This window comes from Pleurodeles waltl, chromosome 1_1 (genome assembly GCF_031143425.1).
Source record: "Pleurodeles waltl isolate 20211129_DDA chromosome 1_1, aPleWal1.hap1.20221129, whole genome shotgun sequence".
Taxonomy (NCBI): Eukaryota; Metazoa; Chordata; class Amphibia; order Caudata; family Salamandridae; genus Pleurodeles; species Pleurodeles waltl.
This window is the reverse complement of record NC_090436.1, coordinates 935,844,990-935,917,078: the sequence shown is the minus strand read 5'-3', so window position 1 is coordinate 935,917,078 and position 72,089 is coordinate 935,844,990.

Below are 72,089 nucleotides of genomic sequence, written 5' to 3'. Positions count from 1 at the left end.
GAGTTTATTAATTGCCCAATACACACTCAAAGACTCTTTTTCTATGGTGGAGTAGTTGGCTTCTGGTCCCCGCAGCGTCCTAGAACAAAATACTGTGGGTTTACGATCATGATTGTCCATTTCTTGTAGCAACACTGCCCCCAATTCTCTCTCACTGGCATCAGTCATTATCACACACTTCTTCTTATCAGGATCAAACGATTCCAAAGACCCAATCGAAGATAACCCTGCCTTTTATATTCTCAAACTCTCTCGGACACTCTTCGTCCCACAAGAATTCAGCATCTCTCTTCAAAAGTTGACGCATGCAGACCGTTTTTGATGCTAGATTAGGTAAAAATTTAGCATGAAATTCAATCGTCCCGAGAAACAATAACAATTCTTCCTTTTTCTCAGGAACACGCAGGTTTAAAATGTTTTCTACCAGTTCTTCCTTTGGACGTAACCCTCCTGCTGTGATCTTATGTCCAAGATACTCAACTTCAGTTTTCCCAAAAAAACACTTCTTTAACTTAAGAGTCAACCCATGATCTCTGAGGATGCTTAGAACCTTCCTAACTCTCAAATTATGCTCATCCAAAGTGCTCCCATATAGCAAAATATCATCCTGGAAGCACTTAACTCCAGGTTCAGAGCCAAACAGATTGTACATACGTCTTTGAAATACAGCAGCTGCTGAAACTAAACCAAAAGGCATCCGTATGAATCTAAATGTACCAATCGGAGTAATGAAAGTAGTGTAATCACACGAATCCGGGTGCAATTCGATCTGATGATACGCAGAAGTCAGATCAAATTTACTGAAGTATTTGGAACCGGACAGCATTGTGACCATTTCTGTGAAGTTAGGCAAAGGAAACTGGTCACTGACCACATATCTGTTGAGGTTCCTCAAGTCAACGCACAGCCTCAGCTCTCCAGACTGTTTCCTTGCCACAACAATAGGCGAAATCCATTCAGACGACTCCACCGGCTGAATGATGCCCTCATCGCACAATCTCCTAATTTCTCTCTCCACATCATCCTTTAGAGAGATCGGAACAGGACACACCTTAGCTGCCACAGGAACAGAGCCTTTTCTCAACCTTATCTGATGAGAGTATTTTTTCAAGCAGCCCAATTTTATGCTAAAGACTTCTTTGAACTCTTCGACAAATCCAGGCAAAGACACCTGCTCCTTCACCTCCAATTCACATATGCGATGCAAGGTATTAACATAGTCTTCTTTGATCATGACTGGTGAAGGAGATTTAGGATCCAGAATGACTCTCAAACCTTTCTGATAAGGCCAACTTAGAAAACTGTACCCTTTGACAGGAACATAAACCTTCCCGCAAATAGTGTTCGACTTGAAGGTAATCTCAGTCTCAAAATAACCTCTCAGATCAATGACTTGACCTCCATAGCCACCAGGAACAAGATCAGGATCTTTTAACTTTACTTTATGACTCAGTTGTTCATCAAAAACTTCGTTGGAGATCAACGTCAACCAGGCCCCAGAGTCAAATAACATTTCGCTTGATACGACTAGAATGGTTACTATATCCTCTGGATGTTTCTTCTTATCCGTGCTCATGGATACTGATAAAATGCAGTCCTCAACTACCTTCACCGTGGCGTGACTCCTTTGTGATTTGCAACATTTACCAAAATGTCCTTTCTTGTTGCATAACCTACAGGTTGAGTTTATAGCTGGACATTTTTTGTAGGATGCAAAATTTCCTATGTTCCCACAACGGAAACACCTAGCATCCTTGTACCGGTTTACTACTCCTTGATCAACTTTGTCATCCTCTCGTTCAACGTTGTTGCCTTTAGTACCCGTTCTTTTTTTTTGTGGTAATTTTGTTCACTTCAATTTTTTTTCCCTTCTCTAGTTCCTCTACACAAGCCAAGGTGTGCTCCACTCTCTTGTCAAGGACAATGACTTCTTGCAACGTTGGATCATCCTTGCTCCATAACTCTTGTCTGATCTTGTCACTTGCACATCTCAACATAAACTGATCACGGATCCTTTCTTCAATTGTGATCCCAAATTTACATGTAGAAGCAAGTTTCCTAAGAGCAGTGATGTACTCCTCAATGCTTTCACCTGGTCTCTGCTACCTCATGCCAAAATGATAATGTTCCAGAATCGTACTGATTTTAGGCAAATAGTGTAAATCAAGTTTCTTTAAACATATCTCGAATTCATTAAGGTCTGTGGCCTCTTCACCAGGATCAGGAAGGCTTTCAAATATTTCCTGACCCTCGCAACCTAGACAATGCATAAGAAGTGCGGTTTTCCTTTCATTGGATAAATTCGTTCCACAAACTCTAGAAAAATTAAGAAATGTTTTTTTCCACTTGGACCATTTTATCAGTGGTTCTCCAGGTGTGGTTAGAAAGAAAGGAGGTGGTGGAATATTCTGCATTATGTTAGGTCTGAAATAAATTTGTAGTAACTTCTTGATTATGCTTCTTTACAATATTCTCTTATAACGTATTCTTGAAATATTCCATGTGTGGTTAGAAAGAAAGGAGGTGGTGGAATATTCTGCATTATGTTAGGTCTGAAATAAATTTGTAGTAACTTCTTGATTATGCTTCTTTACAATATTCTCTTATAATGTATTCTTGAAATATTCCATATGTATACAAAGAAACATGCATCAAGTTGGAACAGGATCCTGTACAGCTGTAAACATAAAATGATGACGGGAAAAAGAAACACTTCTTAAAGTTCAGCAGTCTCAGATCACATGTAGACACATCGATGTTTGTTTATAAAGTTGTTCCTGTCGGTTCATTTTCTCTAGGAAATAGCCCTTGTTTTTTTTTGTTTTTTTAAACGCGATTAACAGACCGAGTACATCACAACTTGTGATTCAGCTGGAAAAGAATTGGGTGCAGTCTTCAAACTGTAAGTAGTGTTTTTGAAGAACAAGTGCTGATGAAATTACTCGCGCCCTCCTGAGCGCGAGTGTACAACACGGCTACAGCGCAAGTGGATCGCTAGCCGTGATCTCTTTAATGCACTCACGCCCTCCTGAGCGCGAGCGGGAGAACGGCTGTAGCGCGTGTGAAGCGCGAGCCGTAAAAGAAAAGAGAACGCGTTCAGGGAACGCGAGGAAAGAAGACCGTTGGCCCAGGTAGGCCAATGGTTTAGAATTAAAATAAGGAAAAAAAATAATACCTTGTGAATCCGACGAGTTGATTAGATCAAAATCCAATGTAGATCAGATGAGCACAGCATAAACCTCCTAACAATCAGCAGAGATTGAGGGATAAAGTCCAAAATTAGTGTTGAGATGCTCCAAAGACCCTCATCGCCAGTGTGCAAAGGAAGCAAGGAGTCTTCAAATAAGTATTGTGGGTCCTTTATTGGAGCATCCCATCCACTACAGCCCAGCACAACAGCTCTCCTCTCTGCTCTCCTCCAACAAGATCAACACTCCACATTCCATTATGAGGTCATATGTGACCTCAGCTAGAGGCAGAACTATGTGAGCATTCCACCCCTGCTGAGCCCACACAAGCCATATACCACAAAGCCCACAAGCCCTTGGACTCACTCTGGGTTTAAGTGAGAGGGTCCAGTCCTTGTCTTCAGCTGGGTAGAGATCAGCAGACAGCAGGGCAGCTCAGCAAAGCAGAGAAACAGTTCCTCACAACTGCCAGCCCAGGCAAAGTGTCAATCCTCACAGCTGAACATTCCTAACTCCAGGAGAGTTCTTCCCAGGTCCAGTAGTGTACTGATTTGGTAGGGTCAGAGCCCCAATTCTTCTACCCAAATGCGCATTTGAAATGGGGGTGACTTCAAAGAAGTGTCTTTGAAGTGCACAGATATTTTCTTCCTAGCCCTAGTTCCAGACTATCAGTAGGGCTAATCAGCCCTTTGTGTACTGATCGACACTTTCATATTCAAGTGTGTTGTCTGCTCCCCTTCACTCTTCCTGCCAAGGAAGGCCCATCAGAATACAGATGAGTGCTGAGACACAACTAACCTTCCTGTGTTTGTGGCTGTCTAGAGGGGATGCACACAGTGTAGCTGTCAGCTACCCCAGACGTGTAATGGAGGCAGGCTGCAAGGCATACAGAGCAGTAAGAGCAGAGAAATGCCCACTTTCTAAAAGTGGCATTTCTAAAATAGTAATGTTAAATCCAGCTTTACCAGTACAGAGGATTTATCATAACCATTTCAATGATATGAAACATGATGTAGCTACTCCTTTCTGACCAGGAATTACCACTTAAAAGTTTTTTAAGGAATTCCCAATGTCAGTCTGTGATAGGAGTATGCCTCACAGTAGAGAAAAACGACTTTGGGAATTTTTCACTACCAGGACATGTAAAACGTAAAATTCCATGACCTGCCTATTAATTACATAGCACCCTGCCCAATGGGCTACCTATGGCCTACCTTAGTGGTGACTTATATGCAGTAATAGGGGAGTTTAAGGCTTGGCAAGGGGTTTTAAATGCCAAGTCGAGTTGGCAGTGTGAGTGCACACACAGGCTCTACAATGGCAGGCCTGAGACAGGTGTGAAAGGCTACTTGTGTGGGTGGCACAGTCACTGCTGCAGGCCCACTAGTAGCATTAAATTACATGCCCCGGGTTTATGGCATACCACTTTACAAGGGACTTTGAAGTAAATGTAAATATGCCAATTGTGGATACAACAAGGTTACCATGTTTAGGGGAGAAGGACATGCACTTTACTACTGCTGACCCATGCTAAAGTGCCCAGTCCTCAGGCCAACAAAAAGATGTGGCAAACACACAGGAGGTAAAAATCTAAAAAGTCTAGGCTGAGACCACCCTAAGGGTGCCGAGTCTAACATTGTCAATCGCTAGGAATAAAGTACAATGTAAAAAATGAGGGCAGTTCTGAAACGCCTTAAAATTGATTGAAGGTCATCACAAATAAATCTGTGTAGAAAGCTTACCAAGGTCCAATTAAACATAGAACGTCAAGGTGATAGGTTGACTTATTCGCTGAGCACTTCAGCTCTGTGTTCTTAGTGATTGCTTATGAACCCAAAAGGCGGTGCAGGTTTGCATAAGGAGGAGTGAAACACTAACTTTCTGCGGCAGCCATGTTAGATGCAAAATTATTACTGTGCCTCAACGTTATGGATTACTTATCTGTGAAATAAGCAATATAAAGCATGTTCTTTAAAAATTATGATAAGCCAGGTGTTGAAATAAACACATTGCTTGGAAAAAAAAGTCTCGGTGGTCATCTTTTTAGTATGATCGAGACATGCATGCTTACTTGGTTTTGAATGAGACCTTATGGAATTAATTGAAAGGGGAAAGTTATGCACTCATTTTCTGTTGCAGCCATGCTTAAAGAAAAAATATAGGCACACATGGAATGAAAAGCTTGCCAGTGGAATTGGGGTTATAAAGTTACATTTTAAACATATAGTGAGATGTTCTGTTCTTAATGGGATATTCAATAAAATAGTTATTGAAATTAAAAGAAATTTAGGCAGTGGCCATTGTTTAAGTATGCCATGTGGACTTAAATATATTATTTCAATGGAATATAAACTCTCGGTATGATACATAAAATTATCAAAACACAAATACAGAGTCAGCATATCCTTGCCTAAAAAGTATTTATAAAAGGTGAAACCAATTATGTATGTGGCAGCCATTTTGAAACATGTTTAATCATAATCACCGCAATAACAATTGTTAGTTGTGTCTGGTTAAAAATGATTAGATATAAACTGAACAATTGTTTCATTGCATTTCAAGTGATGACCATTAAACACACACATTCAAGCCCTTTGCTAACTGTTAATTTTCCATATCCACCTGTATTCATGTAATGAAAAAATTTGATCAATGTTTTTGTTCTTTGTGGTGGCATGGATTATCTCAGTAACCAGACATATTATTTATCTTGCCGAATGTTTAAGCTTTAGGTAATGATTAACTAGGAGTACTTCTCTTGCAGAATGTTTAAGCTTTAGCTAATGATCAACTAGGGCTTGGTGTTCAATGCAACATCTAATGCATGACTTCTGTTGAAGAATGTGTTTATGAATCCCCTATGTGGTTTTGCCAATATAAAGAAATCCACAGTGGCATTGTATGCAGTAAATTACATTTTCGTGTTACAGTCAAAGAAGTGTTTCATTTCAAAATTTGAATCAATGATAAAGGTTTTAAGCAATCCCGGCTTGCGGGTTATAAAGGGGGCAGGGCGGCGCAAGGGGGGAGACTTGGAGAGCATTAATAAAATGTAAAAAAAAAAAAAAACTACCTTCCCGTGCCGCTCTGCTGTCACCACGCTGCTCTTCTCCTGCAGGCCCAAGGCACAGGCTCCCAGCCTGCCCTGCGCCAATCCTGATGCTGCTCAGTGCAGCATCAGAATTGTCTGGTAGTGCCCAGACAGGGCGCTGCCAGGCAGACTGGGAGCCTGTGCAAGCCCTCGCGGGCTGGAGACAGCCTATTGCGCATGTGTGTTTGGCTTGCTCGAGACAGCTGGCCAAACACACATGTGCTTTGAGGGGAGTGCACAGTGCATTCCCCTCGTCCAGGTCACCCCACAAGGCCCTACCCCTTTCCTTGTGAAAGTTTGCAGCAGCTGCTGTTGGTGGGGGGGCACGCTCCTCCGCCCTATTGGAGGAGCTGCCACTGGTTTTAAGAACACTGCAGCTGGCACAAGCTGTGTGATGGCCTCAACAGTAATACCAAATTCCCAGTGGTAGACCTAGGCTTTGTGGTATTGCGGCTTGAATAGGTTCATAATAGTCTTAGACTACTCTGATAAAGTACCAAATGTTGAAACACAAACCAATCTGGTATTTGTTGGTTTCTGTTTCATTTGAAGTAAGGATTCCCAGTGGTTATACCAAGTTCTCATGAGTGATCTTTTTGGTCTCCTGTGAGGGTAACCATGGGTTTTCAGCCTGCTTGAGAGCATCTCAGCTGCTCTAAAATCTGTTTTCTTGCTGAAAAATGTGCAAGACATAAGAATCGTACTAAGCAGTGGTGGTCTTACGTTTTGTGGATGATGACTGTTGTATTTGAATAGTGTTACTTGCAGTGGGATTAGTATACATTGTGCTGTTATCTTCTTCAGTAGTCAGCTCAAGGGATTTGATAGCTGTGGGGTTGTGTTCTACGGAATACACTTGGTTTTGATTCAAGGAATTAGGCCATTCATGAAATTCCAGTACTGTGGCAATGTTTCCATGTCAGATTAGGACATTGTCAATATATGACTCATTTAGAGATATTGTATAGATGTGAAATTGTTTGAAAGTAAACGTTCTCATTCTCAAAGTTTATTATATAGAGGTTTGTAATGTTTATACAAAATCTGCACTCATAGCAACCCATTTATTTTGTTCATAGAATTGTCCTTCAAAGATAAAATAAGTTTGGCTGAGTGCAATTCGGCATAGTTAGTGATAAATGATGTTGGAACCCATTGATGGCAAATTCGTGGATGCCGAGAGCTGCTGATTGTAAGATATTAGTATATAAGCTCTGTAAGTCCATGGTGACTAAGATCAGAGTCTTTATTAAATGGAAAACCTCTTATGATATTAATTACTGAAATGCTGTCTCGTGTATATGAAGGGTTCTAATAGGCAAAAGGCTTAATAAAGAAATAGCTAAATTGGGCTAAACGTTTAGGAATTTAATTACAGTCCAAAACAGTAGGGCAACCTGGTGGAATTTTTATGCATCTTAGGCAGAATATAAAGTGCTGGAATCAGTGTTGCGTTTGTTTACAAAGGAATGTTTTTTCTGACTTGGCCGTGCTTCGTCCCGATCATTCTTGGTGGAAGTAGGATGGCTTGGTAGTCTCTTCTAATGGCTGGTGTTCCTTTACTGTCTTACAACTGTATTGTAATCTGATCTGTTCATTAGCACCATTCCACCACCCTTATCAGCTTGTTTTATGCTGGTATTATATGAAAGTACCCTCTGTTTTGCATTTTACCCCAATTTCTGCCTGATGTCAGTGTGTTTGACGGTGTGTTTACTGGGTTCCTGTTAACCAGGAACCCAGTGTTTATGCTCTATCTCCTCTAAATCTTATCACTGCATACTGGTAACCCAGTATTTCACCCAAAATTGCCATACTGGTGTCCCCTTTGTCCCTAGTATATGGTACCTAGGTACCCAGGGCATTGGGATCCCATTGGATCGTTATGGGCTACAGCATTTCTTTTGCCACCCATAAGGAGCCCATGCAAAGGCTTCTATAGGACTGCCATTGCAGCCTATTTGAAATGGTACATGCACCCTTTCACTGCCATTTACACTGCACCAGGTCACTTATAAGTCACCCATATTGCAAGCCTTCTAGCTCTGAAGGCTGGGTGCAGAGTACCTGTGTGTGAGGGCACCCCTGCACTAGCAGAGGGGCACCCACGACCTCTGGGACCATTTTCCCAGACTTCGTGAGTGCGAGGACGTCATTTTACGCGTGCACTGAACATAGGTTCATAACACTATCTATGTTTAGCTTCACAATGGTAACTCCGAATATGGCCATGTTTGGAATCAAACATGTTGGAATCATACCCCAAAGCTTTTGCACGCATTAGTTGTATGATTTCATGCACTCTGGGGGCTCCTTAGAGGACCCCGCTATTGCCTTTACAGGCTTCTGAGGTTTTCCAGGCAGCCCAACCTCACAGACAGGTTTCTGCCCTCCTGTTGCCCAAGCAGCTTGAGCTCAGGAAGGCAGAACAAAAGATTTCCTTTGGGAGAGGGGGTGTTACTTTTAAGTCACTTTTAGGTCTAACCTTCAGACCCTTAAGGCTAGGTGCAAAGTTACTGTGTGTGAGGGTACCCCTGCACTAGCAGAGATGCCCCCATGTTGTCCTGGACCATTTTCCTGGACTTCGTGTGTGCGGGGATGCCAATATAAGCATGCACTTCATATAGGTCAATACATATATGTAACTTCACAATGGTAATGCCAAATATGGCCATGTGAGGTCAACCAGAAATTGTACCCCCAATCTGATTGTGGTATTGGGGGCCAATTCCATGCACCCTGGGGGCTCCACCATGGACCCCCTCCCCCCAGTACTGCCGTACCTGCCTTCTGAGGTTTTCACTGCAGCCCCAGCTGCTGTCACCTCACAGACAAGCCTCTGCCCTCCTGGGGCTTGAACAGCTCAATCCCAGGAAGGCAGAACAATGCATTTCCTTTAGGAGAGGGGTGTTACACCCTCTCCCTTTGGAAAGAGGTGGTACTCCCAGAGCCTCTGGAAATGCTTTGCAGGGCACAGATGGTGCCGTCCTGCATAAACCAGTCTACACCTGTTAAGTGACCCCAGTCCCTGCTCTGGCGCGAAACTGGACAAACTAAATGGAGTGACCACTCTGCTGTCCATCACCACCCCAGGGGTGGTGCCCAGAGCTCCTCCAGAGGTTCCTGGGTTTTGCCATCTTGGAGTCTAAGGTGGCAGGGAACTCTGGGAGCATCTGAGTGGGCAGAGCCAGCAGGTGACGTCAGAGCCCTCCCCTGATAGGTGCTTACATGTGTAGCTGACCAATCCCCCTTTCATGGCTATTTAGGGTCTGTATGTTGAGTGTTTCTTTCAGATTCGGATTATAAAACTCAAGCAGGAATCCTCTGCATCCTTTACTTCACCTTCTTACCGAAGAAACTGCATCTGAACCCTCTAGGAACTCTACAAACTGCAACAAAGAAGCAAAGATGACTTTGCAACATTGTATCTTCAGCTCCTGACAGCAACTGCAACTGTTTACAGGTCGTGCATCCTCTGAGGACTGCCTGTCTTCAGACTGCACCAGAAGGACAAAGGAATCTCTCTTGAAGTGAAAGTCACTTCCCTGCTTCTGTAGGCACCCTTCTGTAGCGATGATCGGTGGCGTGGGTCCCCTCTCCTGAAGACGTTCGTAGATCCAGCAACATGGGAGGTGGACTGAAGTGATCCCGACGGTCCGGACATCCAACTGTCCAACTTTGGTGGAGGTAAGAGCTTCCCTCCCCATGCATGCCACTTCCCCCATGCACCACTTGTTTTGCAGTCGCCAAGGCTTGTTGGCATTCTTCCATGAAGTTATTCATGCACCTTGTAGATCCATCCCCCAGCACTCCTTGTTGCGACGCCCAGCCTTCTGCGTGGTTCTTTGGTGGTGTGGGATCCATTTGTGTAGTGCTGCATGGACCTCCTGTTGCTCCTTCTTTGTCCAAGTGCTGTGGGACTCCTGTGCATGCTGCCTGGTCGTCTGATGGCTCTCTGAGTTGCTGAGAGCCCTCTCCTGGGTAGAGTCCACCAGGTCCTGGGCAGCGCCATTTTGTGCTAACCGCGTGCTTTTTGTGTGCCAAGGCTTGTTGGAGGAATCCAGCAACGGAAACCAGACTGCAATCATCCATCCTGCTTGGGACATCACCTGCACCAACCAGGAACCTGCATCAATCTTCTTGAGTGCAGTATTGACTGCTGTCCTTCACTGGTGGTTTTTCTTTTGCACCTTCATCCAGGTTAGCAGGGGCTCCTGCTCTCCCTGGACTCTTCAGTGCTTCTTGGACTCGGCCCCCTTCTTCCACAGGTCTTCAGGTTCAGGAATCCATTGTTGGTGTCTTGTAGTCTCTTCTGGTTCTTGCATAATCTTCTTTCTCGTGTTCTTATGTGTTGTAGGAAAGTTACTGCGATTTACTCCTGCTTTCCTGGTCCCTGGGGTGGGTTCTATTACGTACCTTTTGGTATTTTCTAATACTTCCAGCACCCCTCTAAACACTACACTTGCCTAGGTGGGAAAACGACTTTCGCGTTCCACTTTCTCAGAGTATGGTTTGTGTTCCATCAGGCCCATTTCTAACTATTGTGATTTTCACTAATTGCACTGTTTTCTAACTGTTTCAACAGCTATTTCTGCATACTAGTGTATATAATCTGTGTATCACTTACCTCTTAAGGGAGTATAGTCTCTATGGTATTTTTGGCATTTGTGTCACCAAAATAAAGTACATTTATTTTTGTAACACTGAGTATTTTCTTTCATGTGTGTGAGTTCTGTGTGACTACAGTGGTATTGCATGAGCTTTGCATGTGTCCTAGTTAGGCCTTGGCTGCTCATCCACACTACCCCTAGAGAGCCTAGCCTTTAGACACTGTCTACATTTCACTAATAAGGGATAACTGGACCTGGTATGAGGTGTAAGTACATTAGGTACCCACTACAATCCAGGACAGCCCCCTACAGGTATTGGTGAGGGATTTACTTTTTTCAGGGTTTATTTTGATTTAGACTAATTTTCTCACTGCAATTTCCCTCCTTAATGAAGTCAATGTCTCTCAAGACAACATTCTCAAAAGTCAAAGTGTATTTGTAAATCACATCAGTTGGGTTAAAATTAGATAAATTGTGAAGACGTGTAGTGTCAAATATTGGTATGTTGTCATTATAGGCAAAGCATTGTTTTACACTTATTGATCAGAAGAAATTATATGTTTCTCTCCTGGTCTCAAAAAGGCAATTTTTGTGTGTAGGTACAAAAGACAAACCAGCACTTCGTATTAAGGTCTCCATCATTCAGCTGGTGGGGAGACAAATTAAATGGTATATAGAAAGGGCTTTAGTATTCACCACTTCTAATACTGGTTCTTGGTGTCTGTCCTGGGGTTATTGTTTTTTGTACCAACCTCGGGTTCCCCTCCCCTTGCCCATCCCCCTTTCATCATGAACTTTGTAAGAAACCGCTCTGTTAATGATCTAACAAATCTGTAGAGAGGTAGATTGTTGATCACTGTATCTGAATTTGTGGAGGTTTGATCGATCACCATCAGATTCTGAGCTTATGTCTGAAAAATTGACTTTTTGGGAGAGGTTATGGCCCTGTTCTCGGGTAAGTCTTTTCTTCAGAAAGGATATGTTTTAATTAGTCTGCTTTAATGCAGTCTCTATGCTCTGGACCATCCAGGTCCGGGAGCATTTATTAGAAGTGAAGCTGAAGCTTGTTTTAAATTATTTGTATTAAGTGAAAATTACAGGGGCATTCTTGACGTGAAAACATACAGGAATAAAGTTGGAGTTAACGCAATCTCTCAAGAATTTAGCATGCAGTTCGGTTCTTACAAGTTTATTTTTTTAAGACTTTCTACATTCTCTAAGTCAATGTCCTTTATTGTTGATTGGCCCTTAGTTCATGTAAAGAAGGTGCCACTAGATATTTTACAGATATAATCATCGGAGTATGTCAGAGTTTCAGATTCTAGGTAGGAAAAAAAAGAGGTAATGAAAAAAATACAGAAGGCCAAAACAAATTCTGCTGCTTTCCTTTGTATCTGTATTCCAGTCTTTGAGGGAGAATCTGTGACCAGCAGCTGGTAAAGATTCACAATCTAGAGCTGATGCTATAAATTTACCAAAGGAAAATCTGAAAGAATTTCCCCTTATTGTTCAACATTTTCCAGCAAATTATAATCCCATATTTTCCAGCAAGTTATAATCTCTAAAGGTCAGAGACAAGAGAAGGTGCTGATTTTGAGGCTCCATACACTCCAGTTCAGAGAGCAAAATGAGATTCAGCTTACACCCTATGGGCAGCATCTACATTTTACTCTCTTTTCCTTCACAATATTCTCCTCTGTCGTGTAGGCTCTACCAAGTAGGGAGGGGACCACTGAATAAACATGAATGGGATCAGTTAATGTTTCCTTATTTAATCTGATGAGCACAATTTAGCCATGGAACTGGGTAAGTTAATTTTATCTGTGTCTATTCATTAAGAACTACACCCACAACATAATCATGTTGTGAATTCCAATATTAGAGTTACTAAATCATCTTAAAATAGTATCTTTAAAAGAACTACTAGGATCCTCATCTAGGAATCCCAAATCTGTCTTCCTATGGTTCAACATATCTGTCAAAAGGTCCTTCAAAATATGTCTCCTGTTGAGGTTGAGAACAGCCATCTAAGCATTATAAGGGAGGAAAATATAAGCTGCCTTCAGTAAAGTACTAATATTTCCTTTCTTGTGTTTTAAAGAAGCCATTGTGTCAAATAAAATTCTCTTTATTCTTTCCTAATCTTTTTGATCACCCACCTTTGTTTTTTTTAATTTGTTTTTGTTTTTTTAGAGGAGTGGAAGGAGAAATCTGTCAGGGGCAAGTTTCCCATCTTTCTTCATCAGCTTCTATTTGATAGTGTGTCCCCATAATTATATTCCGGTATAGCAAAGCACAGCCAGTAATGAAATCCACAATAGAAGAAAGCCAATACACCACACGAATTGAATAGACCCTAAGCACTCTCTGAGGGAGTAGGAGGAGGGAGAAAAGGGTGCCTTTTTAATAAGAAGTGTTCTCAATGCGCATTCCCGAAGTAAAAGTGCACCAATGCATATTGGATCACCAGATGAAGTCTAATGTGCGTTGGCATCCCAACAATGAGTGTTCCATTTTCATGCAAGCAAGAAAGTTTGTCTAAGTCAGTGTCCACAAACTAATGTGACTCCAGTGCATATGGCAGCCAACAAAGTAAAATTAACAATTTACCCATAACTTTCTATAAAAAAAGGTGGGCAATCAAAATGTACAGCCTAATTTGCTCTCTACTCCCACACTGGTATTAGAGATCCTCCAGAGCCTATCATAGAAGAAATGTCTAAGTCGTAAAATTGAAGCAATATCTCAGCTAAAGCCACAATACTCCATTGCCCTTGTCCCACAAGACAGGCAGCAAAGCAAGAAGTGTTGAGTGCTATATTGTTGTTGGCATCCAGCTGATGGGTAGGCTTAATTAGCGCGTTGCAGTTTTATATCCTGCCTCTGAGAACTGATACAGATCCTCATGACGAATGAGTAGGAAAAGGGATGTTAATGTGATATTGGTTATATCTAAGGAGAGCAGTTACTGCCTGCCTTCTATGTGGCTGGTGCTTCTACTCTGGACTCCATAAAGATTTTACTGGTGTGCACCTGTCTTTGCACTTTCAGTATGAAAGAGTAAAAGTGTAAAATGAAGCTGAGACAACTGCTAGTGGTGCCACTAGTCCATTATAATCAGGTTTTACATGTGGCTACTAGCAGTTGTTTATTCTTGCAAGCACGTTATGTCATAACAAGCAATATTTAATTTTAGAATTTTAAGGATATTGCGAATCACTGAGGAGTTCCATCAAGGGGGTTATCCTTTAAACCTAATGCTGGGGTTTTTAATCTTTATGATATTCCATAAGCAACATCCTTCTACCAGAAGCTTAAATCCTTGGTCTCTTAATCTTTCATTGGAAAAAGTTTGTATGGATACACATACCTAGAATAATTGGAGCTTGTAGCGTAAAATTAAACATGCCACTATACTGCTAATAATTGTCTGCAAAAACATATCATTTTAATATAATCATTTTCAAAAATGGCTCTGTGTCTGAATGTGTGGAGAAACTCTTGCGTTCATGTAGCGAACGCTAGCCATGCAAAGAATAAATATGTTTCTGTAAATGTTTCCTTTTTGCTAATGGTGGGTAATTTCAGACACATTGCTCAGAAAAGCCTCTCCATTTAATTGTTTAAACAGTAGTTGTTCTGCTTAGTGTCCTGCCTTCCACGCTGTGTTGGTTCTGGTAGTAGGCTTTGTGACAACACAACTGAACTGTTATAGGTTATTGCAGTAGAGTAACTATAGGTGACTAGTGATGTTGCAAGTAGATTGTAGTAAAGAAATTATAGAGGCTTTTTTACATATATTACAGGCTTCCATGTAGAATAAGACCATACATGAATGGCTGTTACAGGCACATTACATTTGTGCATGAATGATGAAGTTATTACCAACTCTTCCTCTTTCCACCCTTCAAGTAGAAACACTTTCATTAAAAATCTTATTAATCTGAAAGTGCTAATGCCTGCAAAAATGTTTATAAAGATCCTCTTATTTCCTTATCAAGAAAATGATTAGCAAGCAGCCTTCAACAACAGACTTTATCAGTTTATGCAGGGTAAAAATAAATCTTGCGTTTTTGATATTGGCATAGATCTTCCAAACATATGCTGTTGTAGGCTGTTTGGTTCAGCCTAAAAACATGTATTTCACTCTAAAAATTATAGCATATCTCACTGTCAATAGGTCTTACTAATATGCTAGCACGAAACCTTCATAGGTTCTACCTTGCAAAGATTGGAGCCAGCATTGTGAAAGAAACCATTGGTCTGTGTGAAAGAATCTGTGAATACATGGTTTTAGTCCTGAAGGGGTCATCTGATCAGGCCCAGGGAAAATATAATTTTGTATACTAATCAAGAATACTTTATGCTTTATGTATTCAAAAGTAATTGGGTATCAGTTGTTTCTTAAATAACAAATGGGCATCAATTGCACTTAAGAAAAATGGAATCGGATCAAATTGTCTAACAATTTTATTTCCTTTTGGTCATGAGTTCAATAAGCAAAAACAAAACTAACACAGAAGGTTAATTGACCATTATATAGTTAACATTTATGTTTTAAAATATCCGTGAAAACATTTGAAAGGATTAAGGAAGATGTCTAATAAAGAAACCAATTTTTAGCATGGATATCTATTGTCATTGCCAATTTTCCTTTTGCATGGAATATTCTGAAGAGGGTAGTTTCTGCTAATGTGTCAAAGCTCTTTGGTGGATGCAAAGCTCTTTAATTCCTTGCAGCTGAGCTTGTGGCCTATAATGGAATGGTGTACTACCCTCATATAGAAAAGAGATTGTAAAATGTATTTATAATTCGATGACTTCAGCCCTTTCCATTTATAAGTTGACACTGTTCCTGACCTTGAGCCCGTTGGTTGTTGTCCCATTCATGAGGAGTCCTGGTATGGGCAGGAGAAACTTTTCTATTGTGGATCTGCTAGAGGAAACTCTGTGAATGCTCTTAGGTTTTCAAATATGGTATAACGTCCTGTCCTTTTTTGATGCTTAAGTAGTTGGTTTTCACCCTCTTGTTTTCAGCATGCATTTCAGACCACTGAGATGCTTCACAAATGTGTCAGCTGAAGTATAATTACTGTACACATGTTAAGGAAAATTCAGTTTTTCAAATGTCCCTGAGGCTGACTCAACCAGTCTGCTACATGAATACAACAAAACTATATGAGATTAATTCTTCCTCAGAGAGAATTCATGAGCACAGTACTTAAAAGCTTCTTGACATGTGGCCAACTAACCAACCAACATCCAATGTGCACAACATTGGCATATTTGTATTCCAGAATTCAAATCTGTGGTTTAAGATCATGGTATTATTCAAATTTAAACACCTCATCAATTGTAGTAAGCACTATATATATGCATCTGTCTCTGTGTAGGACTATTTTCAATACTTGTCACCATCCTACACAGCAATGCTGTCCTAAAAAAATACATTTCACCTTTCTATGCTACCGTATTTCTGTATAAAAGTGAATATATAAATATGAATTGTAGTACTTATTACTCTAATTGAAAGTTTGTGATTTTCTCAGGAAGCGTGTCAAAGCTACAACTGTTGTAAAGTTGTTAGCACAGTTCCTTACAGAGCAGATTTCTAGCACTCTTGTATGATTAATTAAAATTACCATTATTGAGAATGAGCAACAGTAAATGAGTGAGAATGAAATGGTAAGCAAGAGAGTGAGAAAAAACTGTGACAGTAACTAGTAATGTAACAGTGGGTTGTACGTATCATTGAGTGAAATGAGGCATGAGTGTGATTGAGAGTAAGCAATTGTGAGAGAAAGTGGAAGTGTCTGAGATGTTGAGCCTGACAAAGTGAACATGTTGAATTAGCATTAATGAACACAAATACTGGAGGACCTGTGGAGAAAATGAGATATGTGAAGGTTTACAAGTGTGGCTTGGATAGAATGAGCAAGGTTACAGGGACAGAGCAAAAGACAACAAGAGTGTATTTAACCCATTCCCTGCCAGGCCTTTCCCCCCTCCTGTGCCAAGCATTTTTTATTTGTTGCTATTTCAGGTCGTTCTCGCTTAGGCCCTCATAACTTCTTGTCCACATAAGCTATCCAGGTCCTTCTTTCCCAGCATTCTGGGTATTCTAAAGGTACCCAGAATTTGTGGGTTTCCCTGGAGGAGACCAAGAAATTAGCCAAAATACAGCTAAAATGTTTGTTTATTTTTTCTTTTTTTAGAAAAATGGGGGGAAAGTGCTGCAGGGTGAAGGAGGCTGGCCTGCTTTGTAGTGTGTCCCTAAGGTACTTGCACCTTATACCAGGTCCGGTTATCCCTTATTTGTGCAATGTAAAAAGTGTCTAGAAGCCAGGCTCTCTAGGAGTAGTGTGGATGAGCAGCCAAGGCATAACTAGGACATATGCAAAGCTAATGCAGTACCACTGTAGTCACACAGTAATCACACACATGAAAGAAAATACTTAGTATTACAAAAATAAAGGTACTTTATTTTGGTGACACAAATGCCAAAAATACCATAGAGACTATACTATCTTAGGAGGTAAGTAATACACAAATTATATACACTTATATGCAGAAATAGCTGTAAAAACAATTAGAAGAAAGCGCAAATAGTGAAAATCACAATAGTTAGAAATGGGCCTGGGGGAACACAAACCATATACTAAGAAAGTGGAATGTAAAAGTCTGTTTCCTACCTACGCAAGTGTAGTGTGTGGAGGGGCGCTGGGAGTATTAGAAAACACCAAAGGTAAGTAATAGAACCCACCCCAGGGACCAGGAAAGCAGGACTAAATCTCAATAACTTTCCTAGAACACAAGAAAAAAGATTATGCAAGAACCAGAAGAGACTGCAAGACACCAGTAATAGATTCCTTGATCTGAAGACCTGTGAAAGAAGGGGACCAAGTCCAAAAAGCACTGAAGAATCCAGGGAGAACATGAGCCCCTGCTAACCCAGATGAAGGTGCAAAATTGGGACCACCGGTCAGTATTTGCACCCAAGAAAGCAGATGCGGGTTCCTGGTTGGTCCAGAAGATGTCCCACACCAGATGGATGAATGCAGTCTGTTTTGCGACGCTGGATTCTGCCAACAAGAGTTGGCACATGCAAAGCACACGGTTAGCAGAAAAATGGCACTGCCTGGGACCAGGAGGGACCTGGTGGACTCTACCCAGGAGAAGGAGACAGAAGGGGCTCTCAGCAAGTAAGACAACCCTTAGAAGACCAGGCAGCGTGCACAGCAGTCCCACAGCATGGGACCCACGCCACCGGTTGTCGCTGCAGAGGGGTGCCTGCTGAAGCAGGGAAGTGACTCCTTCACTTCAAGGGAGATTCCTTTGTTCTTCTAGTGCAGGCTGAAAACAAGCAGTCCTCGGAGGATGCACAACCTGGAAACAGTTGCAGTTGCTGGGAGAAGCTGAAGATACAATGTTGCAGAAGTCATCTTTGCTTCTTTGTTGCAGTTTGTAGAGTTCCTGGAGGGTCCAGATGCAATATCTGTGGAAAGAAGGTGAAGTTAAGGATGCAGAGGATTCCTGCTGGAGTCTTGCAATCTGAATCTGAAGTCGCACCCAAGAGAGAGACCCTAAATAGCCCTGAAAGGGGGATTTGTCAGCTACATAGGTAAGCACCTATCAGGGGAGGGCTCTGACATCACCTGCTGGCCCTGGCCACTTAGATGCTCCCAGAATTCCCTGCCACCTTAGAATCCAAGATGGCAAAAACCCATGGATCCTCTGGAGGATCTCTGCGCACCACTCCTAGGGTGGTGATGGACAGGGAAGTGGTCACTCCCCTTTCCTTTGTCCAGTTTTGTACCAAAGCTGGGACGGGGGGGGGCCCTGAACCAGTGTAGACTGGATTGTGCAAGGAGGGCACTATCTGTGCCCTTCAAAGCATTTCCAGAAGCTCCTGGAGGCTACCCCTCCCATGCCTGTAACACCTATTTCCAAAGGGAGAGGGTGTAAGGTGTTCTTCCTTCCTGGGCTCGAGCTGCTCGAGGAACAGGAGGGCAGAAACCTGTCTGTGAGGTGGCAGCAGCTGGCGCTTCCTGGAAAACCTCAGAAGGCAGTAATGGCGGTACTCAAAGGAGCCCAGAGAGTGTGTAGAATCATACAACCAATGCTTGCAAAAGCCTTGGGGTATGATTCCAACATGTTTGATACCAAACATGGCCATATTTGGAGTTACTGCTGTGAAGCTGGATATAGGAAGTGACCTATGTACAGTGCACGCAGAAAATGGCGTCCCTTCACTCATGAAGTCTGGGAAAATGTTCCTGGAGGTCATGGGGGCACCTCTGCTAGTGCAGGGGTGCCCTCACACACAGGTACTCTGCACCCTGCAATAGGGGTGACTTATAAGTGACATGGTGCAGTGTAAATGGCAGTGAAAGGGTGCATGCACCATTTCACACAGGTTGCAATTGCAGTCCTGTAGAAGCCTTTGCATGGGCTCCCTATAGTTGGCAAAAGAAATGCTGCAGCCCATAGGGATCCCATGGAACCCCAATGCCCTGGTACCTAGGTACCATATACTAGGGACTTATAACGTGGGGTCCATATGCCAATTGTAAGGGAAATACTGGGTTACCAGTATGCAGTGACACAATTTAGAGGAGAGACAGCATAATCACTGGGGTCCTGGTTTGCAGGATCCCAGTGAACCCAGTCAAACACACTGACATCAGGCAGAAATTGGGGGTAACATGCTAAAAAGAGGGTTTCTTTCCTACACAGGGGAACTCTTGGTGGTAGGAAATTTGTGCCGGTGCAGTGATCCTACAAAGAAAAATGAAGAAAACTAGAGTTTTTAAGCAAATTTTATAGTTTGCAGAGGAGTCTGGGCAAGAAAATGTTGCTCCCCTTGCGAAAACAAGTAGATAATTTTGATGTGTCCACATTGTGTTTTGGCCCCTTCCCTGTCGTGGACACGTGGCCCACCCAAACAAGTGAACTAATTTTTTTATCAGGAGACCGGGGGTGGGTGGGGACGGTATTTGGTAGGAACTTTCTAGTTCAGAAAGAATATTGCATAGAAATGCAAGAGAAATGTGTGATTGTAATCACATTTTGAAGTTTACAGGGCATTGTGGCTAAAAACATTTTGTGATCTACAAGAGGCACACCACCCTGTACTTTACTGGGCATCTAATTTTCAAACTTTTAAGTTGGTGTATTTCCGTAGAGAATAAGCGAGGCCGCTACCAAGACTCTTACTTCTGCGATGTTCGAAACACAAAAATTGTGAAAAGAAACACCCTTGGGTTTTGTTAAAGACTCTTCACCCACCAACCTAGTTGGTGGCATGTTTCATCATTGGGGTCCCACTCGAGACACCTAGTATGTCACAGGTGTGTTCGATGCCTGATAAAAGCAGAGCAGTTTTTTTTATTTTTTATTTTACCACACGTACTTGCAGGATTTCGCACGAGGGTGAGTGATGGTTTAATAGATAAAATTTTATTTATAGGAGATTTCACAAAAATGAAATGCACTGTAAATAACTAAACTACTGAAAAAACTGAACCAATGTCTCACAGCTCGTAAGCTGTAAAGCCACGACAAGGCACCAACCGCTTTATAGTCCATTCACACACCTTTCACACGTGACATGCACAAGACCATTCACGCTGTCAGCCACGGGCCCAGCACATTACTACACTCACTTCAACAGACCGCGCCATTCAAGGGCCCAACACTTTCATATGCCCACATGCCTGACACAACAATCACACCAGCTGATGGAGTCTGTGGACTAGTGTTTGGCTAGCATTGTGTTGTAGTGTCCAGCATCAAGTCACTATTTACACCACCAGCCAAGTGCCGGGTCATACACACTGCCAGCCAAGCGCCACTCCACGCACACTGCCAGCCAAGCGCCACTCCACGCACACTGCCAGCCAAGCGCCACTCCACGCACACTGCCAGCCAAGCGCCACTCCACGCACACTGGCAGCCAAGCGCCACTCCACGCACACTGCCAGCCAAGCGCCACTCCACGCACACTACCAGCCAAGCGCCACTCCACGCACACTACCAGCCAAGCGCCACTCCACGCACACTGCCAGCCAAGCGCCACTCCACGCACACTGCCAGCCAAGCGCCACTCCACGCACACTGCCAGCCAAGCGCCACTCCACGCACACTGCCAGCCAAGCGCCACTCCACGCACACTGCCAGCCAAGCGCCACTCCACGCCCACCGCCAACCAAGCGCCACTCCACGCACACCCCCAACCAAGCGCCACTCCATGAACACCATCACATTATTTTTAACAAAAAGAAAACTCTAAATATAAGTAAGTACAAAACTACAAACACAAAAGCTCTAATTAAATACATGATAGTAATGCCAACCATGAAACTAAAAAAAATATAAAACAATACAGAACAGGCACTTTACTCTTACGCTTACAGTAGTTCCCAAAAGTTATTTTGGGTGTGGTAATGACTGAAACAGCTGGCCACACACAGCCCAGGCTTGGGACAACTGGGGTAGTACATACAAGTCTCCTTCCAGATACCTATTCGGGCACCGACTCTGTATTTCTTAGCGTGGGAGGAATGTGATCTTGAAAGTGGCAATCTTTCAATGTAGCCACATCCTCCACCACCCCTTCTCTAGGAACTTTAGCCTGTTCCACCACAACAAGGCTCTCTATCATAGACTACTGAAACTTAACAAATGCCATCTTTGACTCAGGGGAACAATCCTTGAAAACAATAAAAACATAAAAAGTTGCTAAATGGAAGAGATCTATTGCCAACTTTTCAAACCAAACGTAAGCCTTACAAACAGCAGTGTAAGGTTCTAACCTCTGATCTACTCTACCTACACCACCCATATACTTAATATAGCCTAAAATGCACACAGGTTTGTGCACTTAAGCAACCTGACCCCCAACAGTCACAAGGGAAGTGCGCTCATCATGGATGGTAGTCAGCATGTAGACATCCCTCCTGGCTGCGAATTTCACAGCTAACAGCTCATCATTACGCAAGGCACTGCCCTGTTCCCTCAAGTTTTTTTTTAAATATAAGCTCCCTTGGATAGCCTTTGCGGTTAGAGCGGATTGTGTCACAAGAAACAGTATCCTCCAAAATGTGGACAGACAGCCGTAGGGTGTCAGTACTGGAATCCCTACCAGTGTATATACCATACCAGAAATACCTTTATCTTATCAAGGACATAATAATTGGCTTGATGGCGCCCTACCCCACACAATTTTACCTGTTAGGTCCTCTAAGTAATTATGGTCCTACCTGGCCTTTATTGTCCACTTATACATCCTACCCTGCTATAGCAAACCTACCGGTAGCTGAAGTCCGTCAGTTATATATTGATTTGACAGCAATATACAGACGATTAGTACAGTTTTTAATGCAAGCATTAAATAGAAACCCAGTATGTGCTGCTCCAGCCAACCACATGCAGTGATGCCAGACATTAATCTCGATTTGATCATGGGTTAAATGATTCGATCATTCGATCATGGGTAAAATACACGCCACACAAGAAGAAATTCAGTTCTGGTTAGCTCAAAAAATAAATGCACTGGAAGCAGTATTTCCCCATACAGGTCCTCAGGACAAACAAGGAATACTAACGATGTGCTTGCCATTTGGGATGGCTCTCCCAATAGATAACTGTAATACATGGAGCACGGTATTTGCCGCGCTCTATACTACCGTAGACGGTACACAGATACTTGCCAATTTACCGTAAGTGTTAAAACAGATTCAAGATGAATATGGGGCTGCCCCGGCCCTAGATTTAATCGATGCAATTAATGGACAATATTGCCACAGTGTCCTCAATCATTTTAGGTAACCTTAAAGGGGAAGTGGTCGCACTAGCAGTGTGCATGCGGCTCTGGGACATTCCTCAACAGGATCAAGAACGTGAGCTGCCAAAGATTATCGCGGAGACCTACTCTAGTATAGGTTGAGATAGGCTAGGGGCCAGACCAACAAAACCACAACTTCAGGGTAAATCGAATAAAGATTTTACTATGCAGGCTACTGAGGGTAACAAGAAACGCTAGGATAAAAAAAACAAAAAAAACTCCTACAAAAGAAAGGGGAGAATCTCCGTGCACGGAGACCCCACAGAATAGATATAATCTCAGAAATTGAGATAATATAAAAACGCCTGACTGATATCAATTTACTGATATACGCCAATCTCGTTCCTTTTAGGACTCATCGGAAAAATGCAGTGAGAGGTGGGTGGTCAGAACAAAGAACAGAGTATGTGAAATCGAGACAGGAATCACAACGCTCAACAGAGGTTTCTGATAAAAAGGAAGAGAAACCTCCCCAACAAAAATCCCAATTTAAGAGGAAAAAATTGGCAGCAGTAGCAGTCCGACATGCCACTCAAGAAGAGGGTTCTATTGAAGAACAAGACGTGGGCATTAGCTCTATTAGACAGCGCGGCAGAGGTCACAATAGTTCGCCGGAATCTTCTATAGCATCTGGAGATTAAAACAACTGATGACTTTCTACAAGTAGAAACTGCGGACATGTGTGTCTCCACGCCTGATAGGGTGTACAAGGTAACACTACAATTAGAAGGAGACATTGAACGCACAATAGACGCAATCTTTTGGGATCGCGTGGTAAATATATATGATATTTTGTTGGTCGAGCAAGACTGGTAACCTGAATTTGTCCTTACCTGCCCATATGAGGAAGATGTTATCAAACCTTTCTTCTCGCCTCTTGTTCCTGAAGAGCTTGCAGAATCCTACGCCATTCATTGGGTGCAGGTACCCGTGTTATATCACACATGTAGGATGGGACAAAGATTCCCCCTCCATGTAATTCCTATTAAAAATGAACCCCAACCTCCACCCCAGTATCCAATAAAACATGACCCTAAAGCACCTGTGAGAGAGATTCTCACACAACTGGAGTACCAGGGCGTAATTGAACCCTGTGTCTCCCAAATTATTAATCCTTTATTCCCAGTAGCTAAACCGGATCATTCATATAGAATAGTCTTAGACTACAGACATTTAAACAGTCATAGACTGTACAAAACTCACATAGTACAGCAATCATGGACAACATAGTGCGCAAAAAATACAAAACAACACTGGACATTTCCAAGGGTTTCTTCTGCAAAATATAGCACCTGAGACTTAACAAGTTTCAGTGCACTATGCTCCCAGAAAACATTCTGTTGTTTACCCCAGGGGTACAAGAACAGTCCAGGACTGTTCGCAGGACTGTTCGCAGCTCGTGTGACTTCAATATTGCACGACATTGACCCTGAAGCATTGTCCTATGTAAATGATATCTATCTCACGGATGATCAATTGCTGCAACATTTAAAATGGATAGCCCGCATTGTTGTGGGATTTGCTGAATTTGGCTACAAATTCAATTAAAAAAAACCAAAAAGAGTCCCGTTACTGGGATATGAGCCATTGAGTGAAGGAAAGAGTCTAGCGCCACAATTCTTAGAAACATGCGCACAATTACAACATCTGAATACCATTCAAAAACTCTGATTTCCATTGCGTTTCCTAAATTTTGTCAGAACTTACATTCCTGATTATGCAACACGCATAAAACCTTTAGATGACTTAATTCATCCTGACTTTTCAAGTAAATTTTGGGCAGTCGAACACACACGCATTCTCAGAGACCTGCAGACAGACATGCTCGCAGCACAACATTTACACACAAGGGACAACAAAACACATTTGTTCATCAGAGTAATTGCTGGTGCCATTGGTGTCACCTATGTAACTTTCAATGAGGGTGAGACAGTCCTGATTGCATACAAATCACATTTGTCCTCAGCAACAAAACAACACTTTGCTCCCACTGAGAAAATTATCACTGATGTTCAGATGGTTGTCATTAAAGAGAGACCTCTAGCCTAAGGCAAATACATTTTTGTGATTTCCCCAGTTCCAGCCCTTGCGGCTGTTACCAAAGCCAGTGTTCCTAATTCAAAAGCATTACATCAACGTTGGATACCATGCGCCACGTCTTTAACAGCCACTAATGGAGACTATGGGGGTTATTCCAACTTTGGAGGAGGTGGTAATCCGTCCCAAATGTGACGGATTTACCACCAGCCGTATTACGAGTTCCATAGGATATAATGGACTCGTAATACGGCTGGTGGTATATCCGTCACTTTACCGTCACTTTTGGGACGGATTACCACTTCCTCCAAAGTTGGAATAACCCCTTATATTTGTTACCCAAAACTACAAACTCAAGAATGTTTGCAATATGAACTAGAATACCCAGTTCTTGGAAACACACTGCCTATTGATCAGTATCAAAGAGTCATGTATACCGATGGCTCAGCACAACCTGCAATAGGTACAAAGCATCAATACTCCGCTGCTTGCGCAGTAATAAGTGGCTACATGGAGGATAACAAATTTTGTCCCCCAACAAACATACACGCAAACCCTAGGGGATGGCATAACACAGCACAGCTAGAGGAGCTAAAGGCTCTGGTGATGGCACTGGAACATATGGATCCTGCACAGCTGACACTGATTGACTGTGATTCGTACTACTGTGACCAGTCCTTCAATGAATACCTACATTATTGGCACTAGAATGGGTTCAGAGATTCTAAAGGCAACACCATTAAACACAGACTTCTGTGGGGGAAAGTAGCGGATCGGAAGGAAACACTACCAAATGTCCAGGTTGTACATACACTTGGACACCAGCGCGTTGTAATACACGTTGCTGGGTATACACTGGCTGATGAAGCAGCAAAGTCAGCAGTAGCTACGGCCACTGTTGCTGCAGTAACCTGCTTAGGTGCAAAACTGGACAAAGACATATGGGCTGCTGTGAAAGCTACGGCTGAAGGTGCGCCCTATCCAAACGCATTTCCTGCTGAAAATTTCCACCAAATGAGAGGCTGCCTAAATGCTGAGGTTAAGATACCAGGCTTAGGGGTTTGAGATATTCCCAAAAAAGGTATAAGACCGGAGTTGATTAAAGCAGTGCATGAGGGGGCAGCATCTGCCCATGCTGCTGTGGCGGCTACAATATCATTGTTGCAAGCCCGTTATTGGTGGCCAGGCCTATGCAAGGAGCCCAAGCAGTATGTCCTTTGTTGTGACATCTGCCAAGAAATTAAAGTTTCCACTTCTAAGCGCCCACCTCAAGACACCCCTTCTAATTTCCAACAAACCTTTACAATGTGTGTATTTGGACCATTGTGGTCCCCTATCACCGGATAGTTCATACAAATACATCTTTAGTTGCTGTTGACTCCTGCTCCAGATTTCTATGGGTGTGGCCACAACGCTTGGCTGATGCTCGGACTGTTATAAAAGATTTTCAAGTCTTTATCAGTACATATGCAGTTGCCACTTTCCACTCGGACCAGGGCCATGCTTTCACCTCAAAGGCATTCAGGGACGCCATGGCTTCGTTGGGGGTCCAACTCCAGTACTCGTCTTCATTTCATCCAGAGGGAAATAGTGTAGTGTAGTGAAGCAACTAAACCATGATTTAAAGCAGAAGTTAACAGCCATAATACTAGGCATGGGTCGTAGTTGGCTTACTCACCTGTATGGAGTCCAGAGAGCACTTAACAATCTGCCTAGAAGGTCCCTGGGGGTCGTACTTCATATGAGTGCCTGTTTGGAACTCAAATGTATGTTCCAGATCTTGATGGTCCTGGTGTGGGGGCCGCAGAAATACCTTTTGACATAAATGAACATTTCACTGTCTTATAGGAATTGCAACTCACTGTCTTACAGGAATTGCAACAGTTCTGTGATGACAACGCTTCTGCCAGTGCTGCCTCCAGAGGAATTAAGGATGTACCTGTAACGCCTACAGGCTGGATTCCTAAAGTTGAGGATCTAGTACATGAAAAGGTTGCTGTAAAAAAGGAATTTGGTCCTTCTTATCGTGCACCAGTCCCAGTCTTGGGAATACACGGTACCAGAACTGTTATTCTACCACCGTTGGCAGGTGCCAATGAAAACCGCTTTGTATCTATCGACAATGTCAAGTTACTCCATGTAGCCAATCCTGCACAGCAGACCAAAAGAAACAGCCAGTAGTTCCCGAATCCCTCTCACTACTAGTCAAGAAGTTCCTTTACAAGTTGTAAGAAGCAACACTTATCTCTCCGAGCTTGGGGAGGGTGGAAAATGATCTTGCATTGGTTCCACTGACATCGAACAATACAGAAATAATTGATCGATTTGACACAACTTCAACACAGACGTATGGCGTCATTTATTCTGAGCCACAGCGGGAAACACTCACTCCACCTACAAACATGGCTTCAGTCTCTGCACAAACTGCTTCTGGTTACTTTGCCGACATCAATGACAACGTTTCGGACTCATTTGCCTCTTCGACACCTGAACTGTCAAAAACACGTAAGCTGATAAATTGGCTTAAAACAACTTACTTTATTTTTCCATGGAACTATCTGTGGTTTTTGTTGACTGTACTGGCTTTCCTACTTTGGATTGGGTTTGTTATAACATTCTTTTTGTTAATACATGGACATTTTCTTCCTGAAAAATCAACTGTTGAACTAGTGGATGAGGTCCTAAAACCAAATTTCTCTTCTCACAAGGTCCGTAGAGACTTGTCTTTTTTTTTAAATATTTCCGCTATACCAATTCCTAATGGGATTGTTTGGGATAAAGTAATATTTGATATATATGGCCCCACAGAGGTCATTCAAATACCATATGTGTTTTAAACTTTCAATAAACGATATAATAATATCCTGAGTTGTTTCTGATGATTCGGATGTGAAAACAGTTGATTATATGATCACTGAATTCCAGTATTACACTGTATTTGAAAATAAGGATGTTAATCACTCTAAAGAGAATTATGGTGGTATATTTTGCTATAATTATTATGGGCACCATTTCATCCACACAGCAAGTACTCCAAAGACTGTTTTTAATTATACACAATGGGAACATTGTCCAACTCCACAGCAGTGGAGCTCTAAAACATATTCTGAAAAGTTTACATTTTTCTGGTCACAATGTTAAAAATGCTGAGTCATAATATTTTAAATTACCACCGGCAGAAAATGTACCTATATTATTGACAAATACGAAATGTATTTATTTGGATTCCTGTGTTTCCCGGTTGACTATAGAAGGCTATGAATATTGTCTGAAGTCGATTGACTTTAAAAGTGTGTGGGGAACTAGACATTGGCAAATACGGGGGAAGGAAGCTTTTAGTGCATGCCTGATACCTGTTCATATCATTTTTTTAAATGCAACTGTACAACAAACAAGTTGTTTAGGCTTAACAAAGATTAAGGAATTGAACACGCCCAGTATTCCTGCACCTGCAAAATTTCATAAATGGCAAAATTATATAAACGCAACTGAAGATCAGCTCGATGAATGGGTCCCGAATGGCACATTTAATGCTTCACTGTCGCGATCTGGTGGGTGGTTATTTTGGCCAATAGATACCAATGGGTGTCATAAACGTTTTATAAACTCCATGGGGTTTTTAGGACTAGTAGGCCGGACTCTCGCTATATATCATCCGAACATGCGGGTATTGTAACAACATACAGTGTAGGGAAACTATGCCAGCAATGGTTAAAGAGTTCCTCACTAGATGCAGTTAGAGAATTCCTCAGTCTCCTGTCTAATAATACTGATTTACAGGACTTTCTGTTAGGCCCCAGAAAACAGCACAGAAAGCGATTCTTATATGAAGTATATAATTAAATTTGGAAGCTTTCCCAACAAGAAACCACTGCCTGGTTAAGGCAAATAGGCCAAGAAAATTCACAGAAGGCATTAGCTGTTGTAGATAATGGGATTAATACCCTGTCCGACCGGATATACATCTTAAATAACATTATCTCTTCTTCTATAGAAATCATACAAACAGATATGTCTTCCTTACACTGTGGACAGAGTAAACTAAGGTTCATTATGCAGTTGAGTTGGACACTTCAGATACTGAAGGTAGGTTGCGTTCCCTGGCAACACATTAGCGCAAGGGACCTATTTTCTACATTTAATTTAACGCTACAACAACAACTAATGGTTAAGAAAGAAGCGACTTATGTCATGCTAAACATCGACAAGTTATAAAAGATGCCTTTTACTGTGGCTAAAATATAATCTGCTGAGTGGTTAATACACAGGGTCATTAATCTGCCTATTTCCACACTACAGTTCACGTCCTGTTTAAAACCCATTCCGGAAGGCAGATACGAAAGGCTGGGACAAAATTACATGAGGTGTGGGAGCTACTCTTCTCGTACAAGTGTCTGTGGCATTAAAGAAGCCTTTCTTAGTGGTAGTGAATGCGAGACTTCTGTCAGCCATTCGATGGTTTGTAAATAGCTGTCTTTGCATGGGGCGTGTAACTTGTCTGCAGCAAACTTGGTTTGTTGTCTGAAGGGAGTTCCGGTCCCCTTGATTAGAACTAAGTTCCAGGTGCTTTCAAATGGCAGCTATGTTCTCCTCAATGGTGAAGACTGTTGTGGGATGCGAGCCGGAATCGTTTGTTTCTGTCTCTAAGATTGTTACCTGCTGCGGGAACTTACTTTTTCCTCCTACTAGAATAAAAGAGGTAGCTGACATTTGGCCCCATATTGCTACTTCTAATGTGAATTTTGACAAGTTGAGCCGACTCCAGGCTTTACTGTTTCAAAAACATGTGGCTCTCACATCTGCACGCGAGACCTACGCTCTTCAGGTGGCAAGGTCATCAGCAGAGATAAACTCCCTTTTAAGTACCAACTTTCCGAGACACTCTGGTGAACTCATTGGACGAATATTTAATGCCTTCAGTACTACTGGAATCTCAAATTTCTTTAAGGCTGTTGGTTCTGGTTGCGTTCACACCTTCTCCTCCATATTTGATTTAATACCATCAGCCATCCACTCAATATTCTCCAGTATTTTTGGGCATTTCCAATAACTTTGGCTATAATAGTTGGCATTTTGCTGTTGCTACTTTTCATGCGCAGTGGCTGTCCCACCGCAACAAGGAGGAATGAAAGCGCCCCGACCAGCGCAGCTGTGTTGTGAACGCATGATGCAGTACTTTGGAGCAACTCTCCTGGAGCAATTGGAGTGTGACTGGTCTCTGTCCTTCAAGTCGGTTTTGCATTGTGTGCAGCCTGTGTTTCGGTGCTTTTGGTGCTCGTTCGAACATGCACTGAAAGTTTGTTGTCGTTCTACGTAGTGCTTACTTTCATTGGACTCTGACCTGTTGATGTTCTGACTAGGGATTCATTATCAGACATGCGCGTTGAGGGTGCGTTTGCTATGGGAAGCTGCTTATGAGTTGCCCTTCCTGGAGGATGCAGCTCTTAACTCATTATTGGGGACACCACGGACCATTGCTGCCTTGGCTGAGGCTCAAGCTATGGAGCACAACTGCTCCTTGGTCCTTCTCGGCGATGCCTTCCCAACTTTAACACCTGCCGAAGTGAAAGATTTCCTTTCCTGCCTTGTCCCCGATTCAATTGGCACCTTTCAAAATGACTCTTACTCTTGAAATCCGGTCCTTTTTTCGCTGCATGTTAATATTTTAAATTGTCCTTTTAAATATGCGCATGTGTCCTTTTAACTTGTCATTATTGCATTTTTTTTACATATATATCTTAGGTTGAGTTTTAGTAGCTTTTATATATTTAGGCTTTGAAGCACCTTCAACCGACAAGGGGAGGGTGTTGTGTAGCCATTTTAGTTATATCTCCATGTACGTTATTTTAGCATACTAAGCCTGCCGCTGTGCATCCTAACCTAGATGTATTTTATTCAGCTTTGTTTTATTATTCTTACCATAGCCACTTTTGCTGTCTTGTTTTATTTATTTCTATCTAGCTGTTTTTGCTTAGGCCAGCACTATGTTCATAAACAAGACATTCTTGTTCACTCTGTGCTTCTTTCAAGACTGCAATAAGATAGGTTGCCGATGAACGTGGTACAAGTTTTGTCTCTGACATTCATATAAAAACACACATACTTACGTAGGGACATTTTCTCTGAACATCAGCTGGTTTACTATAAAAACACATCCTTGTCCCTTACACATTAGAGGGAGATTCCAGGCAGAGAACCACAACTGTATGCTGATTGCTGAATGCTTCGCTACAGCTGCTAATGCAGACTTCAGGCCTTTGCTCAGGTATGGGGGATGATGTCTTCCCAGGGGAACCTGAAGGGTAGAATTAGAGCTTAACATGCTGTGCTGTATTAGAAGCCTAAGTAGGAATTATTCTATTGACTCTAGTGACAAAATGGTAGCATTATTTCTATGCTCTACTCTCGTCACAATTTTAATCTTGTCATTCTGTATCGTCCTGGTTATTGCGCTACATGCTTTGCTATCTAAGATGCAGTTGCTTCATTAAAACCTTATTGAAACATAAACTTCCTCTGTTTGTCATTGTGTATGTGAGACTAATGTAACTGAAAGAAATGGATGAGACCTGGGTGACCATGATTTCCCTTAAAAATCAATTATATCACGCTCTCGGCTGCCCAATCATCCCTGCTCTTGGGTGGAGATGAGGCACTGCTAGTTATAAACCCGTATTAGGGCATCAGGTGTCACTTGCAGTGGGTCAGACTCAGTCTTCCACACCACAGACGATTCTGCCGCTCAAAATCCAGTAGTCTCATTAAAATAATAAGAGCCTATGCAACACTTCTAATGATGGTAGTTCGCACTGACGTCATTAGCTGCCCAGGCAGTGGGGGGGATCAGGGGTGACAGAGGAAGCACTTACGCTGCCATTCCTGCCGTGGTTCAGTGCCAGGACGTAATTGTTACGTCCTTCCCACAGCGCCATCGTGTCTGAGGACGTAACCATTAAGGAATAAAGTTGATGGCATTCAAGATGTCGGTAGACTCACTAGCTATTATTCTAACAAGTGTGAAAACCTTGTCCTGAAAAAAAAAAACGGAAATGCAATAGTGTGTGTACTTAAAAAACAGTTAGAAAGCTCACTCAGCCTATCCACATAGAAAGATATATAAAAACATTATCTTATTGTTGGGCATTAAACAGGATTGTAGCTGACAAGTAAACCGCACCCTTCATGCAAAACTGTCACTTGCTCGGTGTAGCTTAAAATGTACAAGGTGTGTAGCGCACGTGTGTTTAGGCCCTGTTAGTTAGGTTTAAGTGAGCATCTATTTACTTACCACATTGGGAGGGAACAATGTCAGTCTGTAAGGAAATGTAAGTCAACATTAATTCCTGAAAATTGATATGTTTGGAATGCAGTGTGAGCTCCTATAAGTAGGGGAGACAGTAATCCTACTTGTAGGAACTGACACGCTTGCCTGACAAAAAACACGGCCGTGAAGATACATTGTATCATGTTAATAGTAACAATACACATGTGTTACATTGTTAACAAAACTGGGTCTTAGTCTTTATGTAAGAAGTGAGCACAGTTAACTCACTGAGTACTGGAAACACTGTCTGCTGAACATTTTATTAAGGAGAACTGTAAGATAAAATATAATCTCCTAAAATATTGCTGATAAGTACAGTGCGAGGTACTTGAGAAGGTCTGCCACCCTCAGCCGATATAGATCGAGGGTGTGATTGTGCAGATACATAGTGTCCCGTTATGATACTTACTGTCAAAGATCACGAGCAAAATTGACATTCAAATCAGCTAGTTATTGGCGTGTATGCAAAAAGTGAGCACAGTTAACTCATTCAATATTGAAAACACTGTGTGCTGATCGGTGTAGGTACAACGAAATGTAAGTCAACAAATTACCATGAGCTTGTTGCTGAAAAGTGCAGCTAAAACTAACAAGGGGGGCGTAAATGGCCATTGGTAATATGCCCCCCCTTAGGGGAGCATCCCTTGCCCAAGGGACCGCTCTCCTACACTGAAATTGACAAAGAAAAATCCCTGGTGTCTAGTGGGCATTCCTGCTGCCCGATCTCATAGCAGACACCTATTTGAGGTTCAAAACACTCGGCCAACAACAAAGCAAGGCCATGAGCGTGCCAATGCGGTGTCTCTTTCTTAAGTGAGGGAGGCGTCCTCATAAGGACATGCACTTGGAGAGAAGGATGCATGGAGGTGCAGGATTATCCTGCTTATTCGTAAAAAAAAAAAAAATCCTAGTTCCAATATAATTGGCTAAACACTAATCTCCATATTTAAAATATGAAGAGAGTCACTGGATATTTATTACAAAGCATAGAAAATAGAAAAAAGTCCTATATTTGGAGAAATTATTAATGTTATAAATCATATGTATGATGACCACCATGTCTGATCTTGTATTTATAGGTAGCGGGCTAGCTGTTAAATATATATTTATAAAAATCAATATCTGATAGAATAGGAAGAAATTAGTATTGCATGCAACAGCTATAAAGTAAACTAACATCATGGAAATAAAAGGAATCCTTCAGCGAGGACAAAGAGACACTGAACATTATAAGGTTAACATATTACTTGTCGTTCATATATAGAGCCCCATGGGGAATAACAAATGAATACTGTACACATAGTATCAGGTTAATGGAACAGTTTCTTATACAAAAGTCCTTATACATAGTCTCTCTGAATAATACTGATGGTATCACTTCACTCAAATTCAAATGAAAGCTGCCTGTGTCCAGTCATCTACTGTGTTAAGGCCATCTGTAATCTATCCAAGTTTGTCCATCCATTGTAGCTCCTTTCGTGATAGAAGGTTTGGTTTGTCTCCATCACATGGGCCAAGTGAAATATGCTCTACCACCTGACATCGTGTGTCTTCACTTGTATGCCAGTGTCCTAGGAAATATTCCACCAGTGGCGTCCTGTGATTCCACATTTGATTCTGCTCCTGTGTTGAAGAATTCTGCTAGTGACTTCTGTGAAATCTGGCCTATGTATATTAAATCACAAGGGCATCATATTGCATACATAACATCTCAAGTATTGCAATTGAAAAGACCAGTTAGTGAAAATTTTAAATTTTTATGCAAAAAAAACCTTGTATTTATGCAAACATTACATGCTGCACAGAGGCCACATTTATAATGGCCTACTCTACTGCTGGTAATCCCCACTGGGTATTAAGGGTGATTTTTGTTTCAGGTGGTGAAGTTGCCCATACAAGAGCATCTTTAAGATTGCTCCCTCACTTGGAATAGAAAAGGGATTAATGAAGTGATAGAGGACTAGTTCCCTGTGTTTTCTCACAATTTTGTTAACCTCATTGCTTGCAGGATTGAATGTAGTAACGATGATCTGTTTCCCCACACTCTCCCTCATTAGTGGTTCCAGCAAATCCTGCTATGATTCTGTCATGCTGTCTTTCTAGCCTGTCTCACCAGATGTCTGGGGTAACCCCTTTCATTTAGCTTTTTGATAGGATTGGCAGAATCATTAAAATAAATATATCTTTTTGTACAATTCCTATGTATACATAATAATTGCCCAAAGGGCAGTTTATCCCTGAGACTCCTGGGACAGATCCTGGAATAGTGAAGTAGAGTTTCTATCAACTTGTTCTTGTTCAACTTTAACCCATAAATCTAGGAAAGAAATGGCTGTTGGGCTCTGTTCCATGTTGAATTGGATGTCCGTACATGAGGTGTTGAGCCATATATGGAATATGTGTGGGTCATGTAGGGAACCACTCCAAATAAGAAAAACATCATCATCAATTTAGCATTTAAGTATGTTATACTTAAATGGGTACTGGGATGGGAAGATTTCATGTTCTTCATAGTCAGTCATGTAGGGGTTTGCCAGGTCTGGAGAAAAGCCTGCACCCATGGCCACACCCTTGGTTTGAAAATAAAAGCAATTATCAAACTGAAAATAATTCTTAGTCATAGCCAGTTTCATAAGTTTTGTTGCTCGAATGTGAATTAACTTTAAAAAAAACAAAAGACAAGAGATGTTTGGCAAAGCAGGTAGAGTTTATTTAATGAAACATCACAGCCAGGAGAACAGTTACAGAACCGAGGTCTGAGGACTGTCTCCAGCACAGTTGGTCAAAGCTGTGTTTTATACATTTTTCTGAATACCATAAAACAATTACAGCATTCCTTTTAGGGTAAAGAATGTGAACAGTTGTCTTGGAGTCGTAAATAAGGTCCTGATAACAAATGCAGGTGGGCCTTGACCTTGCGTGGACACAGTGATGGCCAGTGTATAACATGTCCAGGTTTCTGGCCTGAGGGACATGTGAGTGTGGTGTTACTGTGCGGATTGTGTTCTGATTGGCTCAGTGTTCCTAACTGCACGTGGCATATGACTTTATGGTGTTTCAGAATGTGCTCACCCCTCTGGCTGGGTTGCTTTATTGGGGCCAATCTCCTGGGACCATTGTGGTGTCGCTGTGCCTATCTGCGGGACCAATCTTGAGTTTCCTGTTCACACATTTGTTTGATGCCTACGTGCTGCCCTATCTGTGACCAGTCAGTCAGTAACCTCAGGCCTAGGTCTCAGAGCCTGCCTTACCACATACTTTGGAGTCGGGTTGATCAAGAGTTAGTGACGTTGTTATATGTGAAGGTACCACTGTACATATCAACTTTGACTTTTTCTTACTGACAGTTCCACAATGAACCAGCTGGGTACTGGCATAGGTTGCTCCTGTGTGTCCATAAAAACCAAAATTATCTTAAGTGCTTCAGCTTGGTGAATGTTCATGTAGAATGAGTAAATATCCAGTGTAACTAGTAGATCTGTGCTTTCATTGAAAGCATTGCCTTTGGTCATTTTTATGAAGTGCATGATGTGACTTATGTATGATCTGGTCAGGGCTACCCATGGTTTTAGCAAGAAATTGATATACTGATATAGCAGTTCCAGAGTTGAATGGGCCTTCTAGGTGAATTATCTAACCTCTTGTGGATTTTGGGCAGGGTGCACTGGTATTCTGGATTGATTTGTGCAGGAATTCAGGTTTGTTTTTACTTAGCAAGCCCTGTTACAAGCCTTTCTGAGTAGTCTTGGCTATCATTGTTTTGAATCACAAGTGGGATCCATTGATTTTGTGATAGCAGGTGGTGCCACTCAGTTGGCTGAGGATTTCATCATGGTAATCTAAGGTGTACTGGATGGCTTCCAACTCTACCCCACCCCTTTTATCAGCAGATTGTATAAGCATTTCAGTGTTCTTCTTGAGGTTACTGATAGGCAATTTCTCATTGTATGTTATGTTAAATTGGACATATCTTCTTTTTTTTTTTTTTACTCAGTCTATATCCTTCATGACCATTTTTTTCAAAAGCCAGTATCTCACCATCATGTGTGATGGGGGCATGAAAAGTAGAGCGGGCCCCCGGTTTTTGTCATGTTCTGTGAAGGTTATGAGCTACCTTCAAAGACCTGGTTGAATCTAATCTTCGTGACTAAACATTGCATGTCCAGTTTTATCTAAAAAATGTTGGGCCTAGATGTGGGTATGAAGGACATGCCACTGGTCAATACAAAGATCTTATCAGGTGAGAGTGTGTATTTGGATACTCTTAAAATGGGCGCCATGTTGTCTGGGAAGCTGGGGTAGTGTCTGAGATGGTGTCTGGGGTGGCGTTATCTATAAGGAGTACTGCTGACCTCTGTTCTGGCATTCCCTGTGCGTCTCCTGGTAGGAAACTCCTCCGTCCTTCCTCTCCCTCTGCCCCTCTGGGGCCCTCTCTCCACATGTCTGCTGTCGAAAAATCTTTTTTTGAGTCAGAATTGCTTGATCCAGCCTGGATTATTGCTGAACTGGACCTGGTATTTCAGTATCTGAACCTTTAGAAATACAGTTATCTGAAAAGGTTATGTATCTTCTATAGCCTCCACAGCCTCTATTGATGTACATGATCGATTTGTCCTTCTTGTAGTTATCTTTCTTAAGGTAAGGATATGTCTGGTGTTTGTCATATTTTACAACGTTTTTGGACTGTTTGTCCAATTTACGTTATTGCCTAATTAAATTAAATTCTACTATGGTCTTTGCACAGGCCTTTAATGCCTCTTTTGCATTGTTCAAAGCTATAGCGTCCAGCAATTCTTTCCTTAGATCAGCAATTTATTTTCCAGACTGTTTGTGTTCTAGGACTGGATCAATCCCTAATATCATCCACTGTTGAGAACCTTGCTTGGCAATGAAACTGAAATGGTTGTGAAACTTGGGGTCTTCTACATTCTACAACTATTGTGGACTCATTTCTGACCTGGAGACCTACTGGGATTATATTGAATTTTAAATACTCTTTCATTTATGTGATCGTGCAATTGGGTTCTTATGAGCTTCTTCTTTGTTCTTTAAAGTTTTGTAATCTTTTCTTGTAAGGAATCAGCAAACTTGGCGGTGTCTTGCCAATGAAAGAATGACCCTTCAATATTTTGGCTATGTAGCCTTCAGTGTAAGGCAAAGTATCCTTATCTGACACATTCAATAATGATGTATCATATAAAGTATTTTAACCCCTTCGCTGCCAGGCCTTTTCCCCCTCCCGTGCTGAGCCTTTTTTTGGCTATTTGGTGCAGTTTGCGCTTAGGCCCTCATAACTTTTCGTTCACATAAGCTACCCACGCCAAATTTGTGTACTTTTTTTCCAACATCCTAGGGATTCTAGAGGTACCCAGACTTTGTGGGTTCCCCTGAAGGAGACCAAGAAATTAGCCAAAATACAGTGAATTTTTTTTTTTTTTTTAAATGGGGAAAAAGGGCTGCAGAAGGCAGCTCGTGTTTTTTTTCCCTGAAAATGGCACCAAAAAAGGGTTTGCGGTAGCAAGATCACCATCTTCCCAGCTTTCAGGAACAGGCAGACTTGAATTGGAAAACCCAATTTTTCAATACAATTTTGACATTTTACTGGGACATACCCCATTTAAAAAAAAAAAGTGTGCTTTCAGCCTCCTTCCAGTTAGTGACCAAAATGGGTGAGAAACCAATGCTGGATCCCAGAAAGCTAACCATTTCTGAAAAGTAGACACAATTCTGAATTCAGCAAGGGGTCATTTGTGTAGATCCTACAAGTGTTTCCTACAGAAAATAACAGCTGAAATAAAATAAATATTGAAATCGAGGTGGAAAAAAACAGCCATTTTTCTCCACATTTTACTCTGTAACTTTTTCCTGCAATGTCAGATTTTTTAAAGCAATATACCGTTACGTCAGCTGGACTCTTCTGATTGCGGGGATATATATAGGGCTTGTAGGTTCATCAAGAACTCTAGGCACCCAGAGCCAATAAATGAGCTGCACCTTGCAATGGGTTTTTATTCTATACCCGGGTATACAGCAATTAATTTGCTGAAATATAAAAAGTGAAAAATAGGTATCAAGAAAACCTTTGTATTTCCAAAATGGACACAAAATAAGGTGTTGAGAAGCAGTGGTTATTTGCACATCTCTGAATTCCGGGGTGCCCATACTAGCATGTGAATTACAGGGCATTTCTCAAATAGACGTCTTTTTTACACACTGCCTTACATTTGGAAGGAAAAAATGTAGAGAAAGACAAGGGGCAATAACACTTGTTTTGCTATTTTGTGTTCCCCCAAGTATCCCGATAAAAATGGTACCTCACTTGTGTGGGTAGGCCTAGCGCCCACGAAAAGAATAGGCTCAAAACACAACGCAGACACATCACATTTTTTCACAGAAAACAGAGGTGTTTTTTGCAAAGTGCCTACTTGTGGATTTTGGCCTCTAGCTCAGCCGGCCCCAGGGGGGGCAGAAATGGCCTAAAATAAATTTGTCCCCTTGCCCCCCAACCCTCCCCGGGGAGCGACCCTTGCCTACGGGGTCGCTCCCCTTGCGTGACACTGGCTCATAAAAAAAATCCCCGGTGCCTAGTTGTTTCTGCCGCCCCTTGGGGGCAGATTGACCTAAAATCGGCCGATCTGACTCCAAAGCGGCCAGAAATGGCCTAAATACAATTTGCCCCTCCCGGGGAGCGACCCTTGCCTAAGGGGGTCGCTCCCCATCTGTAAAACAACAACAACAAAAATCCCCGGTGCCTAGTGGTTTCTGCCCTCCCTTGGGGCAGATCAGCCTAATTAAAATAGGCTGATCTGTCCCCCAAGGGGGAAGAAATGGCCTAAAATAAATTTGCTCCCCAGGGGAACGACCCTTGCCTAAGGGGTCGCTCCCCTTACGTGAAATTCACGTAAAAAAAAAAAAAAACTCCCTGGTGTCTAGTGGTTTCTGTCCCCCTTGGGGGCAGATTGGCCTCATAAAAATAGGCCAAAGGGGGCAGAAATGGCCTAAATATAATTTGTCCCCTATGGGAGCGACCCTTGCCTAAGGGGTCGCTCCCCACCTCTAAAATAAAAAACAAAACAAAAATTATCCCTGGTGCCCAGAGGTTTCTGCCCCCCCCCCGGGGCAGATCGGCTTAGTAATCGAAAGGCCTTAAAAAAAAATGCCCCCCCCTGGGAGCGACCCTTGCCCAAGGAGTCGCTCCCTCATGCCTGTTTCATTTTCTAAAATAAATCCCTGATGTCTAGTGGGCGTTTCAAAAGCCGGATTGCTTTGCAATCCGGCTTTTGAAACGCTCAGAAAGACTTCAATGGGAAGAAAATTCCTTTCCTTCCCTTTAAAGCCTCTCTGGGCCTCCCCCACGTGATCAGAAGAGAAATGCTTTGCATTTCTCTTCTGATCGCTCTGGAAGCTGAGCTTCTAGCGTGATGGGAGGAGGCCCTGTGACAATCGGCGCGCAATAGCGCGCTGACGTCACAGGGGGTGGGGGGTGTAAGGGGAAGGGCTTCCCCTTCCATCCCTGCCTTGGGGGGGTTGGGAGGGAACCCCACAGAGGGAGTGCTCGCGTAATGGTTACGTCCTGGGCACAGGAGCGCACTGTGCCTCAGGACGTAACCATTACATCCTGGGCACAGAAGGGGTTAAAGCAATAAAGCCCTTGCAGTCCAGCAACTGTCAACTTAATTCTCAAAGAAAAAAGGGTCCACCCAGTGACCTTGAAACTAGGGTAAGAAAGTTAGTAGAAAAATAAAGGGGTGTACCTATACTTTTTGGTGCAAAACTGCAGTAGCACAGTTTTGCACAAAAAGTTTTTCACCGGCTTGCACCATTTCTGAGCACCAGCCGGTCATCATATTTATGGAATGGTGCAAACCGGTGCAAAGGGGAGGCTAGCGTAAAAAATGGATGTTAGCCGGGTGGGGCTGGCGGTATGGGAGAAGGGGGTTTTGCACCAAAAAATGACGTTAGGCAGGGTAGAGAAACAAAATTACTCCAACCAGCCTAGCGTCATTTTCTGACGCAAAACCATCCATACCATGACACCTGTCTCAGAAAAGACAGGAGTCATGCCCATTACACCAGTGGCCAGCAGAGGGGACGAGGGTCCCCTGGGCATTGCCATTGTACCAACTGCCATGTAGGGGGCCCCATTTCAGGGCCCCCAGTGGCACTTAAAAAAAAATTACTTACCTGTACTTACCTATACATATAAAGGTATTTGTCATTTAAAGAGTCAGATTACCTTTAAGTATGAGCTTTAAACATTTGTAGTAAAAAAAATTAAAAAAAGAGGGGAACGAGTCCGGCTGTGACCTTAACATAGAGCTATTCATTTGTTTGTTTTTTTTATTTTTATTTTATTTTATTTTTTTACATCCAAGACCAAAAGAACTCGACACTACCGTGATCAAGGCTGTGAACCTGAAACGCATCAGGTTTTTTTGGTCTTTGATATAATAAATAGTGCACCAGAGCACCACCTTGAGTGAGTTCCATGTGGTTCTTTTCAATGACAGGAAGGAAAGGCTGAAGAATATTTACGCCGTTTGCCCAGCCGAAGCAGTATGCACCACCGCATCCAAAGAGAAAGGTGATTGGGGCTTCTAACGATTGAGATATATATATACAAGTGACTGATAAGGATAGATAGATGTACAATACTCTGTGTAGGACTGGGGTTACCTAAAATCAGTTACAAATAGGCCACTGAAAAAATTGTCAGTGTTCCGACCCCACAAAGAAATTATTTAGACCAGTGTCATCATCAAGGCGAGAAAGTATGATGGAAGCACCTGAAAGTGAAAAAGTCAAATTTCAGTCCTCCGTGTGTAACCTGAGGGCTAAACAATAACTGCATACCAAGGGCCCTCTTCTTCACTTCCCTTTCATGAAGCCAGTCACACCTCCTTGCAGGGCTCCAGAAGGCTGCAGAGTGACAGTTGGAAAATAACACTGAAAAGGCTACTAAAGGATTTAAACAAGAATATGCCAACTCTCTAAAAGTAGCATTTTCAAAATGGTGATTTAAAATCAGACTTGGACACTAGATTGGAAATAATTTGAGTCCTTGAACGCTGTAGCTATTCCCAAACTGATGTTATGCATTATAAGATGTTACAATGTAACCCATTGCTTTGCGATAGATGAGCCAAGAAGAGTTAGTCTTTTTTCCAATTCCATGGGGTAATGGTATGAAATCATTTTGCCAAACTCTGTGGCGGGAGTGGCATGCTGTACTGAGGCGGAATATATGATCTAACATGTAGGCTGTCTGGGACATGCAGCCCCAGGAGTCCGTAAGTGATTGATGTTGCACCAGTCCTCTATCTGGCATTGTGAACTGGTAGCAGTTGAGGCAGGGCAAATGTGATCTATCCCACACTATACTGAGAACACCCCTCTACGTTCCAGAAACCATGCTTGCCCTGCCTATTGCTATAGTTTATTTGACACTCTTGGGAGGATAAATACTTCTGATTCAAATGTGAGACTGTCTAAATTCCCGTTAATTACGGGATCTCTTCCTTCTGGGTCAAGCTAGGTGATATTCAGTATGAATTGCACTCCAGACCTAATCAACACTGCCGCACCCATAGCATATGCTGAATAAGTGGTAGCCAACACCTGCCTTCTCCATCTATGTTGTAACCTGATGCAGTCCTCATCAATGAGAGGCATCAACTGCAAGAATGCAATTTGCACAGGCCCTCTTTGAGGATGAGAGTGTACTGTGTGTTCTTTACCAATATTGCCCATTCCCTGGATATTCCAGGATTATGTGTGTCTTTATTGAACACATATATGTAGTGAGTGCCTCAAGCACTCCTTTCTGTGAGGCCAGTAACTTGTTTGGTTAGTTCTGTGGTTGCGGAAAGAGTTACAAGAGCTCTCCTTCAGCTGCTGCTGATCCTCTTTGAGTAACCTGAGGTGTAGAGCCACTGCATCAATGTTTGCTTCTATTGTGGACCTTGTGTCTACTGTAGAAATTAGAATCTTATCAAGCATGGCCAATATTGTCCTCACTGGTGCCATCATCCCTTTCTTGAGGAGTGATCCCATCACCATCTTGGCATTGCAGAAAGGCCGCAGACTGAGCAGGACAGGAGCAGGGGTCAGCTAGGCTTTGGTTGTGTGGTCAGTTTCCACCAAACCCCAGTGGAAGCCCTCCTACTTGTCTAAACATCAATTGGATACTAACTAAACGGCAATCTAAGGCTGGTCTTTTGCTGGCTACTCCAAGCAGGTGGCAGTCCAGCAACTTACCCCCAGTCATCCTCCCAAGTCATTGGAATGCAAACCAAGGTATCAAAAGCATTAATTTCCCTGACGTAACAACTCCTCTAGGGTTCACTCCTTTGACATCGCCCATGGAATCATGGCAGATGATGGACAGCTCATGGTCACTTTAGATCTCTATCTCGAACAGTATGGACCTATTACAGGCACTGGAAGTTAGGACGATTACATTAGATAACAGCTTCAGCCCATAACCTGTGCCTAGTGCAACAAACAATAACAGCACAGCACACAATAACAGCGCAACACAGCTGAGGATGGAAAATAAAGTTAGAGGCACCAGCACAGAACAAACACTAAGTGTAATAAACAAAAACAAAATAAATACATATATTGCAACTAAAAATGCTGGTCAAGAGACACTAGAGAAAGCGCTTCCAAACACAAGAACAAAGGATTACATGCCCCAGGAATGCCCCTAAAAATGCTGGTCAAGAGACACTAGAGAAAGCGCTTCCAAACACAAGAACAAAGGATTACATGCCCCAGGAATGCCCAGAAGGCAAGAAAATAATTCCCCCCAATAGAAGGCTAAACAACAGACCAGCCCCTACCATTCCATTGATAATGGGATGCATACCTCCAGCAAACCTGGGCATATAAACAGACAACGTTGCAGGCTTGTAGGAATCACTCTTAACAAGATTACAAACTGCAATAGAAGCCATCAATTTTGAGTCAGACAAATTAGATGTCTAGGTAGACCTCATCAACCTAATGGTCGCACACATCTCTGCTATAAACTCTAAATTGGAAAATTCAACTGCCTTAATAAGCAGGGTTCAGACTGTTTACTCACCAGTGCTGACAAAGTGTACCTACGAACCAATAATAGATAAACTGACCCACTTCCTTTCTGGACATCTTATCAAGCATTCTCAAAATAAAGCAAGTATGTCTACCAAGCAAGCCAGTCACGGGCACCTGAATGAGAGTCCTAAACAAGTAATAATAAGAGTGAAAAACTGAACCTCTTGAACGTTTACAGATAAGCACCGTTCAAGTTGACGACACAAAAACCACTAATAAACAAGAGCCTGGAAGAGTCCAACACCAGTCTTTACATTTGGTGAAATCCTGCCCAGTGAGTGGGTTAAGGACTCCTCTCCTAAACCAACCAAAAGGCTTAGAAAACATGCCAAAAAGGTAAGAAACAATGCACAGCAGTCAAAGAAAGCTGACCGAAGGGTATCTATCCAATATCTGGGGCAGGCTAAGCTACCATCAACTCACCCATTATGTGATGTCAACCATGGATCTTGTCACAGAAGATACAGCAGACATATCATCCATGACGAAAGAAGTCATTAAAAGCCCTGGAAATAAAAGGCAAGAATGCCAATTAATGGAAACAAATAATTGCTGTTAAAAAAAAAACATGAGCAAAAGAAGCACTCTCCATCCGTAGTCCAGTAAGATTACAATACAGAATGGGTAAGCACTGTGAAGTTTGTATAAGCAGAGGGACCCTGAACCATGTTGCTAGACACGAGCAAGTCCTTAAATTATACTAATCTGACATCATACCTAAGCAGGGCTCTATCCCAAACAAGACCCTCGCTCTACTGGACCACCAACCAAAGTCTTACCTAAAATAAGAGGCCACTCTAATCTTGAGCCGCAAGATATTGTGAAGCCACATACTATGATTATTAACAGCAACAGTCACGATCGGAAGATCATGTTAGAACATCAACTCCCTCAAATGGAGGACAGCTCACAGAAGGTTAATCAGGCTATGCAAAACCACAGCAAATGGCTGACAAGACCAAAAGTCAAAGTGGGTCATTTCAGTCACTGGGTATGAACTTTCCGCTGAACCCACCAACAGTACATCATGAATGTGGAGCCTCAATCTGAGCATCCTCCCATGTCAGGAAAGTACATGCAGCAAATTCCTATTAAAACCAGAACACATCTCACAAGAGCCACAGAGCATCCTCAACAGAGAAAACATTTTGAGGCTACTAGCAGAGATCCCTGAGCTGAAAGGCATACCTTTGGGGTGATCTATTAGTGGGATTCCTGAAAAATGATAACCACTTATGACCTGAACTTACTACAACAACTTGGGGCACAGAAAACTATCATCAATCCTAACTTTTGTCAACACTTTCAGGAAATGAGGCCTAACACTAAAAAGATTGTGTCTGGTACCCATTCCCCCTATCACAGAGCGAGAGAGATCTCAGGCTCCCAAAGAAATGGCCATTGTTCATTCAGTTTTGCGAGGCTCAATGAACTACTCAGTGCATAGGACAGAGAGGTTAATACAAGAGGAGCCACCTAGCAACTGAACATGGGATCGGTGCTACATGCTACAAGAATTTCATGACCCCATCACTTGAAAGAAATTGTGCCGGTGCCCATAGCTTTGCACCTTCTATCCTGGAACATTGCTGGGGCCGAAATCTGCTCCTAGATGGCACTCCCCGCAAAACTAGAAAATATTTGAAATTATCGCTTTACAAGAGACCTGGTCATTGGCCGACCTCCCAGTAGAACGTTACACCCATTACCAAATCCTGACAACGATATCACAAGACCCAAAGGGAACATTGTAGAATACATATCGCTTAGTCTAGATATTTCTGTGGAAGATCTATCCTCTGCGGTCTCAGGTCTCCAAACAATCAAACTAAGTAAGTGGGCCAAAGACAATAGACCACAGGTTCTTTTATTCATTGCCTTATCTCACCCTAAAACAGCTAAGAAAGGGTTTTTAGAAACAATAACCTCAATGATAACTGGCCACAAGCAAGCCAACCCAAGGTGGGACTAAATATATTGACGGGGATTTTAACACAATCTTAATCTATACTCCTGATGAAGATGACATGTTGAAAGCTGAGAATTCATATTGGAATATCCCGTCACGATCAAGTCCTGTAGTTAAACAGTAGGACCTAAACAGGGAAAAATGTGTGACAACCCTGAAATTCCTATCTATGAGTGTCCTGAATGGAAGGTTCCCAGACAATGTTCTTCCCTACCCCCAAACTATACTCATTACATGCCAAACTCTAGACCCATCATTGACTACACAATTGCTTCACTGCTGCTAATCCCACTGATTCAGCAATGCAAAATCTAATACTCAACAGACGGCGATCCTTCTCAGATTCTATTGCTAGGGTTAAGCCCCTAAATTCACTTACTGGCTCCAGTGGAAATGGGTACTATAAACTTGACCAATTTAAAGGGTTTGAGATGAAATAACAAATCAATAGCAGAGCTTGCCACCCTGACCAGAGACCTCATGACCAATAGCATCAACACTAGAAATAATCAAATTGATGCATGGACAAATTTCAGCGCCAAACTATTAACACAAGCTGCTCTAGTGAGATCAGGACCATCACCAGCACAAAGAGTGTGAACAAGCCAAATGTTCTAAGAAAAGAGCTAAAGAAAGCCACCAGACTACTGAGAACACAATTTAGCAGTCTCTTCTCTGTGAACTCTTAAACACTAAAGAGTATAAAATATAACCCTAAGAGGACAAGCAAGCCAGTAAAGATCTATTCGGGACAAGGCTGATTCAGCGCCAGGCAGAGTAATTCAAGGAAATTCTGGAAGACAATAACTTGGCTGAACAGACCAGCAAGTGTGGTAGATAGCTCAAATATACCAAGCCTTCGCAATTGACAAATAGCTCTCTGGAGCTGAGCATGGTGAACACATTCAGTACCGTAATAAGCCACCTCTACCGATCCACCCATAACCACGAAATCATGCTCAACGGTCAGTTAAATGTAGGAAAAGACAAGGAGATGGCTCCCCTACATCAATGAAGGTGATTTCTACTCACATCTGAAGTCAGTCTTACTCGCTGGATGTTGAGACGGAGCACCAGGGCCAAATGGCATTCCACAGGCCATCTTTAAAGAAGACCTTCAGTTCTGGTTATACAAAGAGGTTCTGTCAAGTGGTGCCATAAAGCTGGCATGGCTGTATCATAAACCTGGTTATTAAAGGAGGTGATAGGGCCAACCACAGGATTATTGCCTTGACTCCGAAGCTAAGCATTATGCCTCCCTTGTACTAGATAACCTGATTGACTGGTCAAATTTAAACAATATGATCCTGCTAAACTGGTCAGGTTTCAGGAAAGGCCGAGGTACCCCAGCAAACATTCTAGCAGTTTCCTTTACAATTAACCAATGTAAACTGGCAAAGACAAAACTGCACCTTTAATTCACAGCTTTTAATTAAAACAGCTTTTGACTGCATTAACCAGGGAATACTCTGGAACATATTAAGGAAATGGGGACTCCCGCCATAAGTTGCTATGGGCAATAGAACAGCTTTACTCAGAAACGTGGATCCAAGTACAAATCAGAGACAGTACTAATTGTCAATAATAGCTTTATTGCATGACTACTTAAAATCATTGCACTGATAAAACATTAAAAATCAAAAGTAGTGTGAGTGATATTTTTGACCAAAAATGCATTCCCATGTCAAAAATCGTCATCTACCTATATTTAAAACACTATATTGCAAGTAATACAAGAATAAAATCAAACGGAGTGTATAGATACACCACACGGACGGAGGTACATTCTCGCATCATAAATCATCATCAACCTACATATAATGCAATATAGGATGCCCACTCTCTGTACAACTCACCTACTAACAATAGATGGAAAATGTTAAGAAATGTGCTACTATAAAGAGTTAACATACTACAAAGTTAGCAAAAAGTGCTACATTTTGCCATAATGGAATCAGCTACCTCCGTAGAAATGTGTACCTTATTGCAATTCACCCACCACCATGAGATGTAAATGTGTACTATATCAGGCACTATCTTATTGCAACATTAACAAAAGGAGCCTGAGATAGATGAGAAAGTTAAAGTGCATAAATAGTACATGCCATCATTTAAAATCATCCTTCTGGGATAGACAAGTAACGTGCATAAAAAGTGCATACCTTCTTTTCAAATCATCCTCTTAGAATGAAGAGATACAAGGGGGTCTTGATGTAATCTTAAAAATGGGGAAGTGAAAAATAATAATGTTTAAAACTCAAAGCCCCCACACATATCCCCAATATGGGTCATCTACTTAACCAGTGCTCATATATTTTACCTATGTTCCCTATAATCACAACAAAAACCTTAGAGTATTCAGTACAGTCCTAGGTTAAATAGGCATTAGCATGGAAAGAATAGGCACTTTAATAATGAGGTTGTTTTCAGGCCTTACTGCCCCTCCAGTCGCTACCTTTTGCTGATTCTGCACTTCCTGGAGGGCCCTGTCAGCTTCTGCAAAAAATGTCCCGAAGCAGGCCAGCTCCATGGGTACCACTGCTGTAAACATGTACTTTAGAGCCTCTTTATATATCCTCTGCCCATATTTCAAAAATAGAGGCTTTAGTAATAGATGGTATTAGAATATCTAGGAAGATAACTACTAACCAAGGGCTCAAGCAGGGATGCGGGCTGGTGCCTCACCTTTTTAATCTCGTCATTGCAGATTTATCACCAGGCTTGGATAAGGAAAATTCCCATGTGCCACGGCTGGGTCCTTTCTGCTTCTCCCACCTGTCTTATGCAGGTGTCATTGTGCTGTGAAGCTTAACAAAAGTGGGCCTACAGAGTTAGTGAATGTACTGAAACCTTATGTCAGAACCAAGAACCCTGAGGCAAATTCAACAAAAAGAAAAACTGTACCCATTAGCAATGGAGGGTTGTGGGAAGCCACAGCCCTCCTAAATGACATTGTCTTGCAGGTTGTAAGATTGTACAAATATTTGGGGTTGTACCTTGACTCAACCGGTAATTTCTTCCACCAAAAACAATATAGATAGAAAAAGGGAATGCCTTAATCTGCGCTTTTAGCACTTTGGCAAAAAAAACTGGATGGTCCCTCTTTCCAGTCACTGTTAACAGTCTTCTCTGCCAAACTACTACGAACCATCATATATTGAAGCGTGTCCACGAGAGGACAGGACACAGCTGTACTGGATGAACTACAGGTTAATATCTTAAGAGAAGCACAAATCCGACTCAGGTTTGGTCTTACAAAGCAAGAACTAGGCAGAAGATCTACTACAGTAAAATGCTGGTATAAGATGCAGCAATCACAAGACATCCCTACAAATAGAGCACTATGTGTTTGGCTCTACAAAGTGACCTGCTAGTCAGCTTACCACAAATATTTGAATGAATGCATTTAACTGAGCTGTGGGGCATGAGTGTGCCGTATGATGTCTACAAAAGAGCGACAAACAAATCATTAAAGTTTCAGTCGTGCCTCAAAAACAAAAAAGAGTTCCCGATCACACACCTGGATGGTGATTAAAAATGATGACACCTGGAAACCAGCTCCATAGCTAGGCACCCCTTTCCTACCACATATAAAGCACAGACTAATGACCTTACATTTTGGCAAAAAGAGGACTTTATCCATCTGGTTCGCATTTGTTCTAACCTGCACATTATCTGATCAATATTATAAAAAAAAAAATGAATGACAAGCATTCAAACATGCATAGAAGCAATAAAAAGCCCATTTGACGTATTTGAAATCAGTTTCACCACAACAAGTCTATAGTGCTGTCAGGTGAAGAGTTTGATGCCAGCAGTTCCGACGTCCTAACAGGGCTGTAATCCGGCAGCAGAGTTCTGAATTCTCTGTAATCTACTCATGGGTGATCACAGTAAACTATGCTATAGACATTTGGTGTGATTTAGTTTTGATAGGGCAAGAGAGATTGTCATTTGGACCATATGGGAGAGTCCTTGGAGCAGTAAAATTCATCACTAACGTTTTCATGGATAGATTGTCAACTTGGCCATTCATGGACACCTTGGAGACCATGGTAATTTCCAGGTTTCTTACCTTCTTGGATATTTTTGGTGGTGGTCCCAGATTGTCGGCCAGGCTCAGAGAGGGTCCTATACGTTTTCCAGTCAGCGACCCCCTACCCTCCTAAGACAGTGCCTTATTTGAAGTTATCACAAGTGAGTATTTCAGGTTTAGACATATTCAATTTGTTATCCACTGATCAATGGCCTGGAGGCAAATGGAGATTTTTGGAGCATCCAATGTCTTTGGGACTTTCCAATAAAATAAGTATATGTGTGTTATATGTGTAGTCATATTAGGTGAACTTTAAAAAAGTGACCAGTTGTGATAAACAATTTCTGTAGATGTTGAATAAAAGAGGTGAGAAGATAGAGCCTTGAGAGACACCTGTTTTTACATTGTTGGGATTTGAAGAGAAAGGAGTATGGATACTATTTGTTTTATTGTGTCGGCAGGATGAGATCCAAGTGAAAGCAGAACCTTCTAGGGGCTTCCTAGCATCTTAGAATTAGTGTATCATGGTCAGCTGTGTTGAAAGCAGCTGTAAGCTCCAAGAGAAGTAGGGCAACAACCCCATTTCTGGTGTATTGTAGTTTTGTTACTCTCACTAATTCCCACACCCAAGCATATGTACCTTACGTTCTGCAACCCATCACTTAATAAATCATGTAGTAGCTCCTCAATCTCACACACCTTAGATTAAGTATTTGCACCAAGTGTGGTATCACTGTTGCCTATACCCAATGTTAGAAATGGGGTCTTTGGTTGACAGTCAGGTTACCCCCGTTCAAGCAAGGACCCTCACTCTAGTCAAGGTAAAAGAGAATCACCCTCAGCTAACCCCTGCTTACCCCCTTGGTAGCTTGGCAGCGCAGTAGGCTTAACTTCAGAGTGCTAGGTGCAAAGTATTTGTACCAACACACATAGTAACTTAATGAAAACACTACAAATTGACACAATACCAGTTTAGATAAATAGGAAATATTTATCTAAACAAAACAAGACCAAAACGACAAAAATCCACAATACACAAGTCAAGTTATCAATAACAATGCAAAAAGAGTCTTTAAGTAGTTTTAAACACACGCTAGCGCATCATGTGCGTCGATGTCGCTCACGAGCGAGACCTTGCGTCGTTTCCCCCTTCTGTCGAGTCGGTGTGCATTAGTTCTTCTCTCCGCAGGAGAGCGATGTGTCGATTCGGTCCACACACGGGTCCAGGCAGGTCTTGCGTTGCTTTTGCACGCACACCAATGGTTCATGTCAGAAATTCAGACACACGATGATCCGAAAAGCACGCAGCGCAGGTTGCGATCTCCCAGCCTCCGACAGCGTTGTTGCGCGTTGTTTCTCCTGCTCCTTGCATTGATTCTTCGGTCGTGTTTCCGGCGAGCGTCAATTCTCAGCCGCGGAGCTGGCGGCGTGTCGTTTCTCCAGCCGTAGATCGGAGTCGCTTCAACCTTTTCCCTGCACAGCGCCCTGTGCGTGGATTTCTTCCTCTTAGGCTGCCAGTGTCTCCTTTCAGGGTCCCAGGAACTGGATGGGCACCACAGGGCAGAGTAGTAGTCTCTCCAGAGACTACAGGTGCTGGCAGAGAGAAGTCTTTGCTGTTCCTGAGACTTCAAACAACAGGAGGCAAGCTCTGAATCAAGTCCTTGGAGATTTCTTCTCAAGATGGAAGGCACACAAAGTCCAGTCAATGCCCTCTTACTCTGGCAGAAGCAGCAACTGCAGGATAGCTCCACAAAGCAGAGTCACAGGCAGGGCAGCTCTTCTTCCTCAGCTATTCAGCTCTTCTTAAGGCAGAAGTTCCTCTTGGTCCCATAAGTGTTTCTCCTGTCTGTGGTTTTGGGTGCCCTTCTTATACCCAATTTCTCCTTTGAAGTAGGCCTACTTCAAAGTAAAGTCTCTTTTGAATGTGAGATCCTACCTTGGCCAGGCCAGGCCCCAGACACTCACCAGGGGGTTGGAGACTGCATTGTGTGAGGGCAGGCACAGCCCTTTCAGGTGTGAGTGACCACTCCTCCCCTCCCTCTTATCACAGATGGCTCATCAGGATATGCAGGCTATACCTCAGCTCCCTTTGTGTCACTGTCTAGTGTGAGGTGCAACCAGCCCAACTGTCAAACTGACCCAGACAAGGAATCCACAAGCAGGCAGAGTCACAGAAATGGAATAAGCAAGAAAATGCCCGCTTTCTAAAAGTGGCATTTTTAAACACACAATCATAAAATCAACTTTACTAAAAGATGATTGTGAGCTCAGAGACCCCAAACTCCACATGTCCATCCACTCCCAAAGAGAATCTACACTTTAATCAGATTTAAAGGTAGCCCCCATGTTAACCTATGAGAGGGACAGGCCTTACAACAGTGAAAAACGAATTTAGCAATATTTCACTGTCCGGACATATAAACCCCATTACTACATGTCCTACCTTAACCATACACTGCACCCTGCCCTTGGGGCTACCTAGGGCCCACCTTAGGGGTGTCTGACATATAAGAAAAAGGAAGGTTTAGGCCTGGCAAGTGGGTACATTTGCCAAGTCGAATTTACAGTTAAGACTGCACACACAGACACTGGAGTGGCAGGTCTGAGGCATGATAACAGAGCTACTTATGTGGGTGGCACAACCAGTGCTGCAGGCCCACTAGTAGCATTTGATTTATAGGCCTTGGGCACCTCTAGTGCACTGTACTAGGGACTTACTAATAAATCAAATATGCCAATCATGGATAAGCCAATTACATACACATTTTGTAAAGGAGCACTTGCACTTTAGCACTGGTTAGCAGTGGTAAAGTGCTCAGAGTAACAAAAACAGTAAAATCAGACACATAAACAACCTGGGGAACAGAGGCAAAAAGTTAAGGGAGACCACACCTAGGATGAAAAGTCTAACACCCAACCTTTAAATTATCTTCCTGTTTGCAATGTTCCATGTGCTTGTAATTATCCCAAGGTTTAACTTAAAGGCCTCATGTTTTTGGTCCACACGTTTGTACAAGTCTTGCTTCAATGATAACCTTTTTTCTGTTATTTTAATTATTCATATGCTTGATAATTATCCATGTGCTTGCAGACAGGGACTTTTCAGTCAGGTACATTCCAGAGTGATTCTTAACCCCTTCGCTGCCAGGCCTTTTCCCCATCCTGTGCTGAGCCTTTTTACTTGAATCAGAAAACCCAATTTTTCAACACAATTTTGGCATTTTACTGGGACATACCCCATTTTTACTATTTTTTTGCGCTTTCAGCCTCCTTCCAGTTAGTGACACAAATGGGTGTGAAACCAATGCTGGATCCCAGAAAGCTAAACATTTCTGTAAAGTAGATAAAATTCTAAATTCAGCAAGGGGTCATTTGTGTAGATCCTACAAGGGTTTCCTACAGAAAATAACAGCTGAAATAAAAAAATATTGAAATTGAGGTGAAAAAAAACAGCCATTTTTCTCCACTTTTTACTCTGTAACTTTTTCCTGCGATGTCAGATATTTGAAAGCAATATACTGTTATGTCAGCTGGACTCTTCTGGTTGCGGGGATATATAGGGCTTGTAGGTTCATCAAGAACCCTAGGTATCCAGAGCCAATAAATGAGGTGCACCTTGCAATGGGTTTTCATTCTATACCGGGTATACAGTAATTCATTTGGTGAAATATAAAAAGTGAAAAATAGGTATCAAGAAAACCTTTGTATTTCCAAAATGGCCACAAGAGAAGGTGTTGAGAAGCAGTGGTTATTTGCACATCTCTGAATTCTGGGGTCCCCATACCAGCATGTGAATTACAGGGCATTTCTCAAATAGACGTCTTTTTTACACACTGTCTTACATTTGGAAGGAAAAAATGTAGAGAAAGACAAGGGACAATAACACTTGCTTTGCTATTCTGTGTTCCCCCAAGTCTCCCGATAAAAATGGTACCTCACTTGTGTGGGTAGGCCTAGCGCCCGCGACAGGATATGCCCCAAAATACGACGTGGACACATCACATTTTCAGAAAAAAAACAGCTGTTTTTTGCTAAGTGCCTAGCTGTGGATTTTGGCCTCTAGCTCAGCCGGCACCTGGGGAAACCTAGCAAACCTGCGCCTTTTTGAAAACTAGACACCTAGGGGAATCCAAGATGGGGTGACTTGTGGGGCTCTGACCAGGTTCTGTTACCCAGAATCCTTTGCAAACCTCAAAATTTGGAGAAAAAAAAACCACTTTTTCCTGTCATTTCGGTGACAGAAAGTTCTGGAATCTGAGAGGAGCCACAAATTTCCTTCCACCCAGCGTTTCCCCAAGTCTCCTGATAAAAATGGTACCTCACTTGTGTGGGTAGGCCTAGCGCCCGCGACAGGATATTCCCCAAAACACAACGTGGACACATCACATTTTCAGAAAAAAAACAGCTGTTTTTTGCTAAGTGCCTAGCTGTGGATTTTGGCCTCTAGCTCATCCGGCACCTGGGGAAACCTAGCAAACCTACGCATTTTTGAAAACTAGACACCAAGGGGAATCCAAGATAGGGTGACTTGTAGGTCTCTGACCAGGTTCTGTTACCCAGAATCCTTTGCACACCTCAAAATTTGGCAAAAAAAACACTTTTTCCTGTCATTTCGGTGACAGAAAGTTCTGGAATCTGAGAGGAGCCACAAGTTTCCTTCCACCCAGCGCTCCTCCAAGTCTCCCGATAAAAATGGTACCTCACGTGTGTGGGTAAACTAGAACCTAGGGGAATCTAAGATGGGGTGACTTGTGGGGCTCTGACCAGGTTCTGTTACCCAGAATCCTTTGCAAACCTCAAAATTTGGCAAAAAAAAACACTTTTTCCTGTCATTTCGGTGACAGAAAGTTCTGGAATCTGAGAGGAGCCACAAATTTCCTTCCACCCAGCGTTCCCCCAAGTCTCCCGATAAAAATGGTACCTCACTTGTGTGGGTAGGCCTAGCGCCCGCGACAGGATATGCCCCAAAACACGACTTGGACACATCACATTTTCAGAAACAGAGCTGTTTTTTGCTAAGTGCCTACCCGTGGATTTTGGCCTCTAGCTCAGCCGGCACCTGGGTAAACCTAGCAAACCTGCGCATTTTTGAAAACTAGACACCTAGGGGAATCCAAGATGGGGTGACTTGTGGGGCTCTGACCAGGTTCTGTTACCCAGAATCCTTTGCAAACCTCAATCTGGCACAAAAAAACACTTTTTCCTCACATTTTTGGTGACAGAAAGTTCTGGAATCTGAGACGAGCCACAAATTTCCTTCCACCCAGCGTTCCCCCAAGTCTCCCGGTAAAAATGATACCTCACTTGTGTGGGTGGGCCAGATGCCTGCAACAGAATAAGGCCCAAAACTTGTAGAGATAGAGGGGATAGCACAGCAAGTTTATGAGGACATATTCTTCTTTTATACATCTTTAGGCTGACTCTGCTTTGGGGACCCACATAAGTGAGGTGTCATTTTACTTGGGAGACTGAGGGGAACACTGGGGAGTAGGAATTTTGTGCTGGAGTGGTGATCGTACAAACGAAAGTCAGGAAAATATGCTTTTTTAAGCAAATTTTGAGGTTTGCAGACGAGTCTGGGTAAGAAAATGTTGGGGGATCCACGCAAGCCAAACCTCCCTGGACTCCTTGGGGTGTCCAGTTTTAAAAAATGTCTGGGTTTGGTAGGTTTCCCTAGATGAAGGCCGCACCTAGGACGAAAAAAATAGGTGCCCCCTACCCCCCCAAACACAGGTAGTTTTGTAATATATAATTTTGATCTGCCCACATACGTCTGTGATGTGCCAAACACTAAAATTGTGAAAAGAAACGCACTTAGGTTATGTGAAAAAGACCCCTCACCCACCAACCAAGCTGGTGGCATGCTTCATCATCGGGGTCCCACCCGAGGCACCTAGCGTGTCACAGGTGTGCTGTGACGCCTGATTACAGCAGAGCAGGTTTTGTCATTTTTACCACACATACTGGTTGGATTTGGCACAAGGGTGAGTGATGGTTAGGTGGATCAAATTTTGTTAACAAGAGATTTCACAAAATGAAATGCACTGTTAATAACTGAAAGGCAAAAAACGGAACCAATGGCTCACAGCTCATGAGCTGTAAAGCCGCTACAAGGCACCAACCGCTTTACAGTCCATTCACACACCTTTCATACATGACACGCACAAGACCATTCACACCGCCAGCCATGGGCCCAGCACATTACAACACTCACATCGACAGACCGTGCCACTTAAGGGCCCATCACTTACATACGCCCACATGCCTGATAGAACAATCGCACCAGCTGATGGGAGTGTAGAAATAATTACAAAACTACAAACACAAGAGCTCTAACTGAGTACATGACAGAAATGCTAACCATGAAACTGAACACATGAAAATACAAAACAGACATGACTTTACACTCATGGTTGTTCCCAGTAATTCTTCTGGGTGTGGTAATTCTTAAAACAACTACCCACACACAGCCCAGGCTTTGAAGGACAATCTGGGGAGTACGTTCGAGTCTCCCCCCGGATACCTCTTCGAAAACACACACTAAATTTCTTAGCTGGAAAGTCTTTTTTGGGTGTGGGAGGAATGTGCTCAGTAAAGTGGCGATCTTTCAATCTAGCCACATCCTCCACCACTGCTTCTCTAGGAACTCTGGCCTGTTCCACCAAAATAAGGCTCTCTATCACTGACTCCTGAAATTTCACAAATGTCATATTTGACTCTGGAGGCCTATACTTAAACACAATAAAAGCATTAAAGGTTGCTAAGTGGAAGAGGTGAATTGCTAACTTCTTATACCAAACGTAAGAATTACGAATAGCAGTATAAGGTTTCAACCTCTGATCAACTCTATCTTCACCTCCCATGTGCTTATTATAATCTAAAATGCACACAGGTTTGCGCACTTCAGTAACCTGACCCCAAACAGTCACGGGGGAATTACTCTCTTTATGGATGGTACTTAGCATGTAGACATCCCTCTTGTCTGAAAATTTCAAAGCTAACAGCTCATCATTCCGCAAGATACAGCACTGTCCCCTCTCAAGTTTTTTACAAACAAGCTCCCTTGGATAGCCTTTCCGGTTACACGAATTGTGCCAGAAGCAACAGTGTCCAATTGTAAACAATTCCTTGAACAACTGCACTCCAGTGTAGAAGTTATCTACATACAAATGGTGACCTTTGTTGAACAGTCGTCTACCAAGATCCCACACAATTTTCTCAGTAACTCCAAAAGTGGGAGGACAACCAGGGGGTGTCAATATTGGAATTCCTACCAGTGTAGACACGGAAACTATACACACATCCTGTACTACTTTCAGACAGCATATACAATTTAATTCCATATCGTGCCCTTTTGCTAGGAATGTACTGCCTAAAAACCAAACGACCCTTGAAGAGGACCAAAGACTCGTCCACACTTATCTCTTTGCCTGGAATATAGACCTCTGAAAACCGATCTACAAAATGATCAAGGAAAGGCCTAATCTTAAAAAGACGGTCAGAATCAGGGTGATCTTGTGGCAAGGCTAATGCATTGTCAACAAAATGCAGCATCCTAAGAAGAAGCAAATACCGATTACGACTCATGGTCGTAGGAAATATAGCTGTTGCCATCAAGGGACTAGTAGACCAATAAGAAGCCAGTGACGGCTTCCTTATCAACCCCATCAAAAAAGTCAAACCCAAAAACTTTTTCATCTCCTCCAAATTTGTGGGAATCCACTGGGCAGCTCTAGAGTGTGGCGTAAGTCTAGCAGCATTGTCCCTCAAATGCTGCTCCGCATACAAATTAGTCTGCTCAACAATCTCTTCCAAAAACACATCATCCATGAATAACTCAATGAAATTGACAGGCAAAAAGTTCTCTGTATTGGCGCTACACCCTGGGAGACCAGTAAAGACAGGCTACTCTGGCTGCTCCATGTTTGGGGCAACCCAGAGATCAGGTTTTATAACGGGAAACCTTTCAGCCACAGGTTGCTGCACTAATGGCACATCAGTGTCCTCCTCTAAAACAGTCCCTTCATCTGCACGGAGTGTGGCTTCCTCATCAGGAGATTCCTCTCCAACAAACATCACTGCCAGAATCTCTCACTTCCTCCTCTGCCTCAGATGCAGAGTCTGTCTCATAAACATGATCAGACAATGACTCAAAAAGCATACCAACCACCTGCTGAGCGGTCATCCTGCGGCTAGCCATGATATTTCCTACTAAAATTAACTGGACAAATGCACCACCAACAACCAACACTGTGTAAGATAAGTAATAAAGTGTAGCTTTATTAGTAAGAGTTATAAACTCAAAAACTATACCGCTCACTTGCCTGAAAAAGCTTGAATCACCAGCAACTACTCTGCACAGACACAGCAAGCCCCAGTGATATCCCACTAAAAAGAAAGAAAGAAAAGCAAATTAGAAATAAGACAAAACAAATATCATTGTGCACAAATCTAAGGACAATTTCACACACAATCCTGCATTTAGTACACCCCCTACAAACATGTCATTCATGCATGACAACAATACTCCTTTGGAGTAAATTGTTTTTACTTACCAAAAACATGCAACTATGCAAACCGCAGGTCAACCACCACCAAAACCGCAAGGAGCCACAGCAAAAAGCAAAAGCTTTGAATTAGAACAAAAAGGAGGAAAACATTTTTTATCACAAATGCAAATACTTCATCAGTTGACAAACACCCGCCATGAAACATTTAGAAATTGGTGCCTAAGTGGATTCTGCCATAGGGGCAGATGGGCCTACTTAAAAATAGGCCTATCTGCCCCAAGGAGGGCAGAAAATACCTTTAGTAGTGTGTCCCCATGGGGAGCGACCCTTGCCCAAGGGGACACCCCCGAAACAAAAAAAACAAAAAAACACACACACACTATCCCTGGTGCCTAAGTGGCTTCTGCCCCCCTTGGGGGCAGATGGGCCTAAAACAATAGGCCCATCTGCCCCCAAGGGGGGCAGAATTGGCCAACAGGTCAATGCCCCCCAGAAAAATAAACATAAAAAAAATCCCTGGCGTTCTAGTGGTTTCTGCCCCCCTTGGGGGCAGATCAGCCTAAAAATAATAGGCCGATCTGTGCCCAAGGGGTGCAGAAATGGCCTTGGTACATGTGCCCCCAAAGGGGGGGGGCGACCCTTGCACAAGGGCCCCCCCCATTCACTAACACACACACACACACACTATCCCTGGTGTCTAAGTGGCTTCTGCCCCCAAGGGGGACAGAAATGGCCAACAGCGCCCCCCACATAAATAAACAAATAAAAAAACATCCCTGGCGTTCCTGTGGTTTCTGCCCCCCCTTGGGGGCAGATCAGCCTAAAAATAATAGGCTGATCTGCCCCCAAGGGGGGCAGAAATGGCCCTAAAAGTCATGCCCCCCAAAGAGGAGCGACCTTTGCCCAAGGGGCCGCCCCCCCCATCCACTAAACACACAATCCCTGGTGCCTAAGTGGCTTCTGCCCCCCTTGGGGGCAGATGGACCTAAAAAAAATAGGCAGATCTGCCCCCTAGAGGGGCAGAAAAGGCCAACAATTCTATGCCCCCTTGGGGGGTGCCCCTTGCCCAAGGGGGCACCCCCCCACATAAATAAACAAAAATAAAAACATCCCCGGTGTTCCAGTGGTTTCTGCCTCCCTTGGGGGCAGATCAGCCTAAAATAATAGGCCTGTCTGCCCCCGAGGGGGGCAGAAATGGCCATGAACAACTTGCCCCCAAAAGGGGAGCGACCCTTGCCCAAGGGACCGCTCCATGACACACAACATGCACAGAAAAATTTAAAAAAAGAAATCCCTGGCGTCTAGTGGGCATTCCTGCTGCCCGATCGCAATGCGATCGGGCAGCAGGAATGCTCAAAGAGACACCGGGGGAAAGGAAAACCCTTTCCTTTCCCTTGGTGCCTCTTTCTTTGAAACCCTCCACCCACCGGGAAGAGAAACTCACCTCTTCCTCCGATCACGTACAGGAAGCAAATGGCTTCCTGCGCGACCGGCACCCTGTAATGATGTCAGCGCGCGATTGCGCGCTGATGTCATTATGGGGGGTGGGGGGGGGGGGGCGGTGGAAGGGGAAGGGCTTCCCCTTCCATCCCTGCCTTTGGGGGGTGGGGGAAGCACACAGAGGGAGCAAGAGCGCTCCCTCTGAGCTGTGTGCCGAGGACGTAATGGTTACGTCCTCGGCACAGCAGCACTGTCCGGCACAGAACGGGTTAATCATCCATATGCCTGTAAATAGGGACTTGTCAGAGTGACTGCAGACAGGGACTTTCCAGTCTGGGGCTTTCCAGAGTGATTTATGTGCCACCAATATGGGGACTTGTCAGGGACTTTCCAGAGTGATTCATGTGCCCTTCTAGAAAGTGCTAGCTACCTATAAATACTCAATCAAAACCCAGTCGGGTGCTTGACTTTCTTTCCCGAAAAAGAACCCTTATCCTCCTTCCCACTCTCCTGGGTCATCACACTCTCTGCTCCCTGATTCAAGTTTCCTAACATGACCTGGTGACATCTGTGCCTCTGCAGACATCTCTATGTGTTGAGACGGGCCACTCACCTGAAAAGCAGGATGTCTGCAGGGGCGATGGTATTGCCCCCGACCTCCTGGAACACCTCTCGACACTTCCTGGTGAAAACAGAAACCCCGGCAGGTGTTCCAAAAGGAAGGGGGAGTGGAAGAGAAAGAGACCAAAAACTGCCACGTCTTGCCAGTCCAGCCAGGCACCCTGTATCTTTGGGGGGCAGGTCGTTGTTGACAGAGTGATAGTAGAGTTAGTGCACTCAACTTCCTTGAAACTAAATCTCTCTTTCTGAAATGGGCACGGGAGCAGTAGAAGAACACCAGGCTGCTCCAGCACTTTTCTTAGATAATAATAACTGTTGGCACAGTTAATAACACTGCATTACCAAAACCCAAACTGAGTACTATAACAATAAGTACTGCAACACTAGGGCCGGCTTCACAGAGATTCACTGATGTACACTACAATTAGAACTATGGTTGCACTTATCATGCACAAGAAAGACAAACAAGGGCATTAATTATATCACATATAACTTTCCTGCATGCATAGGGTTAAACTAAAAGGAACAAAAACAATCCAAGAAATACAAATGTCCACTCTTTGTTCAAACAGGTAGGGTGACACAATTTGGCTTGATTTCACCCTGTGTGTGAAAAACCCTTCAAAAAGAGAATTCCTCAAACCTGCACTTTTTGTAGTACCTGAGCTCCAGCAGATTTCCTGAAGCAGATTTCCTGAAGCACATTTAGGCAAGTAACTACAATAATAATGTAGAATCTTCAGAAATGCATTTGTCTCTTCAAGACAAGCACTCTGCCATAATATGAGGTGTGAAATACACCAGCTGTTCTAGGAAGGCGCGACGCTCAAAGAACAAGCTCCCTGGAGAATACTAGTCACTTACCTGCAGTCTTTTCTGGTGTGCTGGAGGAATGCCTGGTGTCAGCTGGTACAGGAACAAAGAAAGGAATTGCCTCAAAAGTCCTGAATACGAGGATGACAGCAGGGGCTGGACTGCCAAGTCAGATGCTGAGATCAGGAAGCAAAACAAAGCCAAGTAGGGAAGCATGCTTCACTCTGCTATTTATAGCCAATCAGGAAAGCAGTTGAGATGAGTCACCACGCCTAATTAGAAGCACATGTCTACACCTGCTCACATTAGCAAACAAGCATTGGTAAAACAAGCATTGATAAAACCAATTGTGTAACACAGCACATTATGTTTAGTTAGAAACATGAAGGTTTAACCAAGAACAGAGATATGATTTAATCCTAATCCCTGGGGATGCTGACAGATAATGCAGGAGGCACCTTGGGGATTCCTGACACTATGCAGCTCATCGGACTTCTCTGATCCCAGCATTCCAGAAAAGGCATATCCTGAATGACGGTGGAAAATCCTCTTAGCAGCTGCAGCTGTTCAGGAACTGGCCCATTGGTCAGTCTGACATGTGGCTTTGTTCTTCCTTTCCTACAATGAAAGGAAGGACAAAGCAAAAGAAGAGAAAACAAGATTAGTGCACTATTGTTTGTTTCTCGTCCGCAACAACTTTACAAAAATAAAGGGACTCCATGACTTGTGAATAATACAGGCATAAGACTCCCCCCGCTATCTTGTGGAAGTTCAAGCGACAATTTGTGAACTTTTGAAAAGAAAAAGAGAATTCAAAATAAAGAATAGTCACATAACAAAAGGAAATTACATAACATGCTGCCAGGGGAAAAACTGTGACCTGTTATCCGAAGCTCATAAAATGAGTTTGGAATTTCTATCCCACAATAACTAAAGGAGTACATATTTTCTGTGTTATGAGCATCTCTGAGTGTATGTACTTTAATTGCTCCAATGTTACTTGAACTACAGTAATGCATGCTAATATAGTGTGTGTGCTCCTTCCCATTAGTTGACTCTCCTGCACAACCTGAAAGAGGAAGACACTTGGGGCGTTCCCGAACCTAATAGCAAGCTAGACACCACTCCGAGGGTGCGAGTCTTTTTCTCGTATTATTTTGTTTCGATCTTCCTAGGACAGCGCCTTATTTGAGGTTATCATTCCTTGGTCGGGCATTGTGTTGGGAGAGAGTAGGATCCAATATCGTCTCGGAGGACAAGTTTTCGAGGTGAGCGGCCTGACAGGTTTTAAAGCCATCCAAGATGAAGATTAGGGCTGATTCAGTGCTTCAACCTAGACAGAATCCTGTTTAGAAGTAGGAAAGTATGGAGTTTTCTTGAATGAATTGTGACATCTTAGCAAAAGATATTCTTTCTATAAGTTTGGCCAGGAATGGTCTGTTTGCTATAGGTCTGCAATTGTTGAGGCCTTGAGAGCCCACATTTGTTTTATTCACTATCAAGTATATCTATACCTTTACTTCAGTCTTCTAGAAAAACTCCTTTTGCTAAGTAGTTGTTGACCAGGGTCCTGAATGGGATGGCCCCTGAAGTTGTTAGGAGAATGTTTTCGAAAATTTGTGATGGATAAGAAACAGAGGGAGTAACCAGCAGACCTGCTTTCTTTGACAAGATCCAGAAATTCAGTTGGTGCTAATACTATGAGATGGTGCAGAGGCTGTGATTGCCTTCTCTTGGAGGGTATGTTGGAAATTGGTTAGTGCCGTTGTGGTTTTTTGGGCATTAAGAATGCAACATGTCTGCTTTGGCTGTATGATGTTTTGCAAGTTTTAGACTTGTCTTGAGAAATATGATTGGTTCCATTGGTGCATTTTGGAATGTGAAATTCTGTAAGTATTTTGTAAAATTCTCTACTGGGGCTGTGACCGACCCACGGTGGCTGTTCCACAACAATATACTGAGTGGAACAAACTCACTACTGAAAGTATTCCTCTAGAGTTTGACTTATCCAAAGCTAACAAATAAGTCATTGGGTGGTTTGGGGTGATGGGTGGTCTGTTTAGTCTGTTCTCCTCCATTCGCTATTTTGAAAGTTTTTTCTCATTCTTTTATCTCCAGGTGGGGCCACTGTCAGATGCCATCATAGCTCAGTGGAACAGCAAAGGAACAATGAATCAGGTAAGTGTTCCCTAGGTTTTTATTTTAGGGGAAAAAAGGGTAGTGCTTATGAGGGAAAAGGAAAGGGTTCAGCTGTGGTGAAACCTGACTTCTTGGTGCACCCCAGCGTTTTTTTAAATCAAAATTCAGTGTTGTCTTGGGATCCTTGCATGCAACCTCAGTTGGCCCACATCCCTTCCCCCCCCTTTTCCTCTTCTCTTCCACCCCCTAGTAGGATAGCTTTGAATAGCCACTTTCCCCCTGAAACGCGGCTGGGAGCGCGTGTCTATTTTCGCTAGTTTCCTTTTGGATCACTGTAGCCTCTGTTGTGCCACCTTTCCAGATCTCGGTCGTTCCTCTGACGCTCCTAGGCTTTTCACCCTCATTTGCTCTCGCCGCTCCTCCTGTTGCTCTTTCCGTCTTTCCTCCTTTCTCCTCCTCGTGTCATCCCCCGTTGTTCCTCTCCTTGAACTTTTTAACCCTTAAGTCATAGAGACTTCTGGGTGGTGGACCATTCACAGTTCACCTGATGGACTGGGGAAACAGCCTGTCCCAGGCCACAGCTCCCTTGTTGTGTTCCTGGTCCACAACCTCTCCTTCACCGGTACATTTAGAGGTGTGGATTCTACTTGAGTGGTTTTTCGTTTTGCTGTTTTGATTATTTTCTTGTACATTTATATTCTGTTATAACTGTGTAGTTGTGTTTTGTCTTTAAGGTTGTTTGTTTTGAGGCATGTGTGTTTAAGCTTAGCAAATTGTTGTTTTATCTTTAAGACTGCATTTATCCACTGCCTTCTTTTCTTTTGTCATGTTTAGGTGTTTTCTGTGGGATTAATATACTGAAAGGTTCATGGAGCCATCCATAGATTTTCAGCTAAGTTTACTGCATCCAGATCCATGTGGAAAGTCTTGTATTTAGGTCCTCCAAATTAAGCATGTTCAAGGTTGAAGTGTAGTTGGGGGTAAACTGGGTTTAGCTGGGATGAGTCATGGTATATTGTGTTATAAGGCAACCTGATGGTGATCTGACCACGTGACCATAGAAGTCCTTTGAAACATGAGTAGGTCTGGTTGGCTGACAATTACATCTAAGATGTATCTTACAATTTATGTGGGTTTGTGAGTGAGATGTTATAGGTTTAATGTGTCTAGGCCAGTGAGAATTGTTCTGAGGTGGGGCATATTAGATTCATCAAATGGTTTATTCAGAGTACCAAAGATATGAAGGACTGTGATTGTGTCCTGAACTGTGTCTGTGTGTTCTTTTGCGAGGCGGTGGTTTGTAAAGGTGAAAGTTAAATGAAAATGTTATGTTGGGGCAGAGTTGCATTTGACAAGGAGGGCCTCACTACCTTGTAAGGAAATATCCTCCACTTCGGTGAGAGTTGTTGTTTCCTTAACTATGATGGATAAGCCGCCTCCTCTTTTCAAAATGAGATTTTATGTAATTGTTTGATATCCTGGTGGAACAGTTTCATGCAGTATAGGTATCATGTCTTCTCCCAGCCAGGATTCAGTTATGAAGTAACTTTCTGTGTCTGTCAGTGTTTCAAAGATGGGGTACTTGTTTGTGGACAAACAGAAATCGTTTATTAATTGGCAGTTTAAAGGCACTGTTTTGATTTTGTACTACAGGAGTGTAAATATTGTCCGTGGAATGTGGACTGTTTTAGAGAGAAAGATAGTGTGGGTGTTTGGTGTTCTTTTGATGGGTAGTATTGTTTGATATTGATTTAGTGACTTTAAGTGTAAGATTTGAATGTGAAGGATCAGGGTTGTGTGTATGTTTGCATTTCGGTAGAGTTTGGTGGCAGAGGAGAGCCTCTGGGCAGTGTGAGAAAGGATAAACAAGAGTTGAGGGGGTTGGTTGGAGGTGGAGAAACAGAATGTTGAAAGATTGGCCATGGGCTTTGGAGGACAAGAATGAAAGTGGTGTAGGGGACAGTATGACAGAGGGCTGAGAGGGCTGGCATGCACACTATTTGGAGTAGGCAAAGTGCAGAGGAAGAATTTAGGAAAATGGGACCATGCATATGTACTGTGTTGGTTAATGGTATAGTGGAGATATGTATTTTGTAATGGAGTTAGCATAGAGCTCTGGTTTGTGTAGGAGTGAAGGGACTGGTGTATGGATTAAGTGGTAGAAGGGTATGTAGCAACGTTTGTAGAGCTGAATAGTGATTAGTGGGTAAGTGTTAGGTTAAGGAACCTTGTTTGCTGAGAGAGTAGTACGTTTGTGTTTGCTGGAAGAGTGGTACGTGTGTGTTTGCTGAGAGTTTGTGTTAATGTTTGCTGATGTGGATGTCTCCTCCTTAATGTGCAGCAGTACAAACATTGGCAGCATTTCTGTTCTTAGGCTCAAACATGGAAGTCACCTTGTCCTCTCTGCCCTATGCCTTGACTGCCAGGCTGAGAGGGGGATTCTGTGGGCCAGTGGTGGGAGGTCATGTAACCCCCCCCTTGTTGCAGCTTGCTCTGCATAAAGAAAATAGGAAATGCAGAGGTGGATACCTCCACACACAAGTTAATGATTAGCATTCTGTAATGCTAATAGTTGTACTATAAAATGCAGTTTGTGAATAGGTACCATCATATTCGGTTGAATTTCAACTGCATCTTTTTAATTCATGCTTTGTAAGATTATTGGTAATTATCCTCCAAAGTTTCAGCAATTGATTATCGGTAAACATTTGATTAGCTCTCATGTATTAAGGCTTTTGGAGAACATTTGTTTCCATCTGTTGGTTTCAAGTAGACATCAAAAGTATTGACTAAAAAGTAATGTCATGTTATTATACAAACATTGTTATTACCTTTATGATATTATTCGTACTCTTACTGGAATGCTTAAGACTACATGTGTGTCTTTCCAGTCGATGAGGCAACTCTTGTGACTCATATTTGCCTGCCTTTTCTAGATCCCTATCACTGAAAATAATCACTTTAATATCCTTTCTCACACCCACTCAACCCTTCTACATTCTAAATGCTCCCAACGTCTAATGACAGTGTTGACTTATACACTGTGCTGCCTCTTCCGATCACGCCATTCTGTACTATCCTTTCCAATTCTTTAGCCTATTCTCACCAACCCATCTCATTTCAGCCAAACTGACACACTTCAACCCCTGCTACTTTTTTTTTATCTTAGATTTCATTGACAGTGATAGAATGCAAAGTCAGCATTTAAATCTGTGCCCTTATCAGTAACTATCGTCATACAGTGTGGCAATGTCTTCATTTACTTTAACATTTCTCCTGAACATTCAGGACTAGGTTGTCAATTTCTTTGCCTGCCTGTCAGTTTTAAGCATGCAAGGTTTTATGACAATATTTAATTCAACTGGTTTTGGAACTTAGACTTGCAAAATGACATATACTGATGCATCAAGTGCATTTCTCTTTTTTTTTGCATAGCCACTCTGCCTCCTATTCTTCCCTTAGGCAACCCTTCAAATGTCTATGTTCTTACCTTCCTTCCCTGCCCTTCCAAGTAATGTCTCATGTTTTCTTGCTTCTCATCTACTTGTCACACTCCTGTAATTCCTTTGTCCCCTAACCACATCTACTATGCCCTTTGTAATTGAGAGCTTTTTTTTCCCACTGCTCCTCATAAATGGTTGAGCCTTAAGCGCCTAATTGAGGCGTTTGAAACTGGGCATTGCTGCTGATAACCGCTATGCTTCTAGGCACTCTTTGTTCCCCTCATTAGGACCTTACACCCTCAAAAAGAAAGTGGATCAGGTACCTGGTGTATTGTCCCCCATATTGCTCCTACAACTGAAAAGTACCATAAACAGGAATATCATTGGCTGTTGCTCTTTTGGCATTTTAAATTAAATTACAGGAACACGAAATGCTTCTTATCAGAGGCCCAAAGCACACTTCAAGCATATTTCCACATTGCCCATGCTATAGCCAGGAAATCAGGAATAGACTGGTTTGCAGGAGGTTGCTGAATTTCCTCTGCATTTTCTTAGTCCTTTTTCTTTGCCCTACTTGTTCATGTCACTGGCTTGTTCTTTTGATTCCTTTGCACATTGTCCCTCTTCCATTCAGGTGCACTGCTTCAGACTCCTTATGACACTACCACTGATCCAGCTGTTTATGCTATTCCAAGCCTGGTTGGGTCTGCATTTCAAGTGATTCTGATCAATATTTCATGTAGAAATACTATACACCTTGGCTACCCTGTTCAATTAATTCTGTATCAAAACTCCTGCCTCAAGCCAATACTAACTAGTGCTGCCCAATAGCGGTTTCCTAAATTGTCTGTAGTTGTCTCCTCAACACCACCTGTTGTGCTGTACACACTGGATGTGTGTGTGTGTGAATACAGTTGTATCAGTCGGGCTCTATGCTCAAGCTCCAATAACTTTGATCCTACTGATTACAAATAACAATAATGTCATCACAAGCAATCAAATCAGAACTCATACATAGTGTTTTTAACACCTTGCAAACTGGGCTTCATTGACAAAATGATGCAAAATTACATCCTACAGGTGTTAAACGGTTTCGTCTAATCAAGATGTTCTTTCCCTTATGAGAACTATCAACCTCTTTCCACCAAGGTGATTCTGACATGTTACATTTGAGGTGAGATCATCTTGCTGCCATAGATACAGTAAGAAGGGCACACAGCAGGATAGGTTGAAGGAACATATTTATTCAAAGAAACAGATATGATATAAATTGAAAGGTGTTTTGTATTAGAATAGACATATGCCTGCTTTTAAAATTTAGGAATATATAGCTGTCTAGTTACCTTATTTTAACTCTTCTCATTTACAGTAAATAAGAGAAAGTATGTAAAAACCATAACAATTTCAGCTCTTAAAAAGTAAATGAGATTCTTCTAAAAGAAGAAAAAAGTTGCTCCACTTTTAAGTATACCAGGGGTTCTCTGGCATGAAAAGGTGGAAGAAAAGATATGCTGTGCTCTGTTCTGTGTCTCTTCCATAAGTATTATGATATTGCAGCAAGATATGAGTTCTCAACCAGGTATCCCCTCTATTCACCAAGGCCACGAAAACCAAGGAGAAATAGGGTGTTTCCTCCTCCAAATTGATTTACCTCTCCAGGAAGGAAGATCTCTGTAGAGCTGTTATCTTTAACACAAAAATAATTTCCAATGGCAAACAATATTATTAATTACCTTACTTTGTGGTAGCCTATATCTTATATCTTATTAATAAATCAACATAGTTAGCTTCTGAAATGGAGCCCTTATTCTGTTTCATCCTTCCAACAATCTAGCTAACTTTGTTTATGAATACTTCCTTGCTGAAATAAGACATTCAGAGATAAACATGGGCATGTGGGAGCTGCATGCTTGGAAACATTAACAAATACTTCAGAAGGTAATGTTTAAGAAAAGATTCACCTTTTGCATTAGACATAATTAATATGTAGCATACAAAATAGCATTCAGAGTGCCCATTTGGTGAAAAACGCATAGATGTTTTGTACCCTTGATTTCATTTCTGTAACTACTACAGGCATTCACAGAAAACTGTTCCACGGAATAATGAAATTAGATGACAGAGACACTTGTAGTATTGTCCTCATAGACATCTCAGGAGCCTTCTATGCAGATGATCACAGTAGGTTTCTAACTAATTGTTATCAAGTGTTAAATTTGGGGATCACATCCCCGGGACAGCCCTATATGCCTTGGTGTTGCCAGGGTCCTTTATTAGCTCCTATCCTTTTCAACTTGTTTCTTGAGGTAAATGGTCTTGGTACTAGACATTACATGTCAGACAGAAGTGCTGGAAAATGAAGCTGATTTCATAGTCCTGTTACAATTTGTAGTATATTTGTATCTTATGTCCAGGGTGCTCTTTGTTTAGTTTGCTTACCTAATGGAAGCTGTACTGTTCCCATGATGAGACCGCTATCTAAATCGATGAGACAATGGAGTAATGTTACAATATTTCCAGCTACAGATATGATGATCTGATAAGTGTGCGTGTTCCTAGAGTGCAGACAGAGATCTTTCTTAGACCCTTTTCAGACTCTCTGCAGAACCCTTTGCGGAAGCTTCTCAGATTTGTTCTGAGAGGTCCTTTTATTTTCCTTGCCTGAACTAGATGCTACCTATGAATTTCTTTAATCTCTCTTTATGGGATGTTCTGCTTATAATTCACAAAAAGACTAATGCTTTTACATCTTAACTAAGAGATGTTAATGAGTTCTAATTGATATTTCGACGCCACTCTCCTTAGCCTCGAATTAGGGATTCACTTATGGGGAATGCACTTTATGCTTTGTTCTGTATTCTGTTGATATTTTATTGACTAACTGATGATTTTGCAATAAAGAAATAAATACTAAAAGATTTCAATAAAGGTTTGAAACTCACAACAAAATCTCATTGACTCCCACAAAATGCAAATCATACTCATAATGATAGGTTGTTGATTTGCAGCTCCTGATTAATTCCACACTCACATCAAAGGACTGTTCCTCTTGGGTTCAAAAGGTGCAGGAACTTTGTGTTTCTGAACAGAGTGATTATTAATGATTGAAGTTCCCGATAGGCCCCTTAGTAATATTCATATTAATCAGGCGGCACTGTATGAATTAATAAACCTTAGGTAGCTGTATATATTTTAGTAAGAGCCACACATATATTCAAAATGTAATCACAACTTATATTTTTATGTCAATTTAACTGTTTGGAAACAGTGCTTTTTAACAACTATTTCAAATTTATTGGAGACCTCTACCAGATTAAGGGGACCAGTATGGGGGCTTTGTGTGCCCCAAGAATTGTGAATACATACATGGGAGAATATGAACGAAAACAAATATACAACAAAGTGGCGCCCTTTTTTGAGAGTGTCAAATACTGGTTGCAGTTCATAGACAACATTTTCTTTGTCTGGAATAGAGAAGAGGAAGGTCTAAAAGAGTTTCTCTTGCTTTACTCCAGTAATATAAATTAGAAATTTACTGCTAAGTCCAGTAGCCAAAATGTGGAGTTCTTAGATATTTGTATTTCAGGAGAATGAGGCCGTTTGCGGGTGAGTTTTTACAGGAAGCCTAATATTCAAAATACTGTACTACATCATACTAGTTTTCATTCGAACTGTCAGAAGGACTCAATTCCTTTTTGTGAGTTTTTAAGGATCAGACATAATTTCTCAACCATAGAATACTTTATGTGATATGGGGATGATTTGAAAGACGGACTTCTGCAGAGAGGATACCCTAAACGCCTAGTTAGACATGCATTCAAAACAGCTGGATATTATAACAAGGATGCACTTCTGCACAGCAGAGATATAAGAAAAAAAGAGAAATTGTGTGTATTATAAATCATTCCGGTATAAACTACAGTTAAGGAATTCCTTTGAGAAAAACTGGAAGATACTGAATACGAACGAGGAAGATGCCAACCTGGAAAAGCTTATTTTTGCATTCAGATGCAATGCCAACCTTAGGGATAAATTGTTGCACACAAGACTGAGACATAACACAGCAGAGCAACAAAGATCTGTAGATGGAAAAACCCAGATTAAAGCCAACCACCATTGTGGCATGCCTCTGATACAGCTCTGGTGTCAGAGCAATGGAAGTACAGAGGACACAGAGTCCCCTTAAAGATATGACCAACTGCAGAAGCCAAAATATCATATACCTTATTGTATGTCTGTGTGGCCTAGGGTATATCTGCGAAACGGGCAGAGAGTTTAGGATTTGCTACAGTGAGAATAAGTCAGCAATCAGGATGAAGAGGACACATGCACCCTTGGTTCAACAATGTTTACATGAAAAACACACAGAAAAAGACATGAAGTGGCTCATATTGGAGAAAGTAAAGTAACAACATGGGGGCCAAATGATGGAAATCAGAAAAGAGAGGGAAACGTATTGGATATTTTCCTTGAACACAGTGAAGGAGGGCTTAAATGAAGAAATTATATGGACAGTAACGGCATGACCAAAAAGGTAGGATCCACTAGGAGAGGGGTAACCACCACACTCTCCTCCTCGGTCAGAGCACATCTTTTTCATGTGTATTTACCCGCTCTAGGCCTCTGGAATACAGAGGACTGTCTGTTAGGCCACCTACAAACAAAAGAGAACAGTGAGGTTCCGATACGAGAGACTAGGTCATCCACATATAAGTAACACAGAGAATGACTCCTTAGGGTTTTTTCACATTTTGACCTGCCCGTCGGAATGCTTAAAGAAATTTTTTCTTGTCTTTCATACAATAGGGAGTATTCACATGGAACCTTGCGATGCATCTTTAGGCCAATATATGCCTATATATAGCCCCACAATAGAGAGGGAAAGCAGGTTGGTCATAACTAGTGACATGCAGGATAATCTACTATTAAGGTGCAGCTTCCTTGACACATGACCTTAGGTATATACATAAGTGTCCTTTTCTTAATTGTCAAAATAGGATTGATCTTTTGTTGGCAATAGGATACAATCATATGGATATTTGTGATGTATCCTTATTTAAATGCACTCAAAAATGCATTCCTAATTTTTACTACCACAGCCTTTTTCCACACATGTGGAGCGTGACTCTTCTTGTGGTGAGTCCCTTTTGACTTGTGGCAGTGGGTGTTTTTTTTTCCAGATATTGCTTAGTTCAGGAATGTTCCTCCCTGTATGATGCAATACTCGCACAGGGATGTCTGTGATATATTCTTGCACACTCCAAGATGGTGGCAAACTTTTTTGACTATGCTTTGTTTTTACCCACATTAGGCGACCAGCAATGTGTTTCAGGTTAGGTGTGGCATACTGCGAACATAAGCAAAATAGGCAGAGTGCTAAATCTATCTTGGGCTCCAGACATTCTGCAGGTGCCGCTGACTGTGTTCTAACCTCTCCTGGGGCTTAAAGAATATATCAGGTAAGGGATACCCTGCAATGTTACACTTCAAGAATTTGCGGTGTGTCATAGCTTAGCTTTCTTTACTGCACTGCGACTCTCTTAGGCCATGTGTAGATTTGTATTCTTTCAAATGTGGAGACAACTCGGAATATCCGTAGAAGTAGAGGTGGTGGTTAAAGCAATTCTGCATGGCTCTGGGAGAATGTTTGTTATTAATGCACTGGTGGCTAGGAGTTAGCAGCCAAGTGTCTAAAGCCGGTGTGGGGCGGGGATGGGTCTTTCTCGATTACTCCTTTTCCGGGTATGTAGGGCATGCACCATTGGTAGGGCTGTCAATTGTGAGTATCACTGATAGTGTTTGTTGCTAATACACAGGAGACTCTCCTTTGAGGAATAGAGTGCTGTTGGCGGATAGGTTTTTTTCATCACGTTTCTGAATATTCTCTGTAGCCGATTTATATGCGCAGGTTTCTCCCCCTGAT